The sequence below is a fragment of the Magnolia sinica genome, chromosome 10 (assembly GCF_029962835.1).
Source record: "Magnolia sinica isolate HGM2019 chromosome 10, MsV1, whole genome shotgun sequence".
NCBI classification, from domain to species: Eukaryota; Viridiplantae; Streptophyta; class Magnoliopsida; order Magnoliales; family Magnoliaceae; genus Magnolia; species Magnolia sinica.
The window spans coordinates 63,294,211-63,366,299 of record NC_080582.1 but is presented as its reverse complement, the minus strand read 5'-3'; the positions used below and the strand labels follow the sequence as shown (position 1 = coordinate 63,366,299).

The window sequence follows — 72,089 nt, the reverse complement described above, 5'->3', positions numbered from 1 at the left end:
GAAAGTTTTCTTTTTATTCCGACTCCAACACGTTCTCTTGTGCGGAAGACTTCCGCCTAGAGTGCGAAAATTCGGCTCCAACGAGTTCTATAAAGGGAGATGAACAGAGGCTTGGCTGGGAGCATCAGAGCGTGAGAGAGTGCAGGGGAGGCTTTGCTGAGGGCACGTGAGCTGAGCTTGGTTGGAAAGAGGAAGCATTAGAAGGAGGGGCTACTGGAAGGTGACGACAGGGAGAAGAAAAAGGAATGTTTTTTTTCTTTTTCTTATATTCTCTTGTTAGCTATGTTTTTTTTCTCCTTTTCTTCTTTCTCTTACGATGCCTAAGTTTATTAGCCTAATCATGTTGGGCTAAACCTCTTAGCTAGGGCTAAGAGGTGAAGCTTGTAGTCTGATGGGAGAGATATTGCTTGTGCCTTTTTGTTTAAATTAAAGAGTTTTTTTTCATGTAATTTTAATATGGGAATATTTTTAGTTTTTAATGGACTGTTGTGACTAAAATTACAATGGGTTTGTAATGGCTTTGAGTATTTCTTTTTCCCTATTTTGATTATGATGTCAGGAAGCCCTGTTGTTCGCCATCGTCTCCTGGGCATGGTTGGATGACGATACCCTTCCTGACCTTCATGGCATGTTGATTGGTTGGTAATTAGTTTAATTTTTTTGTTAACTTTGTCTCCTGGGCATGGTGTGGTGATGGAATCCATTCTAATTCATATACCTTTCATCTCTTTAAAATTATATCAGAAGAAGTTCAGTTTAATTTTCATGATTTTTGAAGCAGGCATAAGATCTCCCTGATCTCTACAAGTGGATCCTCTGAATCCCTAGTTTCCTTCCTCTGAATTCCTTAAAGTTTTAGATAATTATTCCACAATTATTCCTTAAATTCTATTTGGTTTAGATCACATCTTAATCTAGTTATAGTTCTACTTAGTTTCAGATAACGTACAGGTATCAGTCCCTGTGGATTCGACCTCGGTCTTACCGAGTTTATTACTACATCACAACCCTATACTTGGGGAGTGAACAATGCACACATATATGTATATGCATCATGGATGAGGAGTGCATGGTGTGCATAGTTTGATCATGCGGAGATCATATGCATGTGGTAGAGGATGTTGGTGTGGGGTGCACATGATGGAGTATGTGGTAGAGGATGTTGGTGCAGGGTGGACATGATGGAGTATGTTCGGATGTTATCTGGAATGAGAGATTGTGGGCTTGGTACCTAGGTTGAAGTCCCTAAGTGAATATATCGGGTACAGTCCCTAGGTTGAAGTCCCTAAGCAAATATATTGGTCACAGTCCCTGGGTTGAAGTCCCTAAGTGAATATATCAAGCATGGTCCATGGGTTGAAGTCCTTAAAGCTCACTTGATGCTACATTGTAATTTATGTTTATGTCGATACCGATATTACATGTATATCCTTTCCACAATGAGTGTGTGTCACAAATTGGATGTGGTTAGCAGAGGAGCCCGATTGGTATTAGGGTTGCCTCGTATGCATATGTGGCTTAATGCATAGCAATGCTTAAGTGCAATTATACTACATAGCGTGCTTGTGGATTATCATTGCATTTTGTATAGCATCCTCATGAGATGGATTGAACACCACAGCAATACCATGGTTATACTAATGAGACCACCACACCGACATCGTGGTTGGTATTTGTGGACACCAAAAATTTAGGTTTCTTATACTGGGTCCTAGACCCTTGGGTGAAATTCTCTAAACCTCGAGTGGTACCCTCAAGCCTCATCGTCAAGACTGGGCGAATGCCATGGGTCACCTAGTGCCGAAGACCATAATAGGCTTGATTCCTGTCAATGTGGTCGGTTGAGAAAAGGTTCGGCCACACCTAACTGAAGAGTTGGAGTAAATGTGGTTGGGTTTGACCAGCCCTCGAAATGGGTCCGCTATCGGCATGTCGGGTGGGTATTGGCATGACTATAGGCCCCCCACTGACAAGGCGGGTATGCGAGGCCTTTATTCAACAAGCTTCAGACTTAGTCTGGATACTAGGTCCTGGTGATTCCCAGTGATGATAATTGTATTGTGATGTGGACTGTTAGAGGAGGATTTGCATGCCTACATACGTCTAGCATACCTTTGCATATCACCACTTACATTGCATCCTATCCTCTTAGCTTTATGCAGCATTACTTGGTCACTATGCTTTGGCTTGTGTACTCTGATATTTTGATTGTTACTGCGTGCTTGTATACTATGCACACATGAGTGTACTCACTAGGCTTTTTTCCTAAGCCACATATTTCCATTTTTTCAGGGCAGGAGTAGCTTGGAGGACATAGCTTTCTTGATGCATTGTATCTATTTTGTGATTTAGCAATATTGATGTTGCGTACCTTTTAGAAAGTATTTTACTTGTAGTCGTCTGGATTTATAATGGAGACTGTTGCTTGGTATTGTGATTATGGATTATCATGCTCAGGTGTTATTATTAAAAAAAAATCTTCCTTATGGTGCGCCGAACTCGAGACTTGGTGTATGGAAGTCGAGTGCCAATTCGGGGTATCACGGAAGCTGTCCATCCCCAGATTTGGAGCGTGATAGAATTGATGTCGCCTAGTCGGTCCTTATTTCAACTGAGAGGGCTAACTCTCTGTTTTCCTCTCTAGGAAATTTGGAAGGAGCAAAATTCGGCCAAATACGAAGGTTAGATGATGTCTTTAGTTTCAGTCATTACTCCCCTTAAATGGTCACCGTCCATGAGCAAAGGGGAGTCGTCCATGAGCACCTCTTGCTGGGTGGGTCGTCTCCATTTTCTAAATCTAGGTATCGTCCAGACCCCCTGTCCCCAAACGAGATGCAAAGTGGTCTTTTGGTCCAGGTCGCCTCTTGATTGGTGTAAGTTCAATGTTGATGGGTCGGCCAAAGGAAACCCAGGCTTGTCAGGTGGGGGCGGGATCTGCAAGTCTACGGATGGCAAAATGCTCTTTTCTTTCTCTAATGGCTATGGGGTCGGCTTGAATAACAACATTGAGCTGAGAGTTATGTATGAGGGCTTGTTGTATTGCGTCATCCAGGGCCTCGAGAAGGTTGTGTCATTGTAAATGTGTTGAACCACAAGTCCGAAGCTAGGTGGAAATGAAGACATTGGATAACTTGGATATCCTCCCTTAATCGCCTTGGACTTTTCCAGTTTGTTCACATCAGGAGGGAAGCCAATGGGCCAGAGGATGGGCTAGCGCGTGAAGGTAGCGAGTGCCAACAAAGCCTGTGGTATAGTGAGGCATGACATCTCCCTCTGTCAATAAGAGGGAGATAAGGTTGGGCTAGGTTCCATTAGAGAAATTGAAAATGTATCGGTCTACATGATAGGAATCCTCGGGGCCTTTTTATACCCCGTAGCTTTCTCGAAATACTGTAATTTTCCCACAGATGAGTACAATGAGTATTCTTTTAAAAAAATGATATATGGCTGAAGTCCTTTATAAATCCTTTATAGAAGACGGCGTGTCCTAAAAAATAACGCATGTTGAGAATGTTTTTGGGTGAAGGTAAGTTAGAGATAAGATCAATTTTCACTTTGTCCACCTTAATTCCATTGGACGATATAATATGTCCAAGCACAATTCCCTTGCGAACCATGAAGTGACATTTCTTCTAGTTAAGCACAAGGTTCTTTTCCTCACATCTTTTCAGCACATGTTTAAGATTTTCAATGCAGTTACTAAAAGATGAACAAAATACAAAGAAGTCATCCATGAAGACCTCTAAAAATTGCCCCACAATGTTTGAGAAGATACTCAACATGCATTGCTAGAATCTAGCAGGGGCGTTACATAATCTGAATGTCATCTTTCAATATGCAAAAGTGCCAAAGGGATATGTTAATGTTGTTTTCTCTTAGTCCTCTGGAGCTATCTCTATTTGGTTATAGCTCGAATAACCATATCCAAAAAACAGTAATAGGAATAACCAACTAACCTTTTTAGAATTTGATCAACGAATGCCAATCGGGAGTGGTCTTTTCTAATGACAATATTCAGTTTTTAGTAGCCAATGCATATTTTCCAACCAGTTGTGACTTTGGTTGGTACGAGTTTATTATTGGTATTGGCTACGATGGTGATCTTGGAGTTCTTGGGAACCACCTAAGTTGGACTCACCCATTGGCTATCGGATATTGGGTATATGATCTCTACTTCTAATAGATTAAGCACCTCGGCTTTAACCACCTCTCTCATGACATTATGGTTGTCTAGATGTTTTTGCATAATTCTAAAGGTGAATGTGGTAAGTGCAAATCAAAGGATTTATTCCCTTGAGGTCCGCGATGGTCCATCCAAGGGCTTTTTTGTGTTCTTTTAGAGTAACCATGAGCATACTCTCTTGTTCTTCATCCAAATGGGAAGAAATCACCACCGGATATGTCTCATCTTGACCTAAGGGTCGGGGTTGGGTTACCTCTGGCCGAGGCAGGTCTGCAGCTTCTTCTAATCTTCTTCTCATTGCGGCTTGATGCCTTTGCCATTGACACTTTTGAGTTTGAGTCAACTCTAGTGCTACTAGAAATTTTGTATATGTAACCCACTTCCGTACTCGAGTTGCTGGGGGTTTAACCATTCTTTGGCTTAGTACCTCAGCTCGCTAGTGGTAGCTAGGGATCGTCCGTTGTGGATGATACTAGTTGTTCCCTTTGTCTTGCCTACATGTCACGTAACGGCCTCACAACATCGATTTGGGAGGATCCCCCCATCCAGGAACAATTCTTCTAGCACATTGGTCGCACGGTTGCGCTCCTTGCCTATCTTGCCAAATGGTGTTTAGTCAACTGGCATTCGAATGAAGAGATCAACGTCGCCCTTGTATTGGTCGTCGTGACATCCCTCCCTAATTGATTGGGCCAAGATTGAATCTTGACCATGGCCAATTTCTTAGATTCGTGGTGACCATATTGACCTCAAGGTTGGGCAAAAATGGATCCGTTTGATCAACATAGCTTCCCCACCTTTTCTTGGAACTTTGGCAATCTGCGATCGATGTTATCTTGGACGACATTCCTGAATACAAAACATTTATTAGTCAAATGAGACTGAGGTCCATGCCACTTTCAATATTCGATCTTTTGCAATTCGTCGGCCGTTGGTATCTTATGATTCATGAGAATCTTAATAAACTTTTCAGCTAATAGAATTTCAAATTCCTCATCGGCCCTTGTGATGTCAAAAGCATAAACCTTTTAAGTTTTCTTCGCAGTCGGTGCGGTCCATTCTAGTTTGACCAATGCCAAACATATGAGTGGTTTCTTATCCACCACTTTAGCAATTGAAACTTTGTAATTTGGGTCATGGTAATACATCACTAATGATGAGCTCTTTTGTCTGGTACCTTCTTGCAAGAGTTCCTCGTACCTAAAGACCTTCTTGGTCAGGTCATATAGATCTATGAACTCTGTCCTTATGAACTTCTTACAAAGTTTATATGCGAGGGCTTCTTGTGCTAGCTATATAAATTCGGCTTCGGTCATGACAATCTTACATCGGCTATTCACCCTTTTGAATTGATTAATATAACTCTCATAAGTTTCTCTCGGCAACTGTCAAAAGCGGGTGAGATCGGCAATAATTATTTCTATACTCTTGGAGAATAATTGGGCATGGAATTTCTCCTCAATCTCTTACCAAGTGTGCACTGAATCTAGAAATAAGCTCAAATACCATGTGAAGGTCACTGTCATTATTAAATGACTAAATAATTACAGCTTATGATGGCTGTTATTCGCCAATTCACTGTAATGCATAGTAAATCGACCACATGTTCGATAGCCGACTAACCGATATCGCCTGAAAATAAGGCAAAGTTCGGTCATTAATTTCTTGGCAATGGATGTTTCCGATCTATCCATTCGGGATATGGTTTGTGATACATTAGGATAGTATTGCGGCCGAGTACTTGGCTTGCAACCTCCTCGACAATTTGTACAATTTTGTCACGATCCACTCATTGAGGTTTGAAGATTGGCGGTGGGTCGGGGTCGAATCAGTTCAGATCCTCTTGGAATAAATGATTCTTAGGGAATTTCTAAGGGTTATATCCTCTTAGTAATCCTTGATTTTGATTTTTAGGTGCACAATTTCTAGACCAATGGAGCCTTACGTTACAAATTTTGAGATTTATCTCATTAGATCCACCATTCATCTCATTCACTCTACTCAATTTAGGAACCAATCACTTGACACTACAATCAAACACTTGACCGCTCACTCTACGAATAATTTTCACCTAAATTGGACTAAAATCCCCAGTAACCATTAAGATCAAACTAGGTAACTATTTAAGCGTCTGATCGATAAGAATCAACGTTTAAAGCCCAAAACCCAGTAGTGTGGCCCACTTGAGCTTTGAATCTGCCTGATCATTGGCCAAAAATGCAAATTCGGCTGCAGCATTAGATGGTATCAAAGTGGAGTTTAGACAAACCAAGACTCTGGGAAATGAACTTATACAAACCTTAAATGTCTCAAGTTTGAAGGTTGGAATTATAGATTTTAACCTAAGTGAATCTTCCCTAGACTTAGGGAAATCTGGGGAACATAGAAACTTAAACTTAAGTTCCTTTTAAAATTATTAAGATAACCATTTGAACTTATTTAGAATTCCCTTAGAATTAAGAAACATTGTGAACATAGAGAAGTAAAATTTTAGGCTCCCTTGAAATTTTAGGTTTAGTCATTTGAACTTAGAAAGTAAATTTAGGTACCATGGGAGAATACGTAAACTTCTACGGTGTACATTAGATCAAACAAAAGCATTCCTTAAATTAGACTTCCAATGAACATTTTTTAGAAATATAAGATTTGAACTTTTCCCATAATTTTCCTTAGTTGAAATAACATTGTCACAACACTCAGTGAGTGAAACAAATTTAGGCATTGTAGGAAATTCCCTACCTACCATATCGAACATTAGATTGAATATAAGTACTTTTTAGATTTAAGGAATCGTATTAGGAATTATAATTTGAATTCCCTTGTACATCTCTCTAGTTAGAGACAATGTTTCGTACAAATTCTAGCCCTTAAAGTAACTAGAGGAAAAGTTATAAAATGTTAGGTATATTTTCGACCTTAGACTAGGCATATTGGAACTAGATTCGAGAATCTTGATAATGTATCGAATTTCAAATTCAAATTTCAAGTAGAAATTCTGGTCCTGAAATGTTCAGGTAATGCATTACGTAATAAGAATGTGCGGTGAAAACAAGATGTTTAATCAGGATCACGGACTGATGGAAACCTGTTTAAGTGAGTATATGTAGTTTCACTCAAAATCTAAATCCTGATGATTACAATGATCTCAATGCCATGATCATGCAGAAGATTGAGATTCACCAGGATTATGAAGGGATACCAAGGAACTTACTGCCCTAATCAAGCAAAAGATCACTGTATCAGGCTCAGACCTACTACAACCACCCTTTCGTGTTTGCTTGAATAATAATAAATAAATAAAAACAATAATATTTCTTTTACTTTAGATAGTGGGGAACTATCATGGTGAATATTCAACAAAAAAGAGGAAAGATATATAATATTATTAGTGATTGTCATCTTAACGAACTTCTGATCATATTAAATATTGTAAGAAATTATGATATTGGTGACATAATCACTAGTCTAGGTAGGCAATAAAAAGATTTCAAATCTTTAACATAACCTATATACATTACTTGATTAGTTAGAATAGAGGTTTAGGAGTTGTGGTAAAATTTAGATATAACCTATTAAAAAATGAGTAGTGCTGACACACAAAGACATATCGGGGACAAAGAAAACAATTAAGATAATTTTACTTATTGTAATAATTGAGATGTACGTTATCAAATCTCGAGGGTGAGATTTTCTTTATGGGGGTAGATTGTAATAACCCAGTTTCGATAGTTAGTCACATATATTTATATAAACACAACCTTTATGGAAAAATAGTAAATTCTTAGAAACATTACAAATTATATTATTCCTATTCATGGTATAAGTACTGAATTTCGGGCATGAAATTCTCTTTAAGGGTGGTAGATTGTAACACCTCGTACATTTAATACTTGGATGTTACCATGAATCCCTAACTTATTGAATTCTTCATCTACACTTTAGTCAAATCTAACTGTTAGGAGTAATCTTCATCTTCGGATTGAGCTATCCGACCGTTGATTTTCAAGATGGACCATCACGTCATCATGAAACCCACATTTCTATGGTCGCTATCGTGATAAAACATTGGCCAATGCTTAACTAGACCAATGGAGCCTTACATTACCAATTTTGAGATCTAACTCATCAGATCCATTGTTCGTCTCATTCACTCTACTCAATTTAGAAACCAATTTCTTGACACTACAATCAAACACCTGACTACTCACTCTACAAATAATTTTCATCTAAATTGGACTAAAAATCCCGATAACCATTAAGATCAAACTAGGAAACTATTTGACTGTCAGATCGATAAGAATCAACGTTTAAAACCAAAAACCTAGCAGTGTGGCCCACCTGAGCTTTGGATTTGCTTGATCACTAGACAGAAGTCCTAATTGGGTCGCAACATCTGATTGTCGGAGTGGATTTCACTGTGGGCCTTAGCATAAGTGTTATGTGTGCATGTGCACCAAGGAAGGCACGCCTGTAGTTCACCGAACCCACCTCACGAACAAACCAGGTTTGACCCGTGTTTTCTTGAAATACAGAGATTCTCTCTCTCTTTCTTTCGTTGTTCCTGCCCCGCAACGGTTTAAAAGGAATGATCATCGTTGTGATGATTGTGGCCCACCATCATAGATCATTCCAATGATCCAAGCCGTTCATCGCGGAGTTGGGGGTCTTTTCGACCAAACCCGGTAAATTTTGCACGCTACCGCGTAAGAGTGAGCCCGTCGTGTCGGGCACAAGTTGCTGGTGTGTGAGTGGGATGCAAATGAACAACCGTTGTTTGATCAAGATGAGGCCCACCTACACCATCCATACAAAAGATCTGAACTGTGCATCTAGTAGGTGGGACAAATCTAACCTAACCCTATCACTTTTTGCATGTTGGAACACGTGTGCATGTACACAACCTTTGGCATAAATCGGCTATGTATGGTGACTTTCAAAAATAGAAATCCGTTTTTGCTGCCATTTTGGCAATCTGATCCAACACTCCTTTCTCAATCTCGACCATTTGCCTAATTAAATCTCAGCCCTCGATTTCGACCCTATTTTAGGGTTTTCTCGAGCCAAGAGCAAACGTGGAGGGGATCTTCCGGTTTAGATTAGTTGACACGATCAGGACCGTTTAAGAACTTAAAAAAGCTCATCCAAATCAATCCAAATCATTCGAAATGAGTTATTTTATCTGTAGGAATCCCAAAACCCTAGTTCCTAGGAGAGAAACCACAATTACGACCGTTCTTTCTAGTTTTTCCAAAATCGAGTCGTTTTCTTGTAAGCTCGAACCCACCGTTCAAACGGCGTCCAAGCTTCCTTCCTTCTATCCTCTAAGATTTTAGGGTCCCTATGGACCGACTGAAAGAGTTAGATTGGTGGATGAGACAGTGATGGTGAAGACCCCATTAATGGTTGCATTCTTCCCCGCCAATATTCTTCATCGGTTTAAGCGTTTCGAGCTGCACGGTGAAGTCTAAGTCCAGGCTCCTCTAGTCATGCGGCGAGTGAAAATGGGAGAAGGAAGAGGGAGAAAGAAAGGTGAAGAAAGAAAGAAAGAAAGAAAGAAAGAAAGAGTTCGGGAGAGAAGCGGGCAACTGTTGCCATGCCACACTGGCTCGGTTCAAACTGAGTCACTGACTCACTCTAACTGAAGTGGAGTTTGATTTGAGTGGACTCTATAGGGATGAACAATATAAAGAAAAAAAGGGAAGAACCAGAAATAAAATAGAGAGAGAGAGAGATAAGGTGAATCAAGTTGGGTTCGGGTTCAAGGAAGACGATCCACTACTAAACTCGGTGTTAACTTTGACCGAGTATGTCCGAGTTTTTAGCTAGGGTTGGATGAACTCCGACCATTCTAGTTGCTCCTGAGGTAGCAAATGAAGAAGAAGAAGAAAATAAGAAGAAAAGAAGAAGAAAGAGAGTGAGAGGGTGGGTACATTGTTGCACCACCTCGAACCGAGCTGAGCCTAGATCGAGGTAGGCCAGGCTTGGTGTCCGCTACTGAACATTCCAGCAAGAAGGGTTTCATGAAGAAGAAGGGAAAGTGAGAGAGTTAGAGTGGGAGAAAGAAGAGAAGTAGAAAATATGGAGGAAGAAGAAAATCAGAGAGGAGAGAGTGTTACTGTCGAGTCTGCTGGTGAGTTATAGTTCCGAGTCGAGCTAAGTTGGGGGTAGTCGAGTTGTGTCTATCCGAGTTGAGTTCGGGTCGAGTCTAAGTTGTTCTGACCTTTTTGATGTCTACCCAAAGAAAAAAAGAGAGAAGAAGAATGAAAAAAGAAAGAAGAGGGGAAGTTGCCTCACCAAGTCGACTTAGTTTCACCGAGTCTAGATGTCGGGTGTGATCTGGTTCAGGCCTGTTCCGATTCAATAACCCTAAAGTCCTTACTAGGAAGTCAGTGACCCCATCAGGTTAAGGAAACTCGGTTAGGATCGAGTTGAAATTAAGTTGAGATGGGTCAAGTTTTGCAACAAGGGTGTATACAACTAGCATCATCAGGAGACGAACCAACTCTTGAAAAGCGAGGATCATCCTTCAAGATTTTCTGCATCATGATAGCTTAGTTTATTTATTTTGTCGATTACTTTACTATGTGGAAATAATTAATGAATGTTAGTTCCATTGAGTAATTCTTTATAAATGTAATATATTTAGATCTAAATTCAAGTAATTTAACATGCGATGGATCCTTAGTATTCCTATTCTGATTTAAGATGCGCACTTTATATGTGTAAGTGCTAATGATATTGTGCGTGGCTTGTTCTGCCACTTGTGCTTACTTGATGGTAGTTTTAGAAGTCCTCGAACTAGTGGCCACTTTGTCTAACAGATTATATGGAATATTTGATGTGAATTTACCCTCTTGTTGACCATTTGGGCCTATGTGGCTTTTAGGGAATAATCCCTTATTATCGCATCATTGAATTGAATATTTGGCCCTTGCGGCTTTGATGGAATAATAGCCCTATGCTGCTTTGATGGACTATTTATGTATAACCTTGTGATAGTATATTCCACTTATCAAACTATTATTGGCCACTGGTTGAAGAGATCACCCTTAAGACATCACATTTGTTAAAATCCCCTGAGTTGAAAATGGTTATATGGAATATTATGTTGAGTTATTGGCCTATGCTAGGTGACGAGCCCCCCCCCCCCATAGTGACCTTTAAGCTTTCTTATAATGACTGTTTGGAATTGAAATAATAATGGTTGAGCTAATCACGCATTTCATTACATGTAGACTTTATCGGGTGGTCAATATAAGACAGTTTTCTTAGGTCACTATGGGCCGTACCGTAAAGTACTTTACCAATTGATCCAAAGTTATCGTTGTGTGCATTCGACTAGCTTGGGTTGTCCTTTTTGCATGGACTTTTCTAGGTGTCTAGTTCTCCTTGGGTGCATCATAGAATACTCTTCCATGAAGCTAGATCACCTTGGGTGTCCTCATTGTATAGTCTTTTTCGAGTGACTATCGTCTATTTGATGTACCTCGAGTACTCTTTCAGGTGGCTAGTTCTCCTTGGGTGACCTTTGTCAGTTGGATGTGCATCCCCAGGTCTATGAGCATGTGCATGCATCCATGCATTTAAACAAGAATACCATTATGAACTTTATTTAATGTTTATGCATTTGATGAACTGTCTCATTATTATTATGGTTATTGTGAAATATTCATTATAAACTATTCTTGATAATCATGTTTAATTATCTTGATGTTTTGATAAATCTTGAGGGTTATACCTCACTGAGATAGCCATTAATGCTATCAAACCATATTCAGTGTGCAGGAGTTGTAGCTGATGCACATGTTAGTGCTCATGTAAAGTATGAGGAGCTAGATGATCTTGCGGCTCTCATTCATGTTTTATTTGTATTTATAAGGACTTAAGACATTGGTTTGTATAAGCTTTCAAGTAGCTACTCGAATAATTGGTTATGTATCTTCGGACTCCTTATATTTAATTTGTTTTTATTTTGTTAAACTACTAACTTTGATAAAGAAAAGAAAAAAAATTATACTCGAAATTTGGGCTATCTTCAAAGGTAAACACTCAGTTTTTCAGAAAACGGGTAGTATACTTAGGTTTCAAGAATCGGGGTGTTACATAGAGACAGAGTCCCACCAGGCTTGCTAAAAACTGTTGCTACTCTATTTTTGATAGTTTGAATGTGGGCTTGCCAGAATTGAAATTGCGGCTCAATTTAAACTAAACAATTGACCCCAAGCGCCAAAATAGGTAGACACATAGTGTATGACTGAGATCTGATAAGATTGGCCACCTATTCAACCAATGGCTCAATGTGTAAACAGGATTAAGCGATATTCAGAGGGTAGGGTTCATCTTCTAATGATGGGTTACACCTATGCCTTCCATACAAAAAGACTTTTCAGTACATATAAAGTGAATTGAGAAAGGGATTCTTACAGTCAGTCGTGAAGAACAACTGCAAAATGCCTTTTCAAGTGAAGAACTGAATCCAGTGTGCAAGCATAGACTCAAATTATAGATATAATTACCAGCTACTTGATTAATGCTATGAATTACACTACAGAATGTAAACAACATATTGAAAGTAAAGGATTACACTAAGAAATGTAATTTACTTACTAGGGAAAGTAAAGGATTACACTACCGAATGTAATTGACTGATAATAGAAAGATAATGTTTAGTTTGATTTGGTTGGTATGAGATGAATCCTTCCTGCTTAATTCTTTACTATTTATAACCTTTATTCAACCATTTGGATCCTTCCAACGTTCTGACGGTTACTATAATCATTCAACACTATTTGGCCTTCTGGGAGATTTCCTTGCCATTTGTCCCATAACCGCTCCTTCACAATTGACCATCTCTAGCAACACTTGATGTATTCTGGCTATACTATCAAGAAATCCTCTCCGTACATCCTTGCATATCTTAAAAAACACCATGTGAATCCCTACAGATCACACGTAACTCACTCTAATTGGTTCTCATGAGGAATGATGACCATGGGATGAACACTCATGTTTAAGCATGAGGTAGCACTAAGATGCATAGACTAGATGTCTCTTACACACAAATTATGATGGGCCCTATAGCTTTTTACTGCACCTACTCCGTACATTAGTTGTACGAAATTGTCCCCAAACCATCTACCACCCAGTGAATACTACTGTAGAGTGTACATGTCATTCATGGACACGAGTTTCCTAGGAAAGACTTTCGCTGGAAGTTCGTGCGCTAAGATGCTAGGTGGGGCTCACTGTGAAATTTGTAAAAAATCCACCTCGTCCATTCATTTTGCAAGATCATTTTAGGACATGATACTAAAGATGGGGCAAATCCAAAATTCAAGTATTCCAAATGAGAAGAAATAATGGGGATTCAGTGAACACCATTGAAACATTCATGCAGCGACAAAAGCTCCATATCAGGCTAAGGTTTTTTTTTTGTGATTTCACTTCATCTTAGTGGAAACTACCTTGTAAATGTTTTGGATGACATATAAATATCAAGGTGGAGCCCAGGAAGGTTGCAATGGTACCAAACTCTTTTCCTAGTTTTTCCTCTCATATGTTCACTTGAGTTTTACAACCTCATTTTTTGTCACACGCCCTGAAATGATATAAAAAAAAATGGTTGAATGAGTTGGATTTCTCCCAAACATCAGGATGGGAGAAATCCACCCCATCCATCCATTTTGCGAGATCATTTTAGGGAATTATACTAAAAATGGGGCAAATTCAAAACTCGAGTATTTCACATTAGAGGAAAAAATGAGTATTCAATAACTACCATTGAATCATTCATGCAATGACAAAAGCTTTGTATCGGGTTAATTTTTTGTGATGTCACTTAATCCTAGTGGAAATGACCTTATAAAGAGTTTGGATGGCATATAAAAATCACGGTGGAGCCCAAGAATGTTTCAATGGCACGAAACTCTTTTCCCAAATTTTGTTTGGCTCACTTGAGTTTTAGATCTGCCTCATTTTTTGTCGCGTGCTCTTAAGTAATCTTAAAAAAAAAAATGATTGGAATGGATTTCCTCCAAAACATCATGGTGGATTTCTCTTTATCCCAGTGGGAATGACCTTATAAACCATTTGGATGACATATAAACATCTAGGTGGAGCTTAGGAAGGTTTCATTGTTATGAAACTCTTTCCCCACTTTTCCCTCTTGTACGGCTCACTCAAGTTTTAGATCAGCCTCATTTTTGGTCACATGCCCTAAAATGATCTCAAATAATAGATGAACAGGGTTGATTTCTCCCAAACATCATGGTGGGCCCACCTAGCATCCCATAGCAGGAAACCAGCATCTGTCTAGGACACGGATTAGATACTGATAGGTTGAGTAACGAGACTCGCTACTGAAGTGACGTCACCAAGTTATGTGGCCCCACCATGATGGATGTGTTGTATCCACATCGTTCATCCATTTAGAGATATCATTTTAAACTATGATCCAAAGAATGAGGCAGATCCAAATATGGAGTGGACCCCACCATAGAAAACAGTGAGAAGAGTGACGTGATATTGGTGGAGAAGAGAGATTTATGGTGGATTTTTTCTATTTATGTATTAATTTGATTCTCTGCAATTATAGTTTTGCTAAAATAAGTTGCTCCATTATTAGCATCCTATGTCCATTGTAATTATATATTGTTACTGTAATCTCCATTATCATCATGAATAAGAATATCTCCCATCCTCTTCTCCCGTGCACGTAGGATCGCTACATTGGCGGCCGAAGCACATAAATCCATGTGTATTTTCTTCTTTGCTACATTATTTCTTAGCAATATGGTATTAGAGTAGAAGATCTTATGTAGTTGTGATCTAATTCATCATTAGGAAAGAAGGAAACGTGCTGCCTCCTTTTTTCATTTTCTACAAAAATTTTTTTTTGCATACTTTGTCTCTCTGTTTTTCATTCTGATCATTTCTCCTTTATCAATGGGTGAATCGGATGCAAATCCTGGTTGGAAGCTTTCATTAATCCTCTTGAATGGTATTAACTATGTACCTTGGTCAAGGGCTGTAACCTTATCTCTTGGTGGCAAGAAAAAGTTGGGTTTAATCAATGGAATGAAAGTTTGTCCTGCATCTACTGATACAGATATGAAGATTGGATCTCCGATGATCAACTTGTCAGATCTTGGATTCTTAATTAGATGGAACCCCATATTGCTGGAATTTTTACCTTCTTTGAATTTGTAAAGGAGTTGTGGGATTCAATAGCAGATTTATATGGCAGTCAAAATAATGTCGCTTGCATTTTTGAACTTAAACTTGAGAAAAACTGTTCTGTGAACATCTTGAGAATCTGAAAAGGATGTGGGACGAATTAAACATGTATCGCCCATAGACTACTGATGTGAAAAATCTTCTGAAAAGAGATGAAGAAGACAAAATTTTCTCATTGCTCAGTAGCCTGAAGCCTGAATATGAAAATATCAGGAGTAATATTCTTACTACACTTCCTTCTTTTTCCAGTGTTTGTGCTATTATTCAACATGAAGAAACTCGGAAGAAGACTATGAATTCTGAGCAAAAATCTTAATCTGAGAAAGTTGAATCGAAAGCTCTTTTGGGAGAAAGAAGATAGAAGAAAACCTTCTAGTACTGAAAAAGGAAAAAATACTTATCAAAATAAGGCAGAAAAGAGCCATACCATTGTGATCATTGTGGTAAAAATGGGCACACCAAGGATCGATGTTGGGAATTATATCCTCACCTCAAATTGAACCTTGACAAGAATAAGAAGGATCATGTTACAAAAGATGATACATCGATCTCAATGAATCAGTTAAGTCATCTTCTTCAACAAATCAGTAAGTCCATGTCTTCTAAACAAGGTCATTCTGCCTCTACCCATGCTTCAAGTAATTTACAAGGTTACCTCACTTCTTCTTCTAAAATTAATTCTTAGATTATTGATTTTGGAGCCACTGATCATATGGCCAATAGTCCTTCATCTGTGCATAATTTTATTCCTAAGTCTGATAAGCATGATGTTTCTGTTGCTAATGGGATTACAGTTCCTGTATTAGGGAGTGGAAAAATTGACTTCTTTCCAAACAGTCCCACTTTTGATGCCCTTGTTGTTCCGTCTTTTCCAATCCAGCTCCTTTCTGTTGGAAAAATTACTAATTATTTGAACTGTGATGCTATTTTCTCTCCTACTTTTGTCATCTTTCAGGATCGATAGTCAAAGAAGACGATTGGTGAAGGAGCTTATTCATATGGATTGTACTTGCTAAATCTCACTGATAAGGCATGTTATACCCGCGGCCTGGTAGAAAGTCACATCTTACATAAACGACTTAAACATCCTTCCAATCATGTCTTGGGGAGACTTTTCCCTTTTATTTCGGTTGAATCTAGTGTGCGTGATGTTTGTCAATTTTCTAAACAAACTTGTTTACCATTCGTTAGTTCTTTATCTACGTCTGTTGAATCTTTTGAACTAATTCATTTTGATTTATGGGGTCCCGCTCCAATTGATTCATATGATGGATATAAATACTTTGTGTTATTTATTGATGATCGATCTCGTGCTACATGGTTATACTTGCTAAGATAAAAAACTGAGGTGTTATCTGTTTTCAAAGATTTTCATAATATGGTGATTACTCAATTCAGTGCCAAAGTTAAGGTTTTCAGGTCTGACAATGGTACAGAATATACCAAAGGACCTTTCTCTGAATGCATTCGCAGCCAAGGTATTATTCACCAAACTAGTTGTGTGGGAACACCACAACAAAATGGGGTGGCAGAGAGAAAAAACCAGCACATTTTAGAAACCGCATGAGGTCTCATGTTTCAAATGAATGTTCCAAAAAGATATTGGTCCCATGGAGTTTTGACTGCAACATATTTGATTAATCGACTTCCTAGTCGAGTAATTAATTTCAAGTCACCATTGGAAGTCTTGAAGAATCAGAAGCCTGACAAATCTCATTTGCAGGTGTTTGGTTGTGTCTGTTATGTGCACCAACAAGCTATCCATCGTGATAAGTTGGATGCTCGATCAAATCGGTGTGTATTTTTTTGGTATTCTTCCACAAAGAAAGGGTACATATGTTACAACTTGGCATCTCAAAAGATTTTTATTTCTCGTGATGTACGCTTTGTTGAATCTGAATCTTATTTCCAAGCACAAAGTGATTACAGGAATCGGTCCTAAGGGGAGTACTTGTATGATTTGGTACTGCTTCCAACAGTAACTGATGATGTCATTGCCCTAGCTATACCTCCAGAAAATGAAGTAACTCCTACAGTTGAAACAACAGTACCTCAAATAGCAGCACCTCCAACTCAACGAAGATCAAGTAGAGAGACTCATCCTCTAGAAAGAATGAAAGAATTTTTTACTTACCATGTTGTATCTTATCCTATGCAGGCTTATTTGACATATGATAATGTTACTCAATCTCATTCTGCTTTCTTGAGTGCAGTATCTAGTGATCAAGAACCAAAGACTTTTCGATAAGCTAATTCCAATCCAGTTTGGAAAAATACTATGAAAGAAGAATTGCAGGTACTTGATGAGAATAAAACATGGGACATTGTTAAATTGCCTCTAGGAAAGAAAACAGTTGGGTGTCATTGGATATATAAAATAAAATATAAGAGCGATGGAACTGTGGAACGATATAAGGCGAGACTGGTTGCTAAAAGATTTACTCAAACTTATGGAGAAGATTATAAAGAGACATTTGCACCCGTTGCGAAGATGAACATATTTCGAGTTCTTATATACCTGGTAGTTAAACAAGATTGGAAATTATTTCAAATGGATATAAAAAATGCGTTCCTGCATGGTGACATAGAAGAAGAAATTTATATGAGTGTACCACCTGGTCATCCAGTAGAATCCAAACTTGGTTTAGTGTGTAAATTAAAAAAGGCTATATATGGGCTTAAATAGTCACCACGAGCTTGGTATGCTAAGCTCAGTTCTGTCCACATGATTAATGGCCTACAAAGGAGTGCTACAGATCCTTCTCTATTTGTTAACAAATGTATTTCAGGTACCATTATTGTTCTGGTGTATGTTGATGATATAGTGATCACATGCGATAATCAAGATAAAATATCAAAGCTCAAGACTCTTTTACACAAGCAATTTGCTATCAAAGACTTAGGAGTTTTAAAGTATTTTCTTGGATTAGAAATTGCCTACTCAAAAAAGGGCATATTTCTTAATCAACGAAAATATGTGTTGGACCTGTTACAGGAAACTGGAAAATTGGGAGTAAGACCGTCAGACACTCCTACTGATAGTGGAGGTAAGCTTGGTGATGATGGTGAATTATTTTTTGATATTCATCAATTTCAAAGATTAGTTGGTAGACTAATTTATTTAACTATTACTTGGCCAGATATCTCATATGTAGTTAGTTTGGTCAGTAGATTTATGCATGCACCAAGAGTTAATCACATGAATGCTGTTAACAGAATTTTGTAGTATTTGAAGGGTTCTCTAGGAAGAGGTATATGGATGCATAAAAATGGACATAGTTCCATTACTGCTTATACTGATGTTGCTTGGGCTGGGTGTCCAGTTGATCGAAGATCTACAATAGGGTATTGTACATTTGTTGGAGGTAACTTGGCAACATGGAAGAGTAAGAAGCAGAATGTTGTTGCGTGATCAAGTGCAGAAGCAGAAAATCGAGCAATGGCTTCAACCACTAGTGAAGTTATTTGGCTCCGGGTCTTATTGCAGGATTTGGGTTTTGGTTCATCCCAACCAAAAAAATGTTCTGTGACAATCAGGCTGTAATGCACATTGCTTCAAATCCAGTTTATCATGAGCAGACTAAACATATTAAGGTGGATTGTCACTTCGTTTGAGAAAATGTAGAAGCCAATGTTATTTGTATTCTTTTTGTTTGTGGCGACCAATAGTTAGTGGATATTTTCACTAAGGGACTACCCCCTGCCAAGTTTCAAGAGATATTGTCCAAGTGGGGCTCTGTCAATACTTTCGCACCAACTTGAGGAGTGTTGGTGGAGAAGAGATTTATGGTGGATTTTTTCTATTTATGGATTGATTTGATTATCTGCAGTTAAAAATAGGTTACTCCATTATTAGCATCCTATGTCCATTATAATTATATATTGTTGCTGTAATTTCCATTATCACCATGAATAAGAATATCTCCCATCCTCTTCTCCTGTGCACGTAGGATCGCTACACTAGCGGCCGAAGCAAGTAAATCCGTGTGTATTTTCTTCTTTGCAATACATGCATAGTTAAAATCCTCATAAGGTCCACCACAATGTTTATTTGAGATCCAACCTGTTCATGTGTTAACACAAACATGAAAGAAAGCAAAACACGGATATCAGCTTGATCGAAAGCTTTTGTGTCCTTTAGAAGTTTTTAACGGTGGCCGTCACTCTCCCCACTGTTCTCTGTGGTGCGGTCTACTCGAGCTTTGGATCTGACTCATTCTTTGTATATTTCCTAAAATGATCTCTCCAAATGGAAGAACGGTGTGGATACAAAGCATACATTGTGGTGGGGCCACAGAACTTGGTGACGTCACTTCAGTCGCGAGTCTCGCTACTCAACCTGTCAGTAGCAAATCTGCGTCCGTCTGTCTGTCATAACGAAAAGCAACGGAATCTAGACCAACATGCAACCTATCTATCTGATCTGTGGCCTTCAAATGAGAATGAAAATGGAAAGCAACTGCTCAGATTCATTCAAAACCTTACTTGTCCGAAGATGCAGATTATCCCACATGTGGATCTACGGAAATCCCACCTGATGAACGGTGCAGACTCGCAAACGCTATATCCATTCGGGACCCAGGGTGGCAACAAAACAAGACGCATGTAAAGAACACATCATTATGGCCTTTTAACACACAAAAAACAAAGGTTGCCACTTATTACTATGTGAAATGTGGACTCTGGATCATAGATATCATCACACCAACATGCATCTAGTAACTAACGATTCATGTTATAGGCTTCGTGCCCATTTCATCATGAATGAATTAAATGATCCTGAAATGAATTTAAATTCTGTTTTTTTTTAAATCTTTTTAATAAAGTTTTTGCTTTTCAAAAAAATAAAAAAACATGTAGATTATTCTTGGGTTTCTAGGTTTTATAAATAGGGCCTATTTCATGGATGAACTATGCCGAGAAATAAACAAAAAATGTAAAAGCCAACTCAGAGATCCTAGCCATTCAATATTTATCCTTAATTCAGTTAAATACAAATATTATAGCATTTAACTTCTTAACCGTACATACTCGTGTAAGAACTCTATAAGGTGGGCCTTATTGATCAACGGTCTGGATTGTCCTATTGATGGACTGGATGATTCGGTAAACTAGTGGGCCCTATTTCATGTGATCTATTGCGTAATGTATCTGCGCAGGTATGCGTATAAGGGCTGGAATGTTGTTGCTATATTACACAGATAGCAATTTGTGTTGTATTGGGATTGTGAAAGTGTGGAGCCGAATGAAGAGAGTTGTGATGGGTTTCAAACTCTCTTCACCTCAATCATTATTTAAGAGAGCTGGGTCCCCGATCCTATACCATGGTAGAATTCGAATCCCATATTTTGAGTCGTAGAAAGGGTGTGAAGGAGAGGAAGATCTTAAGCTCTATAGGTGTTCTAGTATTCTTATTCTCAGCAATGATGTCTGACTTAGGTAAGCCATCCTGACCGTTCGATCTCTATGTCCTATGCACAATTAGATCCTTGTGATTTCCACATTAAGCTATTTTACAGTTGGTATTAGAGCAACGTGCATAGGAATGGATGATCGAATTCATCAATTTCAGATACAGATTTATTCAGTTCATTAGGGATTTTCGAATCCCTGAATCTAGAAATATTCAATTAGGGTTTTTCGAATCCCATATCTCAATATTGGGGATTTCAGTCTCATAACCCCAAAATCCAGCTAAGATTAGGGATTTCGGATTTCAATCCCAAATTTAGTAATTTTGGATTTTGGATTTTGGATTTCAGATTTCGGATTTCAATCCCAAATCTAAGGAATTAGGGATTTCCATCCTTTAATCAACAATTAGGGTCTTTTGAATCTCGAATCCATGAATTCAGAAATCAGGCTAATGAGGGATTTAGATTCGAATCCCCAAATCGAGATTCAGAAATCAGGGTTACCAATCGAAATCCACAACCACTTAGGGATTTTGGATTCAGATAATTCAAATCCAGATATTAATTGGGGTTTTTCGAATCCTAAATTAATTTAGGATTTTTCAAAAATTTTGAAACCCCAAATCCAATTAACGATTAGGGATTTTCAAATCCCAATGGGGATTTCCAATCTAGATGTCTATTGGGATTTTCCAAATCCTAAATCCAATATTAGGGAGTTTCGAATCCAAAATCCAGTCTATTAGGGATTTGTATCCCTATACCTGTGCATAGGTGGAGGAAGCCATGGCCGAATGATTTCTACACTGATGCTGTCTAAGAACTTTGACTTCTCTAGATTCATCTCTGTTCATGGCCAATGCAACCTTGAGGATGCCACATTGTCAGACGGCGACCATCATCCTCATATTGACATGCTCCTCATTCAGATTCGAGGAGGATTTCATGGTCCCCGTTCTCAAATCGGCATCGAGGATGATGGAGGCGTAGAGATCTTCATCTGACTGCAGATTCATCTCAGGAAGGGGAGATTTTTTTTCCTCTCTCTCTCTCTCTCACTGCTACCCATAGTTGGTCGAAGACGTTTGCTACTAGGTCGAATACAGACCATCTTTACAGCAGCTATTAGGTCGAAATCAACCTTAATAAGTTTCGGGTCTTTAGACCCGATTATATGTGATCGGGTCCAAACCTTGTACCCGTGAACGGGATCGAGTCCCACTCTCTTGTCAGCCTGTCACTGGTAGGGGATCTGGTATGATGTTTTGATGGTGGGCCTTGATTTCAATCCTGTACATTTGATGTTAAGATTTGGGCCATTCAAATAACGTTCCATGTTTATCATAAATTCATATTTGGGCTGTCCTATGGGCATATTAACTACTCATGCACTGGGTATTCATGAAACTTTATATGATAAGTATTAAGCATTATGACTAATCTGTCCATATTATGGACACCTGTGCATGGACCTACCCATCCAATTGTATAACTTCCCGCTATTCAAGAGCTGGTTCAGTCATGTTCATTAGACACGTCCTAATCATACAAAATTCTGATTCGGCCCTATTGTTGGCCCATCACCCATTCTTAAGAGTTGATATGGACCATTGGAATATATGGTGTAAAACCTTTTCAGTTTGTTTCACTTTAAGGTTCCTATTTTTCCAATGATTAATACCAACCATCTCGTGGGCCATACTAGACTGATTTAGATATAATCCATTGGGAGGCAGGATTATAATCACGATCCTAAGTCAATATTTGTAATGTTGGATTTGGTTGTGTTAGCCACCATAGTAACCTCAATTGATGAAAATATTACAAGTACAGACTTGTAACATTGGGATAAGCGGATTACATACAGTTGCATTCACGTTTTCATGTGTACTGCAATGAAAACACAGATGATTATCGTATGACAGTCACGTGAATGAGTGGAATAAATGGTGTAGGTAATGTAAAGCTAAAAGACTCATCTCACCCACAGGTGTTGAGTGTCTCAGATTTACATCACTGACATCACTTAACTTCATGTTCAGGAGGATCACTGGAATGTTATTATTACCACCCACAGGAGGAATGATGATGATGTAACAGATTCTCACCAAGATGTGATGGTTGGACCCTCTTCATCTTGGAAAATTCAGTTGATGCCTCCCTTAACAACTGAATTGATTAATTTTGGCTGATATTTGTTTACATTCACGAAATTGTTTTGTGAAATTACGAACTAATGTGAGTATATGTGTATCTCTTTTATTTCAGTCTCAATTCCAACTAATCAGAATCAAGTCCCTGCCCTAAATGGATCTAGTTACACTAAATGGAAGAACACCGTTGAAGTTTTACTGGGCTGCCTTCAATTAGATCTGGCCCTGATAACGCCAGAACCACCAAAACCATCTGATAATGCCATTGAAGTAAAATATAATCGATGGGCGGCATGGTTTAGATCAAATGATACATGCCTGAAAGTCATAAAGTACTCGATTTCTGAATCTATGAAGGGTGTCATGCTCGAAACAGATAAGGCCAAAGCTTTCCTGACTGAAATGGGAAAGAGATTCAAGAAATCTGATAGTCTAAAGTGGGCATTCTTTTGAATAAATTGACTCACTCATCCAACGATGGAAAAGGCAATATTCGTGAATACATTGTAGAGCAGATTGAGGTTGTTTCTAAGATCCGTTCTCTAGGGCTTATACTCACTGATGATTAACTGGTTCATTTAATCTTGAACAACCTACCTCCCCAATTCGGCATGTTCCTGGTAAACTATAACACTCTAAAGGACATGTAGACATTAGATGAACTTATCACTTAGTGCGTCTAAGAAGAAGACAGGATCAGGCAGATAGTTAAAGTTCAAAATGTTAATATGGTGACCTTCAATCTTGGGCATGGGCAAGGAAATAAAGATAAAATGAAAAGAAAACAAGGTTCTAATAATAGATTCTCTACTCCTCCATAAGGAAACCATGAGAATTAATCTGGAAATGGATGTAAACGCAAAAGGGTTAAAGGCAAACCGTGATTCTTTTGCAAAAAGGCAGGATATCTAAAGAAAGACTGCGAAGGGTTTAAGTATTGACTCATAAAGAAAGGTAATCATTCTGTTCTTGTCTGTTTTGAATCTAATCTAACTGATGTGTCAGTGGATTCCTGGTAGATAGATTCAGGAACTACTATTTATATATGCACTTTTGTGTAGGAATTACTACAGGCCAGGCCACCAACTGATGCAGAACACTCAGTATATGTAGGCAATGGTGTCAAGGTAGACATGGAGGTAATAGGAGTCTATAGGCTTAAGTTGAAGTCTGGTTATTTTTAGGATTTAGTAGATACATTTTGTGTATCGTCTATAATACGCAATTTAGTTTCAATTTCCTGTTTAGATAAGTTGGGATATTCATTCCACTTTGGAAATAAAAGTTTTAGTATTTACTTTAATTTGATTAAAGTTGGAATTAACTCTATAGTAAACAACTTATACCAGTTAGACTTGATTGCCTCTCACATCTATAATGTTAATACCTTGCATGGAAATAAAGTGGGATCCAAGCGAAGGCTAGACTATGAGAATTCCTCCATGTTGTGGCATAGGTAGTTATGCCATATGTCTCGTGCGAGACTAAACAGGCTTGTGTGAAAATTTTTTTTACATGCTCTAGACTTCTCTGACTATAAAGTATGCATTGATTGTATAAAAGGAAAATAAACTAGAACTAGAAAGAAAGGTGCAATCAGGAGTGTAGGTCTATTAGAGGTAATACATACAAACATTTTTGGACCATTCCCTACAACATCATAGAGTGGACACAAATATTTTATTACCTTATAGATGACTACTCTCATTTCGGGTACCTCTACCTTATTACTGAGAAGTCAGATGCCTTGGATGTTTTTAAGATCTATAAAACCGAAGTTGAAAATCAACTCGATAAAAGGATTAAAGTTGTCAAATCTGACCGTGATGGTGAATACTATGGCAGATATGATGAATCAAGATGCAATCCAGGGGCATTTGCTAGATACCTATAGGATTGGGGCATTGTTGCACAATATACTATGCCTGGTACTCCAGAGTAGAATGGAGTGGCTAAGAGACGCAAACGCACCCTTATGGATATAGTGTGAAGCATGGTCAGCAATTCGACATTGATAGAATCTCTATGGGGTGATGTGATCAAAACAATAGTTCATATACTAAACAGGGCTCCCAGCAAAGCAGTAAGTAAAACTCCTTTTGAGTTGTGCAATGAGAGAAAACCAAGTCTCTAATATCTACATGTTTGGGGTTGTCCTACTGAGGCCAAAATTTATGACCCGCATAAAAAGAAGCTTGATTCTATAACCGTAAGTTGTTTCTTCATTAGATATCCAGAAAGATCAAAAGGCTATCGATTCTATTGTCCTTCCCACTCTATCAAGATTGTTGAGGCTGGGAATGACAGATTCATTGAGGACACTGAAAACAGTGGGAGCACGAACACCAGAAATTTTGTATTTAAGGAACAAAGGACTTTGACTCTAGTCATAGTCACTTCAGATCACATGGATATTAATAATACAGTTGATCCTACAGTCACTGCAGAACACCATGTAGAACCTCATATATAAACCACTGATGAGGAAAATCAAGATCACACCCATCAAGCTGAACCATTGAGAAGATCTAAAAGAGAGAGAAGGCCTGTAAATTGAGATGATTACATTGTATACTTACAGGAGCACGACTTTGACATAGGGGTGAAAAAGATCCTGAATCTTTTACACAAGTCAAAAAAAGTGCTGATCCTTCTTATTGGTTTGATGCCATGAAAGATGAGTTGAAATCCATAAGGGACAATAAAATATGAGATCTTGTAGAGTTACCCACTAGAATAAGGCCGATTGATTGCAAATGAATATTTAAAACCAAAAGGGACTCCAAGGGTAATGTCGAAAGATATAAAGCTGGACTTGTTGCTAAGGGTTTTAACCAATGTAAGGGCATTGCCTTTAAGGAGACTTTCTCACCAGTATTCGAGAAAGACTCATTCAGGATCATAATGGCTCTTGTAGCTCATATGGATTTAGAGTTATATAAGATGGATGTAAAGACTGCATTTCTCAATGGAGATTTGAATGAGAATGTATACATGTTGTAGCCTAAAGGTTTTGTAGTTAATGACACAGAACATTTGGTTTGCAAGCTAAAGAAATCCATCTGTGGGTTAAAACATGCATCGTGATAGTGGTACCTAAAGTTTCATGAAGTAATTTTCTCATACGGCTTTGTAGAAAACACTGCAGATGAATGTATCTACATTAAAATCAGTGGGAGTAAGTTTGTTATGATGATTTTGTATGTTGATGACATGCTGTTGGCTAGCAGTGATACCAGGATGTTGAGCGACACCAAAAAATTCTTATCTCAAAGATTTAAAATGAAAGATCTTGGTGAAGCTTTTTATGTCATTGGCATTGAGATTCACCGTGATAGATTACTTGGACTGCTCAACTTGTCACAAAAGGCCTATATTACTAGGGTACTCGAAAGGTATGGCATGCAAAATTGTGCTTTCAGACAGTCGCCCATTGTAAAGGGCGATAAATTTAGCATATTTCAGTGTCCAAAGAATGATTTAGAAAATAATTGAATGAAAGAATTTTCGTATGCATCAGCAGTAGGGAGCATCATATATGCTCAAGTCTGTACATGACCGGAAATTGCCTTAGTCACTGGAATGTTGGGAAGATACGTATCTAATCTAGGAATGCAACATTAGATAGCTGCAAAGAAAGTATTACAGTATCTATAGAGAACAAAAGACTTCAAACACACACACAGAAGATTTGATCAGTTGGAGTTGATCGGATATTCAGATGCAGACTTCGCAGGCTGCGTTAACACTAAGAAGTCTACTTCAGGATACATCTTCATAATAGTGGGAGTTGTGTCATGAAAAAGTGTGAAACAGTCTACCATAGCCTCATCCACCATGGAAGCTGAAGTTATTACCTGTCATGAGGCATCTAATCAGGCACTATGGTTACAGAGTTTCTTTTCAAGTTTGCGGGTACTGGAGCATATCTCGAAACCATTGAGAATATTTTGTGATAATTCGGCTGCTATTTCCTTCTATAGTAACAACAAGCATTCGTCAAGGTCTGGGCATATCGTCGTCAAATATCTTGTTGTAAAGGAAAGAGTTCAAAATCATCAAGTGTCCGTGGAATTCATCAGCACTAAGAAGATGATTGCAAATCCGCTCACTAAAGGGCTCCTTACCACACCATTTCAAGAGCATGTGACATCCATGGGAGTCATTGATCCCATAGATGTTTTCAGTTAGTGGGAGTTGAGCGTATTTTGAATTTCATAGACATTTAGAGATCTCATTTTATGCAGTTTTTTTTGGATAATTTTGATATAAAGATTTATTTCTGCTTCTCTATATATATGCACAAATTTTTGAGTAAGCAGAACTACGGTCGTGTCTTGTAGGAGAAATGTAAAAGCTTCAGGACCTCTTAAAGATTGACACATATTATCACACTGAGCGTGTAATCCTTATACCACATTTCCTAGCATCAGATCTATGTCGTCAAGGTTGTTGATATTTGTAACCGTGCTTAGCCTCACTTTGCCTAGATTAAATGTTGTGATGACTACCGCGATTCAATACTGATAACTTTGATGGACTAGACTGAAAAGCATAACCAATATTGTCCAACAATTCATTGGTTAACCATTTGGATGTTTTTTTTAAAATTAAAACTTATTTTCAAAATTGTTCTATATACGACAATCATTGACATTGCTCAAAGATGCCTAAGTGGGAGAATTTAAGAACTCTATAAGGTAGGCCTTATTGATCAACGGTCTGGATTGTCCTATTGTTGGACTGGATGATTGGGTAAACTAGTGGGCCCTATTTCATGTGATCTGTTCATAGTGTATCTGCGCAGGTATGTATATAAGGGCTGGAATGCTATTGTTGTATTACGCAAGCAACAATTTGTGTTGTACTGGGATTGTGAAAGTGTGGAGCCGGATGAAGAGAGTTGTGATGGGTTTCAAACTGTCTTCACCTCAATCATTATTTAAGAGAGCTGGGTCCCCAATCCTACACCATGGCAGAATTTGAGTTCCATCTTTTGAGTTGCGAAAAGGGTGTGAAGGAGAGGAAGATCCTAAGCTCTATAGGTGTTCTGGTATTCTTATTCTCAGCAATGACATCCCACTTAGGTAAGCCATCCTGACCGTTCGATCTCTATGTCCTAAGCACAATTAGATCCTTGTGATTTTCGCATTAAGCTATTTTACAACTCGGACCACCAACTAATTGATTTTTGTGTTTTTCTTTTTGGATATTATGGTGTGGATTTTTTGCTCATCATCCATTCTATATAGGGATAATCAGATCAACAGCCATGATCTGCAAAGCATGGTCCTTGGTTGCATAAACTAAACACTCAACAACATCATATCGACTAGGATGCTATGATTTGCCTCTTGATCAACTTGGAAAGGTTTGAATATGAAGCAAAATACCTGCTATAAAAGCAAGGAAAACTCAACCCAAACCTTGTCATCCATGGTCTCACTCTTTTGCTTCTTCATCTTCTTGCCATTGACTCATCTCTCATCCACTAATGCAAGAGCCATCGACTCCACATCGATTGCTGGTTGCCCCAAGAAATGTGGCAACATCAATATTAGCTACCCATTCGGACTTGGATACTCCCAATGTTTCTTCAAAGGCTTCGAACACTACAAGAAAACTGGCCTTTACCGGCGGTCAAAACCGCCGGCAAATCCTTTGCCTGCAGTCAGCTAATAGCCGGTAAAGCCTCAGTCGGTAAAGGCTTTACTGGCGGTCAGGATCTTTACTGACGATTGTGCTGGACGCCGCTAAATTGCCAGTTTTTGCTACACTACCAGAAACTGGTCAAAAGCTACGAATAAGATCCGTAGCTAAAGGTGACTAGCCCACAATGCGGCCATAGCCATAAAGCAAATCTTTCTCATTTTTTTTTAAAAAGTGAAATTGAAGACAAAAATCTGGCAGAAATGTACAAGAAACACAAATTGCAAAACAAAAATAATGGATTCACTTACTGAAGGAGTAAAGCCATTAAATGGAATTTTCCCTGGTTTTGAATCTGCTAATAGATTCCTATCATTTCGAATATATGATGCCAAACCCACCTGGATAGCTTGAATTAAGCCGAGTTACCTATAGAAAAGAGCTACTTGACATCAATAAACAGATACGTAAAGAGTATTAACAATCTTGCTGACAAGTACAAAGCAATGTAGGTTTCCAGAAACCCATCAAAATCAATTTGGTCTTCTACCAGAAATTTGTGGTCAGCAAGGCTTCCAAAGATAAATTTTAAAATAATCATAATAATGACAAAAATAAATGTTTGAGTGAGGAAAATGGAAGGTTAAAAGTTGAAACCGATGTTAAACTTTTGCTGCTTGGACTTGGAAATCAACAGAGACCATTTAATATTTCCAGGATACAGCAGCTGAGTTGTAAAAATATGCTGAGAATGCATGGAATACAAGGTTCTTGTACTCGTAAGAACCAAAATAATAATAACAAAAAAAAAGTGCCATGAAAATGAACTTGATCAAAGAAGCTTTTCTTTTCTTCATCAGCAACACCTTGTTCAGGCCAATGTACAAAAAGATGACTTTGTCCCTCTGCCAACAACATTTTTGCTGTAATCAACAATCAAGATAATGAAGGCAATGAGAATGATATCAAAGTAGAACTTTTGAGAATGGTGCCTGAATCTTTTGATGTAATTATGATTTCCTCATCAGTGGATATTGCATGAATAAAGAAGTAATTGGTAAGAACGCACTTTCTGTGACATTGAAGTACCTTCTATTCACAAACCCGGCCCTATTCTCTGCATCTCTCAGAGCAATTGAATAAACTGCAAAAGATTTTGACCCAATCTTCTCGAAATATGCTCCCACAACCTATAGAAAAATTGTAAGCATTATGATATGAAGCAAAGATACAATGTAAAGATAAATTAAAAGGTTTGTATAAGATAGAAATATGAAAGTAAAGATGTTAATGAAGCTATCATGACCTTAACCATTTTCATCTTTCTCAAGATACCAACTCCAGAGCATCAACAAGTCGGACTGGATCCAGATCTTGGGGTCCGATTAATAATCAGATTGGATCTGAGTCAAACCTGACCGACAAGATCCTAACTACCAAATCTTTTTCTCCACTGAATGTAGACTGTTAGTGCATTTCATCAAATTCATCATCTGTAAGATCTCTTTTAAATGCCAGATCCCAGACCGCCTGACTACCAATGATACTAGGTAGACAGATGCCAATTTAAAACAATATAAATTGAATTTATTGAGGAAACATACTAGACTATTTCATCCCATAACATTAGAAACAAAGGAAAACATGACATTTTCATATTAACAAGAGTTAAAGAAGCATTTCCATTCTTTATAGACAGTTAGAAACACAATAGCAAATGCATACCTATGCAAAAGGGGCTGCTGTGCAAATGCCAAAAGTCTTTCTGCCATGCTTGCCACAAACTAGTGTCCCATGGGCCTGAAGAAACTCTAGGTAAATGCCAGTGCATCAGATCAATCAATATTTTGTATGGCACAATCACGCAACTCTAATTGGAATTGGAAGACACACTTACATCATTAATGACCAATAAAAATCCATGCTTCTTCCAAAGTATTACATAATGTAGTGCAAACATAATTTGAGGATGAATGATTGAACATGGCTGCTGTTCTTTGGAATATCGGATCTAAGAAATATTGAACATGTAGCCATTCGGATCTCTAGCCCTTTTCCATTAAATCTGAACCATTTATGGCATTCTCAGGACATAATCCAGTGGTTAGGATCGCCTTTACCCACCAAGTCTATCTAGAAAAAAAAAACTATCAAAAGTTTAGGAAACTGCCCATTGAAGAAGACCATACATGGACAACCAGAAACCAGCAGAAATCAAGATCCCCATCAAATAAATGTAAGAGATCTAACCATCAAAGAAAAAAAGAGAGCCATCAGACACCAGTGTTTATCCCCATAGAGCAAACATAGTTGCTGTACGGTCTGCATCACGGTTAGCCATTTTCAACAGAAAATAGCTACATCATTTGGCAATCTTTTATTTCATAAAATAAAAAGAAAAAGGACACAAATAACGAGCAAACAAGTCCTAAAAAATTACACAACCAAAACATAAAGGGAATTAGAAATCCAAAAACCAACCTATACAAAAAGTAAGGGATGTAAACATACTCATGGATCCCAAAAATGAATCATATATAAATTTAAGGTGTACAACAAAATAAGAAAACAGTAATAATTAAATATCCACAAAATAAGATACAAATTGCTAATCCACAGCTGTTGTCATGAATATACTCTTCTGAGCCAATAATATGAGGGAGCGGACCACGTGCTGACCCAATCTTTGGACATGAATACATAAAAGAAACATGTCAATTTCATTTCCAAGAGTTCTATTTTACAAAGCTTCCATCTAACTCCAACAGAAACAAATTGATAGTTGTAGCAAAATATTGCATTTGAAAACATTCAGAAAAAAGACTGCTAAGAAAAAAAAAATACTGAGTTCAAGCATGATTAATGACATAAATTTCATGGGGGCACAAGTTAAATTTTGGACGTTCTCAAAGCTATTGAAGAAATCTTTACAATACTGTCTAAATAACTACAAGGTGGAACTCACAATTTTCATATGATAATTTTTAAAAAGTCACGGAAAAAGATTCAACTATCAGCGTTTTCACTTAAAAATTTCATTTCCTACAATAAGTGTCATCGTCATCATCATCTAAGCCTCACCCCAAGTAATTGGGATAGGCATTTCCTGCAATGAGAGTACTAAACATGCATTATACTTTTACTGATAAAAAAAAGCATAAATTATAATTTGAACCTCCTAGATTTTTGGGTGATTAAATTCCCAGTATAACATGCTGCAAGGATAGTCATAACTATTGGTCAAACTCTTCAAGAACAGTTGGTAATTAACTACTTCAAGTCTTTGATCCCAAGGGTAATTTGATTAGCTTATGATTGCAGCCCTTTTTTAATTTTTATAGAAACACATTTACTTCTAAAAATGACTTCTGGTCTCCTCCACCACATATGGACATAGAAATCCCCATGTGCTTCCGCAGAAAGTAAATGTGAATGGGCATCAAGCTACATGTGCAACTTTCAGTGGATTCAGGACTTACCATCAGTTCATCTGATGTATGCAGAGTTGATTCCTTCTTCTCGGTTAAGGTCAAAAGTATCAACCATTTGTTTCTGCTTGCAAGAATTTGGAAAAGATATATGGCCTGATCTTAAACATAATGACCAGAGCTTTGATGGGACATCATATGTAGCGATCTGCAATCTGGTTACATCAACTATTCCTGCCATTGCTGGCACCCTGCCTATTCCATGTTTAGAAAGCTAAGCTTTCTTCTCCGTTTTGCTGGCCAAGAAATCCGAGTATGAAATTGAAAGTATGGTTGGTTGGATATTTTCATGGGTAATTGAGACATTCCAATTTCTTGCAGTTTATCCATGCAATGATTGGATTATGTACCCCCATAAAGTCACCATCGAATGGTCGCGGCATGTAGAAATATATTGTGTGAAGATAATCCTTATTTCAGTCTGTAATATGGGGAAAGGAAGAAAGAGGGGAAATGGGGAGAACGTGTGGAATTTTAATAATCAAGGTCGTTACAATGATAAGCAAAAAATAAATCCAAAAGAGACAAAAAGTATAGGGTATTTCGAAGTACCATAGAGCAATGTATGCTAGAATATGCCGGGATGGAGGTCTGCACATATAAGAAAGCACCATGTACTCTAACACTCCCTCTCAAGATGATGCATGGATATCATATATGCCAGGCTTGCCGATAATGTGCTTGAAGTGGTGAGATGATGATGCCTTGGTGAAAATGTCCACATACTGATCTTTGGAACGAACAAATGTAGTATGTAGAACTTTAGCTGTCAGCTTCTCTCAAACAAAGTGACAATGAAGTTCTGTATGTTTGGTTCATTCATGGAAAACGATAATAGAGGCAATATATATGGCTGCTTAATTTTCACAGTGAAGCTGAATTTATCTTTGTTGAAAAGAGAAAAAGGACACTATCTTCATCAAATGGAGAAGTTGGTAGTGAAGAGCAATTAAAGTCACCAAGGTTTGGCTTTGTACATATGGCATTGTTATTAATTAACATCACAGATTGCAGAAAAAGCTAACTCATGCATGTCTCTTTGGACAGTCTACACTTTAAAAATAGTAATAATCAGCTTTAGATCTAAAAACCAAGCATATAAAAAGACATTACAAACAGAGAAGCATACTTTGAAAACAGAACCTGTTGATGCAGTTATCTTTGTTTTGTGCAAGTGATGCTTGTACGAACTCAAGCCTAGGGATAAAGCTTCCTTATATCTTGGCAATATGTCAACTTCATAATTCTGAGCAGGAATGCATGCATGAACTGAATTTTTTATGTCATCATTCATACTGTCGGTTATCTTTTCTTCGGATATTTTCTGCATCCAAGGGAGATGGTGCTTCTCAAACAAGAGAATGTCAAAGCAGATAACATAGTACATGAAGTGCAATAAATGCAAATGTCAGCTGATACTGGCAGTATAACTAATCAAACCACCAGAGCACATGGAAAAAAGGATCATGGAATCCAGCCAAGACATGGCCTGGTTGTCACGACTCAGCCAAGTTGACTCAGTGTCAAAGGTCACCGATATGAATCGCCTATGTAACCAGCAACTTGTATATAAGATGGCTGAGATTATGTGATGGGGGAGAAGTTTGCCAATCCTAATCCCAAATGAAAAACCCCAATTCCAATCCCAATCCCAAAAGAAATACCCTAATTCCAATCCAAATCCCAATCACAAACGAAAAACCAAATTCCAATCCCAAAAGGAAAAACCCTGATTCCAATCCCAAATTGAAAACACTAAGTCCAATCCCCACTACAAGCATATAAACAAGATGAAGAAAAAAAATTACCTTCCGGGTTAGAAACCCTATTTGTTAGATGCTGAGGTATGGTCGGATCTCCGTCACGATGTGGCTGATGCGCCGCTGGGTTGCAGTAGAACGTCACTGGCCAATGTAAGAGGAAGAGGAAGAGGGAGAGAGATTGATCAAAGAGACAAGGGGAGAGTCGATCAAGAGAGAGGGTTTGGGGGGTTTTCGAAGGGTCGAAGTACAAACACTGGCTAATGCTGGTACAAAAGAATTTGGTCAGCTCCCAGCTGAGCATGACAGAGAAAATACTCATCAATGTATTATCAGTAAGGTTCTAAAAGGTGATTATATGAGTGAAGCACTCAGCTGCTGCAAAGGAATGGAAACGAACCTGTTATTTGGGAGATTCTTCAAGAGAAGCACTCAGCCTAACCAGTTAGTTCTAACCTACAAAACAAATCTTAGCCATTAGCCACTGTTCTAGGTTCCACGAAACCAGATACAGCATTAAGTAACAATTTTTGAATTGCAAACATCCAATTTAATCAAGATGAAATAACAAAGAGAAATAATGTAATGAGGAAGTGCAGTATCATGTTTGGACCAGATATCTGTGCAGATGATCATGATAAGCACAAACAAATACTTGTGTAGAAATAAACAAAAGAACTACAACATAAATAAAAGACAATTATGGCTATTGTCGCTCCATCTAATAGAAGTCAGATGATCATAATAAGCACAAATGATATGGCATGACCACATGCAGACAACTCTGGTTTAATCTAGCTACTACCAAAATAAAGACAAAAGCTCTGATTAACTTCGAAGTTAATTGTAGCCAAAGTATTCCCTACTTACCATAATTGAAACTTCAACTACTCGAGATCTTGCAAGTACGCATTAAATATTCAACAGAGTTCATTGCCAAGTATTGCCCATCATCACAAAAAATGAAAAATTCAAAGATTCGGTTGTCCAAAGCAAGTCCTTACACCATCTCAGCCACTTCAAACAAATTCATAGCCATAGGTTGTAGCACAATGGAAATGGTAACGTCCTTGGGTGAGTTCAAGTCATTTAACGGGTGCTACTCGAATTGTCCTACCAAGGAGAGTGTTGTTAACGGTTCTTGCAAGGGTAATGGCTGTTGCGAAACATGGCTTGTGCTGGCAAGAAAGATATATACTAGATATTTATGTCACTCAGTTTTACCCAAATATGAGCGTGTGCAGCTACGGGTTCATCGTTGAAGATGGGAGCTACATTTTTACGGAGTCAGACCACCTTGATTTTGGAAAAATGGCAAAGATTAGTATGAGGCTTGAATGGTCAATAGGAGGGAGCTGTTTCTATCCCGGGGGATATCCGGCCCATATATGCGGTGATAACACCTCATGTGCTAACACAAGTTATGGGTATCAGTGCACTTGCTTGTATGGGTACAAAGGGAACCCTTATCTCTATGGTTCCCAGGGATGCCAAGTTGAGTTATGCAATCCTTGTTTATTGATATCAAATCATTTTTTCCTTCACTTTCAAATAGTAGGAAAAGAAAAGAAACAAAAACAGATATGACTACTCTGTGGTAATTTCCTAAGATTTCTTAAGACATCAATTCCCTAGAATTCATTTTGGGGCCTTGCTTGGATAACAAATCATTTTTTTCCTTCACTTTCAAATAGTAGGAAAAGAAAAGAAACAAAAACAGATATGACTACTCAGTGGTATTTTCCTAAGATTTCTTAAGACATCAATTCCCTAGAATTCATTTTGGGGCCTTGCTTGGATAGGTAGTGGAAATTTGATAAAGCTCACAAATTGGTCAATCTAAATCTTGTGTGTGAGAATTTAAAGATGGTGTTTGGTAACGTTTGCTTTTTGAAATCCATCATTTCTTTTCTATACGAACATTGTAAAACTCTCTATGACGGGAAAAGTCATCCACATTTTTAATCTTTTTTCTTTTTTCTTTTCTTTTCTCACTATTCGGGTCTTGAAATTCTATAGGGTGTTAGAATATTTGGTTGAATTAAATAGACTATTAAAAATCGAGAACCAAAAAAGAAAATAAAATTTGAGAAAGAAGACTTATTGAATTGAGTCAAGGCATGACGTGAGTCACTCGGCTCGAAATTGAATTTGCTCCCCTTGGACAGCGTCCCAAGTGTGACAGGTTTCCAGAGTAATCGACCTCTAGGATACAACGACTATCACCCGGTTCCAGCGGTGCACTCACTATACATGGGCTTGAATTGCTTGCAATTTAACCCGAAAGTATTGAGTTGACTCAGCAAATAACTTAGTAAAAATACAACTAGAAAAACAGAGAGAGTTTTTAAAAGCTAAGAATAATATTGATTTTTTTCGTACTTTGAAATTGGAACGAAAGTCCTTTTATAAACATCGAAGTGGTGCATTAAGCACCCTTTAGAAAGGGTTAGGTCTGTTGGGTTTAAACCCAACAAGTGTGACCAACTGAACATTCGTGTCTCTTTGGTTTAAAACAAAAAGACGAAAGTGTGAGTACACTCTCACAAATAAAGTCCCACGAGTACCCATACACACACACACACGTGAGAACAACTCCACCCGCACCTGCGCCCGGTGTAAAACCCTACCTGAGTATGTGCATTTCATCCCTCTAAGTCTCGCGGTCCTATTGGTCAAATCCTAGCGACCCGCGACCTTCAATTAGTGTTTGCGGTCATCCTAAAATCTAGTCGTGTGGACCCAACCTGGATCGACCCAAACTTAGTGCCATAGCGATCGCATCGTCGCCACGGTTCCATTACTGCGTCTCGTGAGGCAATCCGAGTTGTAGATTGTAATGACCCTGAAAATTTTGTGCCAAGACCCGAGTACTACCTCTATTCTTTCCTTAGTAGTTTTTTGGGGTAATTAGCGCTAAACTCGATTGCTTGTGAAATTTACGTCAATCACTTTAAATTGGATCTGCATGACTCAAAATCTGTAGATTAGTTAGCGCTAGGTTACTCTGAAATCTAGGATTCATCGCTAAATCTAGTTGTTCTGGGAAATTTTTGAAAGTTCTGGATCGGACCTGGACCGCGTGTCAAATGTCCGATAGTGATGATCTTAGGCTGTTATGGTCACATGTTGGACTTGACCGTCACCTCAAAAATCAAGTCCATGTGATGTTCTGGGTCGATTTGATTGAGTTCGGAGTGAAGAGTGTGAGAATGGTTGGAAATTTAATAAGATTTTATGAAATCTGAGTCGTGTCGCTTGCGCGACGATTTTAAGCTATCTGACCGTTGGATTCTGACCCAATTTCACCCTCTGATCAGGGAAGGTGGCCTAGGCATGTCCTTGTGCTTATGGACCTGATCGAGATTCGGTGACCGTTGAATTGTGTGTGGTCCACCACGGCTGATCTGAAGATCCGGTCGGTACGAAAACTCAGCTTAACCTAGATCCATGGTCAGTGAGCTTAAGTCCGACCTTTCGTGGTAATAGGCCTACCGGAAGTGCTTCGTTGGATCGTGAGAGGCCGATTTTGGTTATACCCTAAGTATACCTTGGCCCTGGGGTTATTTTCATCAATGTTAGGCCTATATATAGACCTTAAAACCCTAGCTCTCTTTTCCATACGAATTTCCTAACCCTAGCTAAGAAAGAGAGAGAAAGTGAGAGAGAAGTTGGTGAATCATCTTAGATTCTTCCCTGTTCTTCTTCATCCTTAAACCTTCACTTTTGAATCGTTATTCTGGCGATTCTGTGTTCATCCTTGGGTAAGTTAACCTAACCCTAATTTATGTTAGAGCTTAGAATAGTCTTTGTGTTGCTGTAGCTCATTTCTATTCTTGCCTTAGGTTATCCTATCGTCGTTGACGAAGACATATCGTCTGAAATCAGTTCGGTGTTCTTTTCTTGATTAAGGTGCGGACTTTAATCGTATAGGTTATGGTTTTCAAGGCTTTCAATGTTAGTGAATGACTTATTCTTGCTATGGATGAGATTTCACATGCTAAATGTCATGTTTATTCTGCGTTCCTGATATGCACGTGTTACATTGAGATTTGTGTATTCTATGTGTATGTATAAAGTACCGTATATGTATAAAATATGAACCTGTGTTTGCCATGATTATTTGTCGTGTATTTATGCTAGATGTATGTGCGACAACTCCTTGGTAAAAGGAATTGTCCAAATGTGTGTATTTCAACATACGTCTTGTATGTTGTATTATGTATTCTAAGTGTTTGTAGAAATGTCTGAATGATCTAATATACTATATATCAACCTAGTATGGGCGTTGAGAAGCGATTCTCAACTCTCCCACTAGTGTGTATGATTTCCTTCATGCAAGTTACTTCCTTGTTGTTTAATTTCAAGTCTTACTTATGCTTAAATCCAAGTTAAGTTGATATTCTTTAAATGCTTGTGTACCATAAGATTTGAGTTGTTGTTCCATTACTATTCTAAATTGTTGATATCAATATCTGTTATAATGGATTGTGTTTGGGACTATGAATAGTCCAGGAAATCGGTAATCGGCCTTAAGTTCATGGCTGAGGTTGCTTTCGCCACGTAGGACGTGATTAGACGAACCCGAGTCGTATTAGAGTTGTCGGAAGTGGTTTGGCCACACGGAGTGTTTGTGCACTCTATGTCGTTCAACCCAACGTGTGCTCGTGCTAGTCGAGTTCGTCAAGTATCCCGATTGTCCGATGTATGTTCACCATGTATGGATGCTACTGTTTGAATCTAGCGTACCAAACTTACCGATGAAATCCTATTAATCATGGTACCTTGATCCGCTAAGACTCATGAGCCGGACATGGTGGTATGGGACACCGTGGTCGAGCTGTCAGCCTACGCTGGGGTGACGAGCCTCCCCGTAGTGACCAGTAAGTAACCAAACTCGTGAGCCAATTATGGTGGTATGGGACACTATATTCGTGCTGTCGGCCTACATTGATTGGTGACGAGCCCTTTGTAGTGACCTCGAACATACCTGGATACCGCATTGAGGTGACGAGCCTTAGTGTAGTAACGAAGGTGTGATAGGCGTGCATTGATTGGTGACGAGTCCTTTGCAACGACCTAAAAACCATATGATCGTATGAGATGATCTAGGACTGACGACCCTAGAATGGATCACTGTTTGGATGGTGATATGGGGAAGGTACCTTAGCTTCCCAATCCTACTATATGAAAAGGACTAATAACAACTTGGTAATCATGTTCATGCACCGCATTTGTATGTGCTTTGTAGACGTGGCGCACTTTGAGGCGATGTCATGCGTAACGTAAGATGAAGACGCTGAGGGTGTACGCGTGAGGGCACGCATCATTCTTCATACATCCTTACATTAATAAGAGTACTTAGGACTTGTTTAATTGTTCTGCTTTATCATTACTGCTTGATTGAACTGATAACATGTTAACCTTTACTTTATTGTTCCACTGAGTTGATCACTCACTCCCACGTTCTGGGGCGGTGTTAAACACCCACCAGACTCTGTCTTAGTTGTTGATGTTGCAGATGTTGAGGCGACCTCTGAGGCAGAGCGGGAGGTTGATGATGATGAGGCTGCTTTCTCTTTTATGCAGTTTTCAAACGGGTTCTAGTGAGCCTCGTTCTGATGCGCGGGATGCTGGGATGTCTTTTGGGAATTAAATGATGTAATTTAATATTTGTAATTTTGATAGTAACACTTGTCAGAACGACCCAGTATGAATATGTACTTCAGGGATTTACACATGTACACATATATTTCTTTAAGTCTTCTGCTTGCTTTCTTCACTTATCCCTGAATTATATTTGCTATTTGGCTTAATCTATTCCATGTTTTATGCACTAATACAGACAATATACATCCATCATTAAATATGTTGCATAAGTGATGTTTTGGAACTCGGGAGCTGAGTTATGCACGACCCCCGAATTTCAGGGCGTTACATAGATCATGAGTTATGGGCCGCGCTCATTCTAGGCCGTTGATGTGTGATTTGGTGGGACCCACTCTAACATTGCACATTTTTCCATGATTGATGACATCATCCTATGCATAGCTTTCTAAAAAGGCTACTCTATAGCCTACCCTATAGCCTCCCTAGACTAGGCATGGGTTACTTCTCCTATGACTATGATTGCTTTTATCTTCTTTAGACCATCATTGCTAGCTTCTTATAGAGAAACTAATCATTTCTCTTGGTTACATCTCCCTAACAATCTCATTTCCCTCTCATTTTCTCCTTCTCTTCTCCTTGCTAGAGCCCAAACCATCCCCACCCTCTCCCTTTCTCCAACCCTCCTTCTCTCTAATCCCCTCCAATCTAACCATTCTCAACTCATCTCCACCATAGAAAGCTTTTCTTTGGAGTTAGAGGATCATTGTGGTGTAGGATTGAAGATAGATCTTAAGGCAGGTGTTCCGTAGATAGAAATTTCTGATTTCTTTGATTCCATAGATGTTCTTTCCATTTCTTTCATTTTGAAGCTTGTGGGGCCCATCAAATGATGGTGGTGGCCCCCATGTCTTCATCGATGTGGCTTATAGCCCATCCCTTATGCATGCATGATCCATGCAAGGGGCCATTCTCCATGGACCCTTACATGGTTTTCTTCCTTTAATCAAGGATCCTTGGGTCATCTAGAGCCTTGATCCTTGGTGGGGATGGCATCTCCACCATAGATCTTGAGTAGGACGAGTTATGCTTATGTGGAACCATGTAAATCATGATATAGTGGATGATTGTAATTGTATGATGAAGGGAAGGGCCTCAATGTGGTGGAGCTCCTTCCCTTATGGCCGATTCTTTTATTTTCCTTGTTTGTATCTCTGAAATCAAGATGTGTGTGGCCCACCTTATAGCCTGGAACCATGCAGACTGTCCAAAAAGGGAGGACGTCCTTGATAGTCCACCCTTGGACATTGGGGCCCTAAATGTACCCAAAAGGGTACATGTTGTTGAGATGTGGAGCCACATCTGGATGACCGCTCGACCAGTCGAGTGCCCTGCTCGACCGGTTGAGTGGCCCACTCGACCGGTCGAGGACTGGCTTGACTCAAAGTTCAGCGAGCAGCAGTTTTTAGGTTTCAAGGTGCTCGACTGGTCGAGGCCTCTGTTCGACTAGTCGAGGGTCCACTCGACCGGTCAAGCAGTCTGCTCAACAAGTCGAGGTTATGCAGATTCATTTTTGGATTTGACGCAGACTACGGATTTTGGAGTCGATTTTCACAGATGTGCGAAAGGAAAGTTGCTTAAACTATAAATAGGTGTCCCTAGAGTTTTTCTAGGGTATGGGAAATAATTCTAAGGTGTTGGCAAAGGGTTTTCTCTGTACTTCCAAGGGAGAGGTTAGTATATTACCTTGTAATCTTTGTTTTTCTTCATAGTGGAAGTTTGCATCTATGATTTTTTACCCTTGTTGGGGTTTTTCCATATATATCTTGTCTTGTGATTTCTTTAGAATGCTTTGATTCTTCTTCTAGTTTATATTTATTCTTGTTTATTGTTTGTGAGTGAGATCAGAGATTGGATCTCGGTTCACTGCGTTGTTGGCTTGCTGTACAACAACTGGTATCAAAGCTATTGGTTTAATTCTATTAGGAGCGATGACGGAAGAAGAGAAGACTAAAATTGAGAAGTTTGATGGTTCAAACTTTGCCTTCTAGAAGATGTAGGTAGAGGATTATCTGTATCAGAAGGACCTCTATATTCCTCTAGGAGGAAAAGAGAAGAAACTAGAAAAGATGACAGATGATGAATGATTTTTATTGGATCGGAAGGCTTCAGGAACGATCTGACTCTCTTTGTCTAAGAGCGTCTCCTTTAATATATCCAAGATGAAAACTACAAAAGAATTATTGGAAGCTTTAACCACCATGTATGAGAAACCCTCAGGGTCCAACAAGGTTCATCTTATGAAACAGCTATTCAACATGATGATGTCAGATGGTGGGAGTGTGGCTGAACATCTAAATGAATTCAATACAGTCACGAGCCAGTTGGAATCCGTTGGCATTATTTTTGAGGATGAGGTCAGGGCGTTATTGATCTTATCCAGTCTGTCAGACAATTGGATGGTTTGGTGATTGCTGTGAGTAATTCTTTAGGGTTGATAAAGTTGAAATTTGATGATGTGGCCAGTCTAATTCTCAGCGAAGAATCTAAAAGAAAGACATCAGGAGTTTTAGAGGATTTAGGGAATGCTCTAAACGTTAAAGGAAGATGGAAGATCACTGAACAAAGGAGGCAATAAATAAGGACATTCTAAGTCGAGGAAGAAGTCCAAGGGACCAAAAGATAAAGACGGGTATTGGCATTGCAGCAAGAAGGGGCACATGAAACGTGATTGTATGGTGCTTAAGAAATAAGAAGGAAGCTCTCAAGACAGGAAGGATTCAGTGAATCTATCTGAGGAGAGTGACACAGAGGCATTGATCTTATCTCTTGATGCGAGGAATGAGTCTCGGGTTATAGACTCGGATATTTCGTTTCATGCCACTTCATGTAAGGAAGTTCTACGTAATTATGTATCGGGTGACTTCGGGAGAGTCTACTTAGGGGATGATGAGCCATGCAGTATTGTTGGAAAGGGAGACATTCATATAAGTTAGAAAGATGAAACGACTTTGAAACTGAAGGATGTCAGACATGTACCGAGTTTGAGACGAAACTTGATCTCAGTGGGGCAGTTGGCCGATACCGGTTATGTGACGACATTCACTAGTGATTCCTGAAAGATCACAAAAGGTGCCTTAGTGATATCTCGAGGCAAGAAAGAAGGTACTTTGTACATGACCTCAGGATCGTATAGTTCACTCGCAGTCGCATCAACTAGAGTGAATGAGAAAATTATGACATCAAAGGTTGGAACATATGAGTGAGAAGGGGATGAAAGTGCTATTGTTAAAAGAGAAGCTACTAAGGCTGAAGTCTTTTGACTTGGAATTCTAGGAGGACTGCGTGTATGGTAAGTAGAAGAGGGTAAGCTTTAAGAAGACAGGACGCGCTCCAAAGACGCATCTATTGAAGATTGTACACACTGATGTATGGGGATTGGCATAGGTATCATCTCTTGGTGGTTCACGTTATTTTATTTCCTTTATTGATGATGTTAGTAGAAAATTGTGGATTTATTTCTTAAAGTACAAATCTGATGTATTTGATGTACTTAAGAAGTGGAAAGTAATGGTAAAAAATGAGATAGGTAAAATAGTAAAATGTCTCTAATATGATAATGGGGGAGAGTACTATGATACGAGATTTGAGGAGTATTATGCAGCAAATGGAATCAAACATCAGAAAATGATTCCAGGGACACCATAGCAGAATGGTGTGGTTGAGCACATTAACAGGACCATCCTTGAGCGCGCCAGGAGCATAAGGTTACATGCAGGGTTGCCCAAGACCTTTTGGGAAAATGCTGTAAATACTGTCGCATATCTCATTAATAGAAGTCCCTCCGCACCATTGGATGATGAGCTACCAGAAGAAACGTGGATTGAGAAAGAAGTGAACCTTGCACATTTAAGAGTGTTCGGTTGCACTTCATATGTTCACATTGATGCAGAGCATAGAAACAAATTGGATGCGAAGTCCAGAAAGTGCACGTTTATAGGCTATAGGCGGCATGATTTTAGCTACAGGTTTTGGGATACAGAAAATAAGAAAATCATCAGAAGTAAGGACGTAGTCTTTAATGAAAAAGTGATGCATAAGGACAATGTGCAAGAAAGTAAGGCCGAGGAGAAAAAATTTGTAGAGTTGGAAGAGTTACCGGACACGGTGTTACAACGCCACAGGATGATCATGCATATGAGCATTATAAGGCAGAAACACATACACCGATTGTGAGGAGGTCTACTTGGGAGAGGAGACCCACGGTCCAATACTCACCATCCTTACATTATCTACTATTGACAAATAATGGTGAACCACAGTGTTTTGAAGAGGCGTTATAGTTAGATACACAAGTTAAGTGGGAGTAGGCCATGGATAATGAGATGGATTCTCTCGAGTGTAATCGTTCATGGGAACTAGTTACTCTACCCAAGGGTAAGAAAGATCTTCATAACAGGTTTACAGACTGAAGGAGGAGCACGATGGTTCAAAATAGTATAAGGCTAGATTGGTTGTGAAAGGGTTTTAACAAAAGGCAAGTATCGATTTTACAAAAATATTTTCACCAATAATGAAAATGTCTACGATTCGTATGGTCTTGAGTATAGTGGCTACAAAGGACTTACATCTAGAGCAGCTAGATGTTAAGACAGTCTTTCTTTATGGGGACCTTGAAGAAGAGATATATATATACATCAGCTGATAGGATACGTGACACTAGGAAAGGAGAATAAGGTGTGTAGACTGAAGAAGAGTCTATATGGCCTAAAGCAGGCCTCGAGGCAGTGGTACAAGAAGTTCGACAGTTTCATATTGGGAAACGCTTACAAGAGATGTCATGCTGATCACTGTTGCTATTTGAAGAAGTTTGATACGTCATACATCATCCTTATTTTGTACGTTGATGATATGCTTATGGCAGGTTTAAGCTTGAAGGACATCTCAGATCTCAAAAGACAACTGTCTAGAGAATTTGTCATAAAGGATTTAGGAGGTGCAAAGCAAATCCTAGGCATGAGGATATAGTGTGATAGGGAGAATAAGAAATTATTTTTGTCACAGGCAGAGTATATAGCCAAGGTACTTGATTGATTCAATATGGGAGGCACTAAGCTGGTTAGCACTACATTAGCCAACCACTTCAAGTTATCTAAGGAGCAAGGTGCAAAGACGCAGGAGGAACGGGACTACATGGCTAAAGTCCCATACGCGTTAACTATTAGGAGTCTCATGTATGCTATGGTGAGCACGAGGCCAGACATTGCTCAAATAGTGAGAGTTGTTAGCAGGTTCATGAACAACTTCGGGAAGGAACATTGGGAAGTTGTGAAGTGGATCCTCAGATACCTAGTAGGTACTGTGGATATAGGGTTGTGTTATGGTGGATCGGAAATCAAGTTACAAGGGTACGTGGATTCAAATTTGGCAGGAGATATCGACAGTAAAAGAAGCACTACAAGTTATGTCTTTACTTAGGGTAGTGCTGCAGTCAGTCGGGTCTCTCAGTTATAGAAGATAGTATCTATTAGTATAATGGAAGTAGAAAATGTTGCAGTTATAGAAGCGTGCAAGGAGATAGTATGGATGCAAGGTTTTATGAAAGAGTTAGGTAAGAAGCAAGTAGATTGTAAGCTGTACAGTGATAGTCAGAGTACAATACACTTGGCTAATAATTCAGCCTTTCATTTAAGGACTAAGCATATTGCCATCAGATATCACTTCATACGTTCGTTACTAAAAGATGGATCGATTGCTCTGGAGAAGATTCATACAAGTGAGAATCCTGTGGATATGCTGACCAAGGCGGTCATATAGGAGAAGCTGAAGCTCTGTTCAGCTTTGAATGGTCTTCAGGCTTGAAGACGGGGAGGTGGTGCACTCTGGATGAAGAAGACAAAGGTTTATGGTGATGTGTCTCCAAGTGGGAGATTGTTGAGATGTGGAGCTACATCAAGATGGCTGCTCAACCAGTCGAGTGCCCTGCTCGACTGGTCGAGTGGCTCACTTGACCACTCAAGGATTGACTTGACTCAAAGTCTAGTGAGCAGCAATTTTTAGGTTTCGAGGTGCTCGACCAGTTGTGGCCCCTGCCGACCAGTCGAGGGTCCACTTAGTCGGTAGAGCAGTCTGCTCGACCAGTCAAGGTTACGCAGATTCATTTCTGGATTTGATGCGGACTGTAGATTTTGGAGTCAGTTTTCATAGAGGTGCAAAAGGAAAGTTGCCTAAACTATAAATAGGTATCCCTAGGGTTTTTCTAGGGTATGGAAAATAATTCTAAGGTGTTGGCAAAGGGTTTTCTCTGTACTTCTAAGGGAGAGGTTAGTATATTGCCTTGTAATCTTCATTTTTCTTCATAGTGGAAGTTTTTATCCATGGTTTTTACCCTTGTTACGGTTTTTCTATGTATATCTTGTCTTGTGATTTCTTTGGAATTCTTTGATTCTTCTTCTAGTTTATATTTCTTCCTATTTATCGTTTGTGGGTGAGACCGGAGATTGGATCTTGGTTCACTGCGTTGTTGGCTTGTTGAGCAACACATACAAATGATATTTATTAGTGGGAATGGTCTAGATGTTTATGGGGCCCATTGGGGTGGTCCATACCATAATTTTCATGGACTGATTTCCTCTTTTTATAATGATTATAATTATTTTATTTCAGTATTATGTTGCTGTCCAGAAACTATTTGTATAGATTTTTGGGTTGCCTTGAGCTCAGTTTTTGGGATGATTAGTGGGGTGTTTGGTCCCATTTGATATATTCCTCTTGAAGGTGGAGACCCTACCTATATGTCCCCCAAATTTCAGCCCTATCCAACCCCGATTGAGGCCCCAAATGTGTGGCCCAAGTGAGGTGGACAGTCTGGATTGTTTTCAGCAACATATTAGCGTGGAATTCCATAAATATAAATTAATTTTTCATTGGTGGGCCACATCCATAGACCCCACCTTGTAGTACATATATGAGGGGACCTAAAATCCATTTTTTTCAATTTTTTTGAGGCCATTGATCCACCCCATTGGAGGCTCAGATCAGGGCCTATCAAAATTCTGCACTTAGCAAATTTTCTGGACAGTTCGAATTCCTTAAAATAATTAAAATATTTTTGCTTATCAAAAAATTATAAAATTTTGCAGAGAGGTGGCCCACCCATGATAGGATCTACTTACCAAATTTTAGGGCCAACAGACCCCTGTGTTCATTATGGAAAGGGATGGATCGGCCCACCAGGCTGGGACGCCCAAGTTAAATAGATTTTTTGGATAGTTTGTTTTCTTTAAATTAATTAAAATACTTATACTATTCCAAAAATTCTAAAATTTTACATAGAGGTGACCCACCCATGGTATGAATCACCTACTAAGTTTTGAGGCCAACGGACCCTTGTGAATTTGGTGGCCAGGGATGGGTTGGCCCACCTGGCTAGATGCCCTGGTTGGGACGTCCAGCCATGGCTAGGTCGTCCACCCCCACCCCCCCACCCCTTGTGGGCCCATCTTGATGTATTTGTTACCTCGTCGTCCATCCATCTATGGTCCACATGGGACTTGGCCCATCTCCCTGAGAATTTTCAATTTTTGGGACCTAATTTAATGTGTTTTTGGGCCAATTACCCAGGCCAATAGGACCCTTCACCTTGGGACGCCCAGGCCCATTGGACTGTTGCTAGACTTCCAGTCCAGTAGCATGGTCCACCTATTTTATGTGTGTCATCTAGTCCTCCCATTTGGTGGGACCCACAGAGATATGTGTGGGCCACCACGGAACATATACCTAATTATATTAGTTATTGCTGGGCCTTAGTAGGCCTAAAATATAGGCGGGATGGGAAATTCAGCAATGGGCCCAAAATGGCTGCCCCTAGTAGCCTATTATGGGGCAGCATGGCCCACCAATTAAGGGTGGATTATGCACATAAGATTGCCAATTGCTGATGTGTTTTTGAGCTTCATTTATGTATGGTTGGAGGCCCACCTCCATTGGATTTTATTTTGGATCTATGTTCATAGTTTTGAATGGCCTTGGTAGGCCCATTTATCTTGGAATCTTCTAGTTAGGTCCCTTGACCTTTGGGCCTATATCTCACCACCTATTGGGATGGGTTTATGGGTCGTCATGTGCAAGTAGTTGGGCCCTTGGCTAGCCACCAAAATAACCTTATACCTAGGCCAAGTTGTGAAGCCCAACTCACTGGGATAAAGCATAGAAATTGCCCACATATTGGATTACCGGGATGCGCACTAGTCCCACCATAATATTTGGATTTGTGACCTTCATGGTTAGGCCCAAACCTTGCTCAAGGGCCCACTATATTGCCTATGTGTTAGGCTTTAAGTCTAGTCCACTAGGCCATGGATTTCCTTAGGCCTTGGGCCTTGTTTCATGGTCACGTAATAGTGAGCTGCCTTTTTTGGGTCCTAGTTGAGGTTGGATGTCCTCCTTGGTGGCCTTAAGGTAGGCCCATAGTGAAATTGCGGCAATAACCGCTTCAGTTGAAGTAGGAATATGCCAATATGTCCTAGAGGGGGGTGAATAAGACTTTTATAAAAATTTTATGGTTTATTTAAAGACCTATCAAACTTGTCCTGAGTAGATATGCATGAATCAGGATTTCTCCAAAATAACTCTAATGGCTTCCAAGCCAAATAGAGGATCCAATCATAATGTTATTTGACAGATAAGATACATTTTGTAGATTATGATGGATGTGACTGTGTATGAGGTGTGTTCTTAGATATTCAGTTATGAAAGCATTTAAAGGAATCACACAAGTAATCAAAGACTAATATCAATCACAAACAAAGTCATTTTTATAGTGGTTCGACTACTTGTCTACTCCACTCCCGGCAGACACACTCAACCCTTGAGTGTATCGGATTTCACTAAGGAGGTTTCACAACTGGTTCACCTCAAACCAGAGGTTTTAAATCAAGTTCTCCTCTAACCAGTACAACCTACACCTAGGCTGACAGTTTATGCTCCCACGGGAAAAGGGTCAACACATAGCACCCAATTTTAGGTAAACTGGCCAAGGATCCACTCAAGGAACCTCACAAGTTTATACTCCCACGAGCAAGGGTTAACACAAAGCAGTTAACTTTTAAACCACCCTGGTTAAGGACCTACTATAAGGACCTAAGAGTTTATGCTCTCCATAGCACGAGGGTTAACACAAAGCACCTACCATGTACACTCCAGCTGGAGGCCTCCTACGAGGACTTGCAAGGGGTGAGAAACACCTTAGACCCAATCCTAAAGAAAGAATGATCACAAGGGTCCTCTGTACTCTAATAACTTACAGATAAGCAGATGAGTCCCTTTCAGCGCATTGTTGAAGATCTCCTCCTTTGATGAAGAACTTCAGCTTCCTTGATCTGCAACTCAGAAGATGTACCAATACATGGTGACGGGTTAGGTCAAGGTTATAATGAAATCTTACTCTATTGAATATTTTCCTATAAGGGAGATAGAGCGATTCCAATCATCTATGCATTCAAGGCATCCCAGCTTAATGATTTGCCATTAAGGTGGCAGTTGGAGAATCCTTAAATGCGGAAGTTCATTCCTCAATCCACTCTATTGAATGTCAATGAGGAGGGTGGATTGGAGGATGAACTCCCATGAGAGAAAAACGCTAAGGGTATATGATCTAGGGTTAAGCACACAAAAGCACTCTTTCTTTTTCTCTATCTAATAGCTAAGGACAAGCTCTCATTAAATAGGCAGAAGGTTCCAACGGATATAAAATAGTCATATTTTTTACAGAGTTCGATATCATCAAGCAGGGTCGATATCATTGAGTGTATACTCTCGATAACATCGACTAGCCACTCGATGACACGAATCAAATGTTAAACGCTTTTAAACCCTTTTGCTAGCTGGTAGAGGAAATCAAACATGCATTAATGTCATTGAATTTCGAACTATGATTTCATCGATATGAGGTTCGATTCCTCGACATTTGAAAAATGAGAGAGCCTTGCCTTTGAAAATTTTCAAGTTTAAAAGAATGATCGAGGCACACTTGATATCATCGGAATTTGAATGTCGATGATATCGATAGTCGTGTCAATACATCGATAAATCTAAAGGATTTTCCAGTTAAGCTTGCTGGACAATTTATGTTCATTCTCGATGCCATCGACCCAGCCTCGATATCATCGATATTTGAATATCGATTCTATCGAGTGACCCTCGATCCAAGATAGAACAACCTAAAAATATTACTGGAAAACAGAGTGTCCAAAACCGATATCATCGAAATTTGAATTCCGAGGATATCGAGGAGACTTTGATATATCGAGGATTTTGTGATTTGCCTTAGCAGAATTTGGACACATTATATATGATGCCGATTTTATCGAGTCAGCTTTGATAAACTCGAGATTCAATTATTGATGATATTGATATGACTATCGATACATCGATAATTCTGTTCAGAGGTATATGTGGTTGCTAGACATCTTATGTCCTCATTTTGATATTATCGAGTGAGTTTCGAGGACATCGACAGCAAGGTTCGATTTCATCGAACCGACTGTTGATAAATCGACAAGGGTAGAAAACTTAGAGATTTTTCTACAGTTTTGAAAAAGTTTTCTAACCCAAAAACCCTATGATATTTTAATCAATTTTAAGGGTTTTAATTACCTGGTGTTTTAGGACATGGGATGTGAGGCTACGATTTACCTGTGGCAAGTTCAGGCCCACATCCAGTTGAGGCAGACGGTTGATTGATCTTCCTATGGAGCTTCTCTGTCTAGCCAACTCAACACTCGCGCTAATTGACAAACTAGGGCACTTTCAATCTCCCCCTTTGTTAATTACGAGACAAAATACCAAAACACCCTAGAACAACTTCTATACTGACATCCTAAATTGTGTGTACATGCACTTTACACAATTGTACAATGCTATCTAGTTCACATACATAAACATTTAGAAGCTGCTCCTCCTAACTGCAAACTCCCCCTATCTTGTTATAGCTACTCCCCCTAACACATACATCACCAATCACAAACAGATACACACAATTTTCCTTCGGGGTGTGGGATTTGTTCTCCCCCTTTTTGTCAGTCATTAGCAAAGGTAAATATAACAGGTGATATTGACTGAAGTAGATAATATGGGAGAACCATCATTCAGGGAGCGTACGCACAAAATAGATAGATGTATACCATGGATGCATAGCAGACAATATATAGATTAAAATATTACAAGCATCACACACCAATGGAGCTATAACCAGAGAAAACAGGGAAGCCCAAAATTTAAAACATAATAGTAAATATGTGTAATGATAACTAACCATATCCCAAACTATCTAAAAATATACTGCCCAAGTAAACAAGAAAACCATCCAATCTTAGCTCAAAAAAATGAGCACACCCCAAAAGAAATCGTTGTGAAAAACCGCATCAACATTGAACTTTACCAGTCAGCTCTTAATGTTCCCAAGGATTGCCATGTGTGAGCAAGTCTATAAGACCCGTATCGTAGTCTGTACCATTCCATAGATTTTCGCGATCCTCTCTGTCGAATTCTGGTAACCTTCGACTTGTATCTAATGTTTACGTGTGATCCTAAGCCGAGTCCTGCACCGTTGTCGCGGTTCCAACGCCGTGACTCATGCACTGATCCGATACCTGGGCCATGAGATGTGGGCCTGCATTCAGTTCGAGGAAAGCACTGCGCATTGCAAAACCCAAGAGAATCTCTACCTAATGTCACATCCATCAATCAATTAATCCCTTTAAGAGTCAAGTACACCATCACCTCACACCCATCCCCAAGCAACCCCATAAGTCAACAATTTCGTACACACCCCATACCTTTTTTACACCATCTACCCCTAACGTCAACAAAGTTCTTACACACCCATCACTCACCACATCCATCACTCCATCACCCATCTCTCTCTCTCTTTACAACCCTCTCTCTCTCTCTCATTTCTCAAACTCACTTTCCCAAGCAAAAATAATCCCACGTCCAAGCATTTTTAGCCTTCAAGAGAGCTTTATGTGTGGCCCACTTCCTACCCTCTCATCTCCCATCTCAACCATCAAAACTCCATCTCTTCCATTGGGATCAAAGCTAAGGAGCAAAGGAAGCCAAGGGAGCAAGAAGAAGTGGACGGTGGGTGATATTGGACCCACATTTGTATTCTTTTTGTATTTATCTTTTGTGATCTAAGGGTCCACATATGGTGGGACTCACCATGATGTATGCTTGTATCCAAGAGGGGCCTATAGTGGCGGGGCCCCTCCATCATCTCTGATCTCTCTTTCTCCCTTTCTTTCCCTCTCTCTCTCTCTTTATATGATCATGGTCCACTTATGATGTGTGTATTTTACCCATGACGTCCGACAAGTGGGCCACCTTAATCCTGTTTGGGGCCTACATGACAGACGGTCACATAGGCTTAGATGAAGGGACAGATAAATATCAGTTTAATCCAAATCCCGTGGTCCACTATGTGGGACCACAATGATGAATGTGCATCATCCAGCACCATCCAGCTTGCTGGACGGTGCTTGGATGATGGATGCATATATTGTATAATTATATATGTATATATAAGGTATGTATGTATTATAATATTATATTATATTAGAAATATATAATATGATTTAATTACGTATTATATATATTTATATATAAGATACATGAGCATGCAAGAGATGCAGATGGGAATCTGTACGTTTGGGGCTCCCACGTGGGACCCACCTGAGCTGGGGTAGGGGATTAGCTAGTGTGCATCTACAGTAGCTACATGGCTATTGTATAGACGTCATCTTGCAGCTTGGGGCTCACCTTGAAATGCATTGTATATCCCCACCGTCCATGGGCTGGGATGGTGGGTTTGAGCATGTGGCATGTATTACATACACACCGTCCATCAGCTTGAGATCCATGCCATCCATCTGAAAGATGGTGGGACCCACTGACCTTTTAACGCCTGCAAGATCTGTGGGTCCCACGTGAGATCCAGACCATCCAGATAGTGGGACCCATCAACCCATTTAACGTCAGCAGCTCCTGGGGTCCCACGTGTGGATGTGTCCCATCCAACCTGCGTCCATTACATCTGGTGGACCATACGTGTGGACCCCCACCATGAGGTATGTGCTTTAACCATGCAGTCCATCTCCATGGGGCCGCTGATGCACGTATTGCATCCAAACTGCCCATCCTTTTGGTAAATTCCTTTTAAGGCAGGAAAAAAATATATAATGATAATAAATAAAATGAGATAGATCTGATGACCAGGTGGACCACACCACAAAAACAGTGTTAAGTGAACGTCCACCATTAAAACCCTTTTTGGGGTCATGGAAGTTTTAGAACAATATGAAATTTGTCTTTCCTCTTATTATGTCCTTGTGAGCTTATAAACAGATTGGATGGAACATAAATATTATGGTGGGCCTGTGGAGTTTTTATGGTGGAAATCATTATCACCACTATTAATTGGAGTGCAATCCAAATAATCTTTCATTACGATTTATTTAAAATGCTCTAAAATGATCCCTAAGGATAAATGAATGGTGTAGATGGTGTAACTCACTTGAAGTATGAGGCCCATTGGTGCGGCCCGATTTGATATAAATGAGGCCCATTGGTGCGTCCCGATTTGATATACATAAGGCCCATTGGTGTGGCCCGATTTGATATACATAAGGCCATTGGTGCGGCATATTTGATATATATGAATCCCATTTGTTCGGCCTAGATGATTCGACTCATTTGAATCAGCCCATTCGATCGGCCCATTTGAATCGGCCCATTTATTTCAGCCCATTTGATCGGCCCATTTGATCGGCCCATTTGATGTATATGAGGCCCAATGAGACGTATGTGAGGCTTTTGTGTGGGCCGAATGCGATGTATATAAGGCCTATTATGATGTGAGATTCGACCATGATGTATGTGATAATGTTTTTTGGTGGTCATGCCTTGGGAGCAATGATGGTTTGATGTCCACATTGTAAGAGCAATGATGGTTAAATGTCCACATTGTAACTCTCCCGAGGGCCCATTGTTAGGCCCATACATTTAGTGTGTAGGCCGTCTGGGCTCATCTTCGTTACAAACAGAATTCATCACCATATAACATATTTAGTATAGTCCCATTATTCATGCTCATATGCATCATATGTATGCTTGATATGAGGAGTGACTAATCATAGCATATGCCTTTGGGTAGATTGTTTATTGGCTTCCGGATAGGCGGTGATGCCCCACATGAGCGCATGATAAGCCCAGGATTGCTGCATGACCGGATGGTGTGATTCATGTATTCGTATTGTGTGACATGGTTACTGTACGCCCTAGCGACATCAGGGCCATAGCCTCCACAGGCATATCGTGGCTGACAGGATTGGATACCAGAAATCTTATTCTATATGGGGTGTTATAGATATCCCTGGGTGAAAGTCCTTAAACCCTTACGGTAGTAAGAGGTTGCTCCAATGTCTAGACCGAGTGGGTACATGAGCACCAAGTGCCGATTACCAGAAGGCCGTGCTTTCCACTGTGTCGTGGTTAGTTGGAAGGGGGTGCGGCCTTACCTGCCCGAGTGGAGGGGGCAAAGCTATGTTGAGTTTGACCAGCTCGAGAAATGGGTCCACTATCGACAAGTCAGGCCTGATATTGGCAGACAGATAATGAGGTCTCTTCCACTCACCTTACTGCACGAAATGGGGCGATAATCTGGTTTGGAGTGTACTAAACCTCTATGATATTCCAGAGTTGAGCTTTATTGACATGTGGACTTAGATAAGGATTGGTGTGCTTGAATTACATTTCGCATCGCATGGCCTTGGTATGGCCGACATCATTCATGCCTTGCATCACATGGCCTTGGTACGGCTAATAGTATTCATGGATTTATTAGCATATTCTGCATTACTATGATATTGCATAATTACACATTGCGCACACACTTTCACCACCCTCTAAGCTTTCCATAAGCTTATGCACGACTATTGCGTGCAGGTGACATTGGATCGCAGCAGCGCTTAGGCTGGAGCACGTAGCAGATCATCTTGGAGTTTTTGTCTATCATCATTATATTTCCCTTTATGCACACTGTACTTATAAAATTTTGATCATAGTGAAAATGTGATGGAGTTTTTAGTTATTTTTTTGTGGGTTATGCCTTTGGTTATGCTTATTATGAATCAAACTGATGTTGAAAATCCTCCTCGTAGCATCCCAGGATCGGAACCTGGCGAATGGATGTCGAGAGCTGAGAATAGGGTTCTACGGAGGCTATCGGCACCAGATTCTGTGATCAAGAATTTTGTAAGCCCGGTTTCTGAGTTTGAGGTGCGACAGAAGTTGGTATCAGAGCATAACTTGGGAATAACTAAGAACAACATTACATGTCTACTATGAATGATTAAGTCATAAGTTCGGATAGCCTAGCAATCTTTTATTACAGACCTTTAACGTGCATGCCTTCGAGAGTTTTTAAAGTTGATAGGTGCTTTTACTCTTTCCTGTAGGACATCCCACATAGGAGAGTGACTCGATCGACTCCCGCTCCATCACCTGAGACTCCCGCTCCACCACCTATGACTCCTGCCCTACCACCTACGACCCCCACTCCATCACCAGAGATTCCTACTGCCCAGCTGGAGGATGCATCTCCTCTACCCGAGACCGGTGTGGATCTGACCATACCTGTGAGTGCTTTCCAGTTACAACAGATGTTGCAGGCTGTGACGACCGCCCTTCAGGGGCAAGATAGGCACCCCGTCGTTTCACCAGACCAGGTAAAGTAGGAACCCGTGAGTGCCCTTCTTCGAGAGTTCCGACAACTTGATCCCCCATGTTTCTAGGGTGTGCTAGACCTGACAGCAGCTAAGAGATGGCGCTTCGATGTGGAGAAGATATTTGATACGATGGGATGTATGACCTAGCGGTGAGTCCGGTTAGCTGTGTTCCTTCTCCAGGGTGAGTTGAGCACTGGTGGACATCAGTCTCTCGAGCAGCAGGCGCTGATTTTATGTGGACCTTAGAGGATTTTGTGGATCGGTTTGACCGATAATATTTTCCTAATCACATCCGACAACAACAAGTGTTAGAATTCGAGGCCCTAGTGTAGGGTGATATGACAATGACTTAGTATGCAGCTTGTTTTGTAGCAATGTCCAGATTTGTGCCATATCTGGTGGTTGATGAGGAGCAGAGAGCCCTCCGCTTTGAGGGTGACTTGCATTACAGTCTTCGAGGTCATTTTATTAGGTATGATTTTTCGACTTTTGAGGGGTTGGTATGGAAGGCCCAGATTTTTGAGGCTAAGTGGGCCGGTTCTCAGAGTGATCATGGTCAGAGGAGAGACCGAAAGAGGCAGACTCCTTCCAGTGACTCCCAGCAGCATCGACCACATTAAAGGTGCACAGGTCACCTAGCCTTCCAAGCGCCAGCAGCACCTTTAGCACCACCTCCAAGGTAGTTCACCAGCACCTGTTTTAGGTGTGGTGTGATGGGACACTGTATGTGGGAGTGTCCCCGCCCCCAGCAGTAGCAGCGGCCAAGAGATTCACAATAGCCTCCACCATAGTAGCAGTAGAGACCCCCACGGTAGCAGCGACAGCAGCCCCCACCACCGAGGCCTCCTTAGCATCAGCATCAGCACCAGCCTCTGAGGCTGTAGCATTAGAGGCAATAGTTTCAACCACCTCAGTGACACCAGCAACAACAGCACGCTCAGAGGGGACATGCACCTCCCCAGCCGGCTCAGGCTAGGTTCTGTGCGGCTCAAGAGGATCCGCAGTCATCTGGAGGAGTCGTTAAGAGTATACTTCCAGTCTTTGCATGCATCACTCGAGTTTTATTTAATTTTGGTGCTTTGTACTCATTTATGTCTGAGGGATTCTATCATTTGACTGGATTATCGACAGAGTCTACTCGAGAGGGATTGACCGTATCAACGCCCTTGGGGAAGACTACAATATTAAGACGCTTCTGTTCATCTTGCCCTGTGTTAGTGGGAGAGATTTTCTTACCCACCTACTTGTACATGCTGTTGATGTCAGATTTTGACGTTATCTTGGGCATGAATTGGCATGCCGAGTACCACGCCATCTTAGGCTGCTCTACAAGGACAATCATGTTCTATATACCGTTGAGGAGCCTGTTGCCACTTGTATTGATCAGTTACCAATTGTCTGTGATTTCCTCGATGTGTTCCAGGAGATTCTGAGATTACCGCCTCGCAGACACACTGAGTTTCAGATTGATCTCTTACCCGGTACCGTGTCAATTTTGAAAGCCCCATATCATATGACAGCGTTGGAGTTGCGGGAACTGCAGAAGCAGTTGGATGAGTTGCACAAGTTAGTCTTTATCCGTTCGAGCAGTTCGCGTGGGGAGCGCCGGTACTCTTCGTGAAGAAGAAGGATTGCTCGTTGAGGCTCTGCGTGGACTACCGCGAGCTCAACAAAGTCATGATCAAGAATAAGTACCTGCTCCCGAGGATTGATGATTTGTTTGATCAGCTGCAGGGTGCATAGTTCTTTTTGAAGATTGAATTGCGTTCCGGTTATCATCAGATTTGGTTCTGAGAGGAGAACATTCTGAAGATGGCCATCAAGACACGCTACGGTCATTTTGAGTTCCAGGTCATGTCCTTTAGACTAACCAATGCAGCCGTGGTATTCAGACAGTTGATGAACAAGGTCTTCCACCCATATCTTGATCAGTTTGTTGTGGTATTCATTGATGACATCCTGATTTATTTGAGGACCCGTGAGGAGCATGTTCAGCATCTGGAGGTTACGTTGCAGATCCTCCGGCACACCAGCTCTATGCAAAGCTGAAGAAGTGTGAGTTTTGGTAGGAGGAGGTGAAGTTCCTCAGTCACGTGGTGATGAGGGAGGGTGTCGCAGTAAACTCCTCAAAAGTTGAGGTAGTGCATCAGTGGTGCCAGCCCATGAACGCGTCCGAGATCCACAATTTCCTTGGTTTGACGGGCTACTACTGGCGTTTCATTAAGGGCTTCTCTCGTATTGCAGCCCTGCTGACCAGGTTGACTCAGAAGGGTAGAGCGTTTATTTGGAGTGACGCCTCCGAGCAAGCATTTATGGAGTTGAAGGACCGCCTCACGTTCGCTCCTGTTCTCACTCTTCCCTCTGGGAGTGATGGAATTATTGTATTTACCGATGCCTCGTATATTAGTTTGGGTGTTGTCCTGATGCAGCATGGGAGACCAGTGGCCTTCGCGTCTCGCCAACTCAAGGTCCATGAGCTAAACTACCCTATGCATGATTTGGAGCTGGCAACAGTCATCTTCGCACTGAAGGTGTGGAGACACTATCTCTATGGGGTTAGGTTCGAGCTCTTCTTCGACTACAAGAGCTTAAAGTAGCTCTTCTCGTAGTCTGAGTTGAACATGAGACAGAGGCACTGAATGGAGCGCCTGAAGGACTATGATTTCAATCTTCAATATCACTCGGGTAAGACAAACATAGTGGCGGACGCCCTCAGCCATCAGCCACGAGGCCTGGTGGCGCATATGATGGTCCAGGAGTGGAAGATGCTTGGGGATATAGCAGAGTATGGTTTTGAGTTCGGTCTGCAGTCTTCTATTGTGCAGTTATTGAGCTTGTCGAGCTCAGCAGGTTGATAAGTTGCTGCAGAGTTATAGGGTTAAGGTGGCATTTGAGAGTCAAGTAGATTGACAGATTGGTACAGATGGTGGACTTCTCTTCAAAGGCCGATTATGTGTCTCAGATATTCATGAGTTACACAAAGATCCTATGACCGAGGCACACCGATCGCAGTTTTCTATCCACCCTGGCTCGATTAAGATGTACCGTGACATGAGGCGATAGTATTTTTTGGGCAGGGATGAAGTGCCAGATAGCCAGTTTTGTGGCCGAGTGTGACACGTGCCAGCGTGTCAAGGCCGATCATCAGAGACCCCCTGGTCTATTGCAGCTGTTGAGTGTCCCGACATGGAAGTGGGAGCACGTGTCGATATATTTTATTATGGGCTTGTTGAGGACTCAATGCAGTCATAAAGCTATCTGGGTTGTTGTGTATTATCTAATGAAGTCGGCTCATTTCCTTGCGATGCGTGCGATTTGGTCTATGGACCGGCTTGTGAGGTTATTTATCAAGGAGATTGTGAGACTGCATAACGTTCCAGTCTCGACGTTTCTGACCGAGACCTGAGGTTCACGTCTCAGTTTTGGGGGAGCTTTCAGAAAGCGATGAGGACTGATTTGCAACTCAGCACCGCGTACCATCTGTAGATCGATGGCCAGACCGAGTGGGTCAACCAGATCCTTGAGGATATGCTTCGGGCCCATGTGATTGATTTTGGGGGTAGCTAGGATGAGCATCTGCGATTGACTAAGTTTGTATACAACAATAGTTATCAGGCGACCATCGGCACGGCTCCTTTTGAGGCACTATATGGCAGACCATGCAGATCACCGAGTTGTTGGACCGAGATTGGGGAGCGCCATCTCTTAGGTCACGAGCTTGTGTAGCAGACATCAGTGGCTATTGATATCATCAGACAGAGGATGCGCATAGCTCATAGTCGATAGAAGAGTTTTGCTGATGGCCAGCGTCATCCCTTAGAGTTTGCGGTTCCAATGCCGCGACTCACGCACCAATCCGATACTCGGGCAAGGAGATGTGGGCCCGCTTTCAGTTCGAGAAAAATGCCACGCATTGCAAAACCCAAGAGAATCTCTACCCAATGTCACATCCATCAGTCAATCAATCCCATCAAGGGTCAAGTACATGTCAAGTACACCATCACCTCACACCCATCCCCAAGTAACCCCATAAGTCAACAATTTCTTACACACCTCATACCTTCTTACACCATCTACCCCTAAAGTCAACAAAGTTCTTACACACCCATCACTCACCACATCCATCACTCCATCACCCATCTCTCTCTCTCTCTCTCTCTCTCTCTCTCTCTCTCTCTCTCTCCCTCTCTTTACAACACTCTCTCTCATTTCTCAAACTCACTTTCCCAAGAAAAAAATCCCACTTCCAAGCATTTCTAGCCTCCAAGAGAGCTTTGTATATGGCCCACTTCCTACCCTCTCATCTCCCATCTCAACCATCAAAACTCCATCTCTTCCGTTGGGATCAAAGCTAAGGATCAAAGGAAGCCAAGGAAGTAAGAAGAAGTGGACAGTGGGTGATCTTGGACCCATGTTTGTATTCTTTTTGTATTTGTCTTTTGTGATCTAAGGGTCCACATATGGTGGGACCCACCTTGATGTATGCTTGTGTCCAAGAAGGGCCCATAGTGGCGGGCCCCTCCATCATCTCTGATCTCTCTTTCTACCTTTCTCTCCCTCTCTCTCTCTTTCTATGATCATGGCTCACCTATGATGTGTGTATTTTACCCACGACGTCCGACAAGTGGGCCACCTTAATCTCGGTTGGGGCCTACATGACCAGACGGTCACATAGGCCCGGATGAAGGGATAGATAAATATCAGTTTGATCCAAATCTCGTGGCCCACTACGTGGGACCACCATGATGAATGTGCAAGGACGATGGCTGGATGATAGATGCATATATTGTATAATTATATATGTATATATATGGCATGTATGTATTATAATATTATATTATATTAGAATTATATAATATAATATCTAATATCATATATATATATATATATATATATATATATATATATATATATATATATATATATATATATATATATATATATATATATAAGATACATGAGTCACACAGTCCAGATGTGCATCTGTACGTGTGGGGCTCCCATGTGGGACCCACCTGAGCTGGGGGTAGGGGATTTGCTAGTGTACATCTACAACAGCTACATGGATGCCGTATAGACATCATCCTGTAGCTTGGGGCCCACCTTGAAATACATTGTATATCCCCAGCGTCCATGGGCTGGGATGGTGGGTCTGAGCATGTGGCATGTGTTAAATACACACCGTCCATCAACTTGAGATCCATGCCATCCATCTGACAGATGGTGGGACCCATTGCCCTTTTAACGCCAGCAAGATCTGTGGGTCCCACGTGAGATCCAGACCATCCAGATAGTGGGACCCATCAACCCATTTAACGTCAGTAGATCCTGGGGTCCCACGTGTGGATGTGTCCCATCCAACTGACGTCCATTACATCTGGTGGACCACATGTGTGGACCCTCACCATGAGGTATGTGCTTTAACCATACAGTCCATCTCCATGGGGTCGCTGATGCACATATTGCATCCAAACCTCCATCCTTTTGGTAAGTTCCTTTTAAGGTAGAAAAAAAAAATATAATGATAATAAATAAAATGAGACAGATCTAATGACCAGGTGGACCACACCGCAGAAACAGTGTTCAGTGAACGTCCACCATTAAAACCTTTTTTGGGGTCATGGAAGTTTTAGACTAATATGAAATTTGTCTTTCCTCTTATTAGGTCCTTGTGACCTTATGAACAGATTGGATGGAACATAAATGTTATGGTGGGCCTGTGGGGTTTTTATGGTTGAAATCATTATCGCCACTGTTAATTGGAGTGCGGTCCAGATAATCTTTCGTTATGATTTATTTGAAATGCTCTAAAATGATCCCTAAGGATAGATGAATGGTGTAGATGGTGTAACTCACTTGAAGCATGAGGCCCATTGGTGCAGCCCGATTTGATATACATGAGGCCCATTGGTGCACCCCGATTCGATATACATGAGGCCCATTGGTGTAGCTTGATTTGATATACATGAGCCCATTGGTGCAGCATATTTGATATACATGAAGCCCATTTGATTCACCCTATTTGATCGGCCCAGTTGATTCGGCGCATTTGAATCGGCCCATTCGATCGGCCCATCTGAATCGGCCCATCTGAATCGGCCCATTTAAATCGGTCCATTTAAATCGGCTATTTATTTCGGCCCATTTGATCGGCCCATTTGATGTATATGAGGCCCAATGAGATGTATGTGATAATGTTTTTTGGTGGTCATCCCTTGGGAGCAATGATGGTTTAACCTCCACATTATAAGAACAATGATGGTTAAATGTCCGCATTGTAACTCTCCTGAGGGCCCATTGTTAGGCCTATACGTGTAGTGTGTAGGCCGTCTGGGCCCATCTTCGTTACGAACAGAATTCACAGCCAAATAACATGTTTAGTATAGTCCCATGATTCATGCTCATACGCATCATATGTATGCTTGTTATGAGGATTGATTGATCATAGCATATGCTTTCTGGCAGATTGTTTATAGGCTCCCGGGTAGGCGGTGATGTCCCACATGAGTGCACGATATGCGTAGGATTGCTGCATGACTGGATAGTGTGATTCATGCATTCGCATTATGTGACATGGTTACTGTATGCCCTAGCAACATAAGGGCCATAACCTCCACAGGCATATCGTGGTTGGCAGGATTGGATACCAGAAATCTTATTCTACATGCGGTGCCATAGATATCCCTGGGTGAAAGTCCCTAAACTCTTATGGTACCAAGAGGTTGCTCCAACGTTCAGACCGAGTGGGTGCATGAGCGCCGAGTGCTGATTACCAGAAGGCCGCGCTTTCCACTATATCGTGGTCGATTGAAAGGGGGTGCAGCCTTACCCGTCCGAGTGGAGGGGGCAAAGCTAAGCTGAGTTTGACCAGCTTGAGGAATGGGTCCGCTATTAACGAGTCGGGCCCGATATTGGCAGACGGATAGTGAGGTCTCTTCCATTTACCTTGTTGCACGTGATGGAGATGCAATCTGGTTTGGAGTGTACTAGACCCTGGTGATATTTCAGAGTTGACCTGTATTAACATATGGACTTACATGAGGATTGGTGTGCTTAAATTGCATTTCGCATCGCATGACCTTGGTATGGCCGACATCATTCATGGATTCATTAGCATATTTCACATTACTCTAATAATACATAATTACTACATTGCGCACACACTTTCACCACCCTCTAAGCTTTCCCTAAGCTTATGCACGACCGTTGTGTGTAGGTGACGTTGGATCATAACAGCGCTGAGGCTGGAGCGCGGAGCAGATCATCTTGGAGTTTTTGTCTATCATCATTGTATTTCCCTTTATGCGCACTGTGCTTATAAAATTTTGATCATAGTGTAAATGTGATGGAGTTTTTGGTTGTTGTTTGTGGGTTATGCCTTTGGTTATGCTTATTATGAATTAAACTGATGTTGAAAATTCTCCTCATAGCATCCCAAGATCGAAACCTAGTGGATGGATGCCGGGAGCCGAGAATAGGGTTCTAAGGAGGCTGTCGGCACCATATTCAGCGATTAGGGATTTTGTGATCCTAGTTTCTGAGTTTGGGGTGTGACAAAGTCTACCACTTCCTAGCTGGTTTGCTGGAGAACGTCGACTTTCTCTTCAATCGTGGTGAGGCGCCTTTCACAGTTGTAAAGATGCTCCTCCATACTAGCCATCCTGTTCAGTAGGTGACGTTCAAAGTGATGAGCTTGGCGATTTGTGATAAACTCCGAACTGAGTAGTGGTGTTCGATTGGATCCCCAAGGAGTAGGAGGATATGAAGGTTGAGCATGTGGGGTAGCTGACTGCATAGGAGCACTAATCTCGGGAAGAGATGAAGAGAGACACAACTATTGAGCCTCCTGGGTTGCGTCACTATCAAACCATGCTTCTAGAAGAACGACATCAGATGAAGCAAGGAGGCCCACATAATGAGCGAGTTTACATATAAGTGCGGGAAAGGGTAGTGTATCTCGATGATTGCCTTGGATTACACGAATTAGCTACTTGAGTTGCAGCATTGGAAGGCATACTTGAATTTCTTGATACACGTCATAAAGAACATTTAGCACAAAGGGAGAAAGATGATTACCCGTGACTTCGCATGGATATACATTAAACCTGAGAATGTTATGGAGAATTTTAAAAGTGGGTCCAAGATGATTGATGTGAAGAGAATTGTCATCACTCCGAGGGATAGTGGTGCCATGGCATAATGCATAGGATATTTCTCCCCAAACACCCAGACCATTGAGATTTCAATTTGTTAATGGGATCTGAGTGACTTCAAGATTCAGAAGTCGTGCAAAAGTGATGGGAGTGATGAGTTTGGAGTGATGCACATGTTCGATTTGGATATAGGGAGGATCATCACAAATGATATTACAACTGTTGAAGAAGTCATGGATCAAACCTAGTTGATAGGATCCTCCAAGATTCAAGATATTCTGCCATCTGATCACTTCCAAGAGAAGATCCACGCCAAAGGGCTCAATGGCGCTGTTCAAAATAAGACGTTCAACTATAGAGCTGGATTTCTTACCATTGGAATGAGATGATGCTGGCTAGATTCAGGTTGCTTGTTCTTAGATTTTAAAGATTGAGGGAGAGACTTTCCTTTACCTTTGACCATGATTTGTGGGGAAAAAATGTAAAGGAGAGAGGAGTAAAAACCAGGGAAGAGAAGAGTCAGGTAGATTAAATTTGAATGCTCGCTTCTCTATTATATCAGAGTTGTCGATGATATCGAGTTCTCATCGATGGTATCAACATTATGCTCATAGTATCATAAAAGACTGTGCCAAAGACCGTTGGGAGGAGGCAAATATTTAGTGGAAACTGAGACTGTCCAACTATTAGGAAGGACTGCTGGTTATGACCCTGTATTCCCGAGATCCTTCGATTTCATCGATGGTGATTATTGATTTGATCGAAATTTAAGTGTCGATGATATCGATACAGGTTAGATATTATCGAGAAGTGGCAATCTGTTATTTTTCATTCCCAGCCTAACATGGTTAATTCAAGAGGTTTAAATTTGTGGCAGATACTTAACCATGAATATCCCTGCGTGAAGATTTACTTATGAGAATCGTGGTCACTGGGATATCATCAATGAGTGCATACTCCAATTGATTTTTGAAGATTACTAAACTTATTTGTATCAAGAGGTTTAGTTAGGATATCTGCGAGTTGCTTTTCTGTGGATACATAATCCAACACAATGATCCTGTCTTCAACAAGTTCTCGGATAAAGTGATGACGGATGTCAATATGCTTCATCCGAGAATGTTGAATAGGATTTTTAGAAATGTTGATAGCGCTTGTGTTATCATAGAAAAGACTCATGGTAGGTTACTCAATCCCATAATCCAACAACATCTGCCTCATCCAAAGGTGTTGTGCACAACAACCACCTGCGGCAATATATTCAGTCTCGGTAGTGGATAATGATATCGAGTTTTGTTTCTTACTTTGCCAGGAGACCAGACAATTGCCAATGTAAAAACATCCTCCGCTTGTAGATTTCCTATCATACAGATTTCCAGCTTAATCAGCATCAAAGTATCCTGCAATGATGGTGGAAGTTTCAAAAGGGTACCATAGCCCGAAAGTGGTAGTACCTGCAATGTATTTGATGATTCTCTTGACGGCTGTTAGGTGGGATTCCTTAGGATCTACCTGATATCGAGCACATACTCCCACACTGAACGATATATCGGGATGATTGGCTGTGAGATATAGTAGGCTTCCTATCATACTTCGATAGAGATGTTGGTCCACACTTTTGCCATTAACATCTTTGGAAAGTTTGAGTTTGGTGCTCATAGGAGTATAATAAGTGCGGCCAGAATCAAGACCAAATCTTTTCACCAAATCGTTTGCATACTTGGTTTGATAAATGAAGATTCTATCATTTAGCTGCTTGACTTGTAATCCTAGGAAGAAGTTTAATTCACCAACCATACTCATTTCAAATTCTAATTTCATGAGGTTGGAAAATTTGTATGCAACAACTTCACATGTTGAACTAAAGACTATATCGTCCACATAAATTTGTGCAATAAGCAGTGAGTCCTTTGATCTTTAAGTAAATAGTGTTTTATCTACACTTCCTCTGTAGAATTTATGGTCCAAAAGAAAATTTGTCAATCATTCATACCAAGCACGTGGTGCTTGGTTGAGACCATAGAGAGCTTTGTTCAGACGATAAACATGATGGGGATGCTTAGGATCGGAAAATCCTTTCGACTGTTCTACATAAACTTCTTCAGCCAGATCCCCATTCAGAAAGGCACTTTTTACATCCATTTGAAATAGTTTAAACTTTAATGCACATGCAATAGACATAAGAATTCTAATAGACTCAAGGCAACCCACAAGAGTAAATGTTTCATCAAAATTAATGCCTTCTATCCATGAGTACCCTTGAGCTACAAGCCTTACTTTGTTCCTGATCACATTTCCCGGACTTATTCTTGAAGACCCATTTGGTATCAATAACATTTGTATCGAGTGGTCTGGAAACCAATTGTCATACCTCATTTCTTTGAAATTGTTGAAGTTCTTCTTGCATAGCATTTATCCAGTGTTCATCTTGAAGAGCTTCTACAATATTCTTAGGTTCAATCTTTGAGGTAAAGCAAAACTGACTATAGATATTTTCTATCTGCCGTCGAGTTCTCACACCATCATTAGGATCTCCAATAATTTACTCTCGCGGGTGATCCTTAATGATGGGTATGGTAGATGATGGTTGCGGTTCATTGGATGACGAAGATTTGTTATCTGGTTTATCTAATATGCATGAATCTACATCATCTTCTAATTCATTCACAGGGGTATCTTCTTCATGAGGTTGGTCATCGATTACCACATTGAATGATTATTGAATAGTGAGGGTTCTTAGATTATACACTATATAAGCATGACTATTCAAGGCATACCCCAGAAAAATACCTTCATCACTTTTAGACTCAAATTTTCCTAAGTGATCTCTGTCTCTCAAGATATAAAATTTACTCTCAAAAACCCGAAAACATTTCACACTAGGTTGTTTCCTGTACCATAGTTCGTATGGAGTTTTGTTCAAACCTGCTCTAAGATATACTCTATTTATGATATAGCAGGCAATATTGATAGCTTCTGCCCAAAAAATTGTTACCATATCTTTTCCATTCAGCATAACTGACCTCATCTCCTACAAAACCTGATTTTTCCTTTCAACAATTCCATTTTTCTGTGGGGTTTTTGGGACAGAGAATTCATGACGAATACCTTTCTCATCACAGTATTTTTCAAATCACTCATTTTCAAATTCTCCACCATGATCACTTCTAATATGATTTATGCAATATCCTTTTTCATTCTGAAGTCGCTTTGCAAAAATTATAAACTCATTAAAGGCATCTGATTTTTCTCGAAGAAATGCGACCCAGGTAAATCTGGTGTAGTCATCTACTACCACTAGGAAGTATCTTTTCTTGCTAGAGAGTGATCTTGACTGAAGTTGGTAAATCTGGTTTAGTTGAAGTAGGTAAATCTGGTGAATATGCCAATATGTCTTTCTATTTTGGTTGGGCCAACCAAGTCTATATGCAGTAAATCCAAAGGTTTTGTTGTTGTTATGGTGGTTATCTTTTTGTGACCAACTTTTATCTATTTCCCTTTTAGACATTCTCCATAGACAGCTTTTTTTTTCTTTTCTAATCTTGGGAAGACCTCTAACTAAGTATTTTGAACTAAGCTTAGGTAAGTTTCGGTAGTGAACATGTCCCAACCTTTGGTGTCGTAATTTAGATTCACTCTTGACAGCCATATTACACTTTGTGGACAACACACTCTCACTCATACTTTTAATAACGTAACAGTTATCACTAGTGCGTAAACCTTTTATGAGAGACTTTCCTGTATGATCTAAGATTCTACACACATCCTTTGAGAAGGTGACCAAGTGTTCCTTGTCGCAGATTTGGGAGATAGTGAGGAGATTATGTTTCAAGCCTTCTACACAAAGAACATGTTTGATTTTTGGAAGGCCTGGTACATTTATCGTTCCTTGTCCAACAATTCTGGTGGAGCTACCGTCTCCAGATGTGACTGATCCTCCATCAAAGTCTGAATACTCACAAAAGTGAGTTAGATCACCAGTCATGTGTCTGGAGCATCCATTGTCAAGTTACCATTTCGAACTATTGCTAACTTTCAAAGCAGTATGGATTACTAGGCAATTGTTCAAATCTGTCACACCCTCGGAGACATTTGTGGACATGATTCCAACTTCAGTCAAGATCACTCTCTAAGAGGTAAAGCCCTTTAAGAGAGACCTGTTATGATACCAAATGAAATTGCGGTAATGATCGCTTTAGTTGAAGTAGGAATATGCCAATATGTCCTAGAGGGGGGTGAATAGGACTTTTATAAAATTTTTATGGATTATTTAAAGACCTATCAAACTTGTCCTGAGTAGATATGCATGAATCAGGATTTCACCAAAATAACTCTAATGCCTTCCAAGCCAAATAGAGGATTCAATCATAATGCTATTTGACATATAAGATACATTTTGTAGATTATGATGGATGTGACTGTGTGTGAGGCATGTTCTTAGATATTCAGTTATGAAAGCATTTAAAGGAATCACACAAGTAATCAAAGGCTAATATCAATCATAAACACAATCATTTTTATAATGGTTTGGCTACTTGTCTACTCCACTCCCGGCAGACACACTCAACCCTTGAGTGTACCGGATTTCACTAAGGAGGTTTCACAACTGGTTCACCTCAAATCGGAGGTTTTAAATCAGGTTCACCTCTAACCAGTATAACCTACACTTAGGCTGATAGTTTATGCTCCCAAGGGCAAGGGTCAACACATAGCACCCAATTTTAGGCACACTGGCCAAGGATCCACTCAAGGAACCTCACAAGTTTATGCTCCCATGAGCAAGGGTCAACACAAAGCACCCAACTTTTAGACCACCCTGGTTAAGGACCTACTACAAGGACCTAAGAGTTTATGCTCTCCACAGAGCAAGGGTCAACACAAAGCACCCACCACGTACACTCCCGTTAGAGGCCTCTTACGAGGACTTGCAAGGGGTGAGAAACACCTTAGACCCAATCTTATAGAAGGAATGATCACAAGGGTCCTCTGGACTCTAATAACTTACAGTTAAGTAGATGAGTCCCTTTCAGCGCATTGTTGAAGATCTCCTCCTTTGATGAAGAACTTCAGCTCCCTTGATCCGCAACTCAGGAGATGTACTAATACATGGTGACGGGTTGGGTCAATGTTATAATGGAATCCTACTCTATTGAATATTTTCCTATAAGGGAGATAGAGTGATTCCAATCATCTATGCATTCAAGGCATCCCAGCTTAATGATTTTCCATTAAGGTGGTAGCTGAAGGATCCTTGAATGAGGAAGTTCATTCCCTAATCCACTCTATTGAATGTCAATGATGAGGGTGGATTGGAGGATGAACTCTCATGAGAGAAAAAGGCTAATGGTATATGATTTAGGGTTAAGCACACAAAAGCACTCTCTCTTTTTCTCTGTCAAACAACCAAGGGCAAGCTCTCATTAAATAGGCAGAAGGTTCCAACGGATATAAAATGGTCACATTTTTGACAGAGTTCAGGGTCGATATCATCGAGCGTATACTCTTGATAACATCGACTGGCCGCTCATTGACATAAACTCAAATGTCAAATTATTTTAAACCATTTTTCCAACTGGTCGAGAAAATCGAACATGCATCGATGTCATCAAATTTCGAACTCCAATTTCATCGATACGAGGTTCAATTCCTCGACATTTGAAAAATAATAGAGCCTTGCCTTTGAAAATTTTCAGGTTTAAAAGAATGATTGAGGTGCACTCGATATCGTCAGAATTTGAATGTCGATGATATCGATAGTCGTATCGATGCATCAATAAATCTAAAGGATTTTCCAGTTAAGCTTGCTAGAAAGGTTATGTCCATTCTCGATGCCATCGACCCGGCCTCGATATCATCGATATTTGAATATCGATTCTATCGAGTGACCCTCGATCCAAGATAGAATAACTTGAAAATATTACTGGAAAACAGAGTGTCCAAAACTGATATCATCGAAGGGCTTCTGATATCAACGAAATTTGAATTCCGAGGATGTCAAGTAGACTTCGATATATCGAGGATTTTGTGATTTTCCTTAGTAGAACGTAGACACATTATATATGGTGTCAATTTTATCGAGTCAACTTCGATAGACTCAAGATTTAATTATCGATGATATTAATAAGACTATCGATACATCGATAATTCTGTCCAGAGGTATATGCGGTTGCTGGACGTCTTATGTCCTCATTTTGATACTATCGAGTGAGTTTCGAGGACATCGACAGCAATGTTCGATTTCATCGAACCGCCTGTCGATAAATCGACAAAGGTAGAAAACTTAGATTTTTCTGTAAATTGAAAAAGTTTTCTAACCCAAAAACTCTATGATATTCTAATCAATTTTAAGGGTTTTAATTACTTGGTGTTTTGGGACATGGGATATGAGGCTAAGATTTACCTGTAGCGAGTTCGGGCCCACATCCAGTTGAGGCAGACAGTTGATTGATCTTCCTATGGAGCTTCTCTGTCTAGAGAACTCAACACTCACGCTAATTGACAAACTAGGGCACTTTCACATAGGGCTGTTATAGGTAGTTGAAGGCCCACCTTGGACCCTTACTAGGACTGCTTAATTCTCTCAAGACTTAGTAGTCTTTCTTAGCTTGTGGCCTACCTCAAAGTATCGGGCCCCCACTCGAAGATTGCTCCTTAGAGTACCTGTCTATATACCTAGACGTAGTCCCTCCTTGGGAGGGAGTGTATTCCACATCATCATCGTTGTGTGGTGTACCCTTTTCACCCTCATGACCCATATGCATCATGTGCATGATTGGATTGCATTTGTGTGTGGTCATTGAGTTGATACGATAGAGGGATGAAGTTTCCCCTCTCGTACACCTTGTGTGCTTGGAGCTAGTGCATGATTGGTATGCATGACTCATGCATCTGGCATCGCATCTCATGGATATTGTTACCCTCGCTTCATCAAGGACCTGCCTCCATAGGGGTATTCGTGGATGGCCGTATGTGGACACCGAAAATGTTATTTGAGCATTGGGGTGCATAGGATATCCCTGGGTGAAAGCTCCCAAACCTTCAAGGTACTTAGAAGACACCTCAACGCCATGACTGAGTGGAAAGCATGAGCGCCCAAGTGCCTTACACCGTTAGGTCACATCTCCCACTGTCATGTAGTTGGTTGAGATAGTATGTGGCCTTATTTGCCTGAGTGAGAGGGCATGACTAGGCTAAGTATGACTAGCTCATGAATGGGTCCGCTACTATATAGCCTTGCTGGTGGTTGGTTGTCCATAGGCGGGTAGTGTGATCTCTTATGCTCGTTGATTATGCGGTCTTGATAGCAGCAGTCATACTGTAGTGCATCGGATCCCGGTGATATTCCTTATGATGGAACTGTATGGGATATGTGGACTCATTATACGCATTTGCATCACTTCACATTGCATTGATATCAGCTGTATAAGCCTTGTTGCATTGCATAGCCTTGGTATGGCTTCCTACATTCATGACTTAGCCTTGGTTAGGCTTGTGGCATTGGCATCGATTATGTTTCTCTTCTGTATCTCCTATTATTCTTCTGCGCACCATTGTCATACACTTTCAACACCTTCTAAGCTTTCTATAAGCTAATGCACGATTGATGCGTGCAGGAGATCCTAGGTTGGCGTCATAGTAGTAGAGCTTGGATAGGAGTTGAGCCAAGGACCCCAGTGTTACAGATCTTCTTCCTTCTTCTCTTGTCATCAGATGTATTTCCTTTCAGGTATGTACTTGAAAAGCTCAAATATATAGTGGATTTTACGATGCGTGCCTTTATTATTTCTGAGATGTACTTGTTATAATCTTGGGTATGCTTGTATTGAAAATGAATATCTAGTTATGAAAATCCTCCTTGTAGGATCCCAGAATTAGAACCTATCTTAGGAGCCGAGGTGAGGTACTACGGATGCTGTTGTGGTTAGAACTGGCTATCGGGTTCTTGTGAGTCCAGTTATCGAATCTTAGGCGTGACAGGAGTTGGTATTAGAGCACAACAAGTAATTTTGGAATAACTTAGGATAACATCGCATATCTGCTGCAAGCCTAGGACAATTAGTGTCCCTAGGACCTTCCTTTCGTTTGAGCCTGTATTATTTTAACCGTATATGTCGTTGTCCTTATTTTCTGTTGATGATGGCGCCTAAGCGGGGCACCCGTGGCTATGGTTCCCCTGGCCGTGGTTCTCATCCTGCTCCAGCGACTCATTCGACTCGAGTGCATCCAACTCTTATCTTAGGGAATCTGATTCCCGAGGTCCCGATTCAGAACCTGTTCCCCCAGTTGCTCCTGTTCCCCGCTAGTTCCCCCATCTGAGCCTGCCGTAGTTCTCATCTTGCTCCAGCGACTCATTCGACTCGAGTGCATCTAACTCCTATCTTAGGGGATCTGATTCCCAAGGTCCCGATTCAGAACATGTTCCCTCAGTTGCTCCTGTTCCCCGCTAGTTCCCCCATCTGAGCCTGCTATTCCGGTTACAGAGGCTCTAGCCCTGTCAGCTGCATCCGTGCCTCCGCCCGAGGTGAGTGCCGCTCCTGCTTTCCTGACAGTGCCAGTCGGTGCCGAGCATTTTCAGCAGTTGATGCAGCTTGTCGCTATTGCGTTGCAGACTCGTCAGCCTGCAGCCGTTCCAGTTTCTGAGCAGAGCGATTTTTTGCTCACT

At 40.3% G+C, this 72,089-nt stretch overlaps 1 long non-coding RNA gene across 3 annotated transcripts; it reads right to left on the bottom strand.

Annotated features, from left to right (window-relative positions):
- Positions 1-30,536: 30,536 nt before the first annotated feature.
- LOC131257508 (uncharacterized) lies at positions 30,537-34,123 on the bottom strand. Of its 3 annotated transcripts, XR_009177469.1 has the most exons (4): positions 33,931-34,123; positions 33,252-33,446; positions 31,252-31,318; positions 30,537-30,767 (listed from the first exon to the last, which is right to left on the bottom strand). It is a non-coding gene; the product is annotated as an uncharacterized LOC131257508 (long non-coding RNA). The 3 variants fall into 3 exon arrangements; XR_009177467.1 differs by lacking the exon at positions 30,537-30,767 and having other exon boundaries at positions 31,135-31,318; XR_009177468.1 differs by lacking the exons at positions 30,537-30,767; positions 31,252-31,318 and adding an exon at positions 32,520-32,847 and having other exon boundaries at positions 33,266-33,446.
- Positions 34,124-72,089: the final 37,966 nt, after the last annotated feature.